Below are 72,089 nucleotides of genomic sequence, written 5' to 3' on the forward strand. Positions count from 1 at the left end.
CAAATTGGTGCTTTAGAAGATAGGGCAGAGACACCCAGGGAACAACACAATCTGAATAGCAATTGGGGAAAAATTAGAAACCAGGAGGAGAGCCTAAGGGAGCTTTGCTACATCATGAATGAAAGTAATTTATGTAGAATAGGTGTGTCAGGAGAACAAGAAGAGGAACAAGGATTAGGAAACCTATTAGAAGAATCAATGACAGAAAACTTCCCTGACCTGGGGTAGCAAAACTCACATAAGCACAGAGATTCTCAAACACGATGAATACACATTGTAATTACAATGGCAAATGGTAACAGCACAAACAGAATCTTAAGGCTGCAAGATAGAGTCAGAGAGTTACCTGAAAAGGATCACCATTAGATTATCAAATGATTTCTCAACAGAAACACATGGAGCTACAAGTGAACGGGAGGAAGTATACAAATTAGTGCAAAAGAGGGAACTGACTCCAAGATTTCTCTATCCAGCCAGGCTATCATTTAACATTGGAGGGGATTTCAGGAGCTTCACAGACAAAGCAAACAAACAAACAAAAAGGCTGAGGGAGTTTATTAATAAGAAGAGCTTAACGCAAGAAATGTTAAAGGGTCTGTCATAAAAAGAAGAAATAGAAGGGTAAGAAAGACCATAAGGAGAAAGAACAAAAATGGCTAAATCAAGTACTTATCAAAAATTATCTTAAACATAAATGGACTGAATGCTCCATTCAAAAGACATACAGTGCCTGAAATGAGAAGAAAACATGACCCATATATATGCTGTCTAGAAGAGACCCACCTCAGTACAAGGGACTCATACAGACTGAAAGTGGACAGCTGGAAAAAATGTTTTTAGGAACAGGAAAATGAAAAAAAAAACCTGGGCGAACAAAACTTATATCAGAAAAAATAAACCTCAAAGTGGAGGCCATCAAAAGAGAAAAGAAGGCCACATCATATTACTAAAGGGGTCAAGATTACAAGGGAATAAAACTCTGGTAAACATATGCATCCATTGCAGAAGCACTGAATACTAAAAACAAAAAACAGCCGTAACTGGTTTGGCTCAGTGGATAGAGCGTCGGCCTGTGGACTGAAGAGTCCCAGGTTCGATTCCTGTCAAGGGCATGTGCAGTGGTTGCGGGCACAAACCAAGTGGGGGGTGTGCAGGAGGCAGCTAATCGATGTTTCTCTCTCATCGATGTTTCTACTCTCTGTCTCTCTCCCGTCCTCTCTGTAAAAAATCAATAAAATATATTTTTTTAAAAAACAAAAAACAACTGGAATATATCAAGGGAGAGACCCACAACAATAAAATCATAGTAGGGGACCTTAATACCTCATTGACAACACTGGATAAATCCTCTCGTCAAAAAAAAAACAAATCAGGAAAGAGACAACAATCCTAAGCACCTCACTAGTTCAGACAGACTTAATCGACATCTTCAGAACATGTCACCCAAAAGCTACAGAATATACATTCTACTTAAATGTACACAGGACCTTTTCAGACATAGACCACTTGGGACACAAGCAAACTCTCTTCAAATGTAACAAGGTGGAAGTCATATCAAGCACCTTCTCAGATCACAATGTCATGCTCCTATATAATGAAGAGCTAATATGCAAATTAATCTTCACATCATCTCCAGATGGCTGCCTATGACCAGACTGGTAGGGGGTTAGCGAGGGACCACCAAACAAGTGAACAGCAAGTTGTGTGGGAGAATACGCTGGTGGGAGGCAGGGTGTGGGACAGCCAGGCAGACAAGGGGGACAGTAGGGGCCAACCAGCACAGCAGAGGAGCAGTTGGGGGCAACCAGGCCAGCCGGGGTTGGGGCAATAAGAGGCGACCAGTCCAGCAGCAGGACAGTTAGAAGTGACCAGTGTGGCAAGGACGGGTGCAGTTGGGACAACCAGGCTGGCAGGAGGTTTTGGGGGTGATTAGGCCAGCGGGTGCAGTGAAGGGCGACTAGTTTAGCAGAGGGGCAGTTGGTGGTGACCAGGCCAGCAGGTGGGGCATTTAGGAGTGATTAGGCCAGCACGCAGAGGCAGTGAGTGTCGAACAGGCTGACAGGGTGTGGGGGGGAGTTAGGGGTGACCAGACAGGCAGGCAGGTGAGCAATTAGGAGAAAGTGGTCCCGGATTGGAGAGGGTGTAGGTGGTCTGAGGGAACCCCCGCCCTCCTCCCCACACACATATGTAAACATTCACACTCACAGGACAGGGCCATGGCTTCTGTTGAGCAGTGCCTCCATCGTGAAGAGGTCAGCTGTCTTCTGACTGACCATGGCATGTCTATGTGAGTGAGCACCCAAGCCAAGGGAGTTGAGAGCTCATGTCAGGCCCCTGCACTCCTGTAGTATACAAGTTCCCTATTTTCTGGCCAAATTATAAGACTTCTCATCAGAAATCTGTCATTCTTCCCTCCTCCTCCCAAAAACACCCTGAAAGAAGGGAACAACATCCCAAGGCCTTCTAAGGCCTGGTGTCTCTTCTTCTGTAGCCTTGCCTCTTTCCAAGCAGGCTCAAATGCAGGAGATGCTGCTTCTACAGCCTCTTGTGAGGTCTTTGCCCAATACTATTACAGTTCCCTGCTACCTACAACACAAATGCAGCAACACCTTTCCAGCTTCTTTCTGGTTCTTTAAAGTCTTTGGTGTTCTCACTAAGACTATTGTTTCAATACGTCCTTGAAGCGCTCATTAAGATCTATGAGCAAACTTATAACCATTGTCTTGAACTCTGTATGCAGTAGTTGGCTTGCTGGCATATCATTCCTTTGTCTCTGCATCTTGGGTGCTTCCCTGGTTTGTTTCTATGTACTAGGTCGATTTTCTGTGTCTCCTGACTAGGTAGAGTGTCCTTGTGTCATTGCTGTTCTATAGGGCCTAGTGGCTCAGCCTGCCCAGTCACCTGAGCTAGGACTTCCAGGTGTACCTGTGTGGGCTGTGTGTTCAGTCTTGCTGTAGTTGAGCCTTGATTGCTGTTGGCATCCCTGGGTGGAACTGACCTGCAAGCCAATTTGCTGTGAGGACCAGCTGAACCACAGCGGGAGAGGTGCTGTGCATGAGACCCTCCTATAGAGCAGGGCTTGCTTCAGTGGGGCTTTCAAGCTCACTGAGTCTGGCCCTGGAGTGTGTCGCTTGTGGGTGTGTAGAGCTGTAACCTGGTAGGTTTTGAAGCTGTCCAGAGGTGCACTGTCGCTGGGGCCTCCCAGGAGGGGCAAAGTCAGCCACTGCCTAGGGACACCCGGCAGGAGCTAGGGGGCTGTCTGGAGATGGCTGCTATTTGTATTGGGCTTGGAAATGCCCAGGAGAGACCCAGCATGTAGCAATGCAGATTGCTGCTAGTGCTAGATCTTGGGTTGTTTTTAACAGTTTTTTTCTGATGCCAGCTGCTGCTTGTTTGATAGGTGTTAGAGAAGTCTGAAGCCTGAGCCAGGCCAGGCCAGGCCATGCATATGGAAAAGCTGCTACAAACAGCTTTTCTGGAGCTGCCAGTTAGATGGGGTGGGGTCTCAGGAAACCACTAAGGTGGAGGAAAAAGTGTGGGCCAAATATGTTGATTATTAAAAGTTATTCAAATGCCCTTTAGAAATAAGCAAAGTTTTACATGTCTCCCATATGATGAGAGATTACATGCATTGCTTTTTCTTACTTCATTTTTTGTGTTGTCAGCTTTTATTTATTTTAAAGTGTGCCCAGGTGGTCTACAAGTGTGTTCTAGCTTGGAAATAAAATATTGAATCATCTGTTCAGAGTGATTGGTTATTTTACATATAGTCTGTATTATTTTTATTATATCTCCGGTTAAAATGTTAAAAGTAAAAATTCGCAGTTTGAATTGCATGTCTTTGCTTACAGTTTTAAATGATTTCATCTTTTCTATTATGAAATAGAATCCTTACCTAATCTATAATATGTTTACATCACTCAGCTATTTTTACTTAAATGGGTCCATGAATATAACATTTTAAAATATAGTATTTTCAGTGTCATTAAGTGCTTAAATTCCCTGATGTCCCAAAGTCAAATTGGCTGTGTAAACGTAACTCATGGGATAGTAACTGATCCACATAAACAACTTTAGTAAGGAAATTTGGTATTACTTTTGTAAACAAATCCCAATAAGATTTCAGCCACACAGGGGCCCTGACACAGAGTGACAGCCATAAGAGCCATTCACATCTTCTGGGTCTAAAATATTTCCTAGAGATCTATGCACCTCTGCCTCATTCCCAACATTTAAGATTTAGCTAATACCCCTTGGTTCCCTTGACTTTTTATGAATAAAAGTGTTTTCTAGTGCCCAACTAATTCCGCCTACATTACAACCCTTATTTTCCTTCTCACCATTCCTGTGCATAATAGTACTTGCATTCTTTTCCTAGAGTATGTGTTATCTTGACCACACACTCATTGCTCAATAAAATAGGGGTATTGTCTCATTCAGAACCATTAATCAGCACTGAGAAGGCACATGTGTAAATATCTGTTGGAAGAAGATATTGAGGAATAATGTCTACACAAACTACAGCTTGTTGTGCTTAGAAAGTAGCAAAAAAGAGAATGGCCATCAATTATTCTATATAAGTCAAATAAATGGACCTTTGAACTCAACAAAAATTATGAGCCAAATCTAATCATTAGCTAAACCCTAAATATGAAGGTAGAGTATGAGGGTCAACATGTACACAGCACCTTCAACATACCAGAAACCAAAAGGACATTGAGGAAATTAAAAGGACAATGAGGAATCACCTCACTCCTGTCAGAATGGGTACCATCAACAAATGACAAGTGCTGGCAAGCTTGTGGAGGAAAGGGCACCTAAGCACTCTGATGATGGGAAAGCAGACTGGTGCAGCCATAATGAAAAACAAAATGGGATGTCCATAAAAAAATTGGAAACGGAACTCCCATATGACCCTGCCATCTCACTTCTAGCCATTTATTTGATGAAACCCAAAACACACATCAGAAAGAATTTATGTCCCCCTATATTCATAGCAGCACGATTTACAATTGCTAAGATTTGGAATGCACCTAAGTGCCTATCAGCAGGTGAGTGCATAAGAAAAACAAACTGCTGTACATTTACACAATGGAATACTACTCAGCAGAAAAAAAGGAAGAGCTCTTTCATTTGATAAGCATGGGTGAACCTATAGAGCATTATGCTAAGGGAATAAGCCAGCCAGAGCTACACAAGTATCACATGATCTCACTCTTATTTGGAAACTCATGAACAAAATAAATTGATTTTAAAAAATGGAGGCAGAGACATGGAAGCATGGACAGACTGTGGAAACTCACAGGGAAGGTAGGGGAGGGTGAAAGGATGATGGCTGAGAGATAACCAACCAAAGACCTTGTGTGAATGTATGCATTACACACAGAAGCAGACAATGGGGGTGGTCATGGCCTGGGGAAGGGAGCTGGGGTGGCCTGCTGAAGGGTCGATGGGGGGAAGGAAACAGACGTATGCAATACTTTCAACAGTAAAGATTAAAAAAAAATAACTGCCTTGAAAATAATGGAAAGAAAAAGGACATGTTATACTTTGTCAGGGGACAGGGGCTGTGTACACTTCAGGAGGACAGGGGCCTGATGTTAGCTCCCAATTCGTAGGTTCTCAATACTTTTGACTTGGGTAGTCACTGACATTGCAATTTTCTCAGACACCTACCCTTGTCAGCACAGAAGACAGGTGAAGTTTTCAAGTTGCCATCACCCTAAACCAGAACCCACATAAATGGACCCAGAAGTTAGCAACCCTGATCGTCATGGTTCACTGGCTTGTGGACAGCGGGCATGAACTAACCTCTAGGCCAAGCTCCATGGGATTCTCGTTACCCAGAGACCTGTGGGGAGTCGAGGGTTCCATGCTCTGTCAGAGGTCTTCTCTGGGCATCGCAGGTGGCTTCCTTCCCCTCTAAGTCCCATTACGTTCCTACCAAGGTGGGGAAACCATTAAGGAGAGGGTGCTGTCCACACCTCTCAAAATGGACCGGGGTCTGTCCGAAGTTGTATCCTTGCTTTCAAAGAGGAAAGGCTTTAGCATGGGTCACACATCTTTGCCCAACATAAGGCATTCTGGAGGAAGTTAAAGCATCATGAATGGGATTAAAAGGGCCAGGGGATCCGGTATTGAGCTGGGGAGGGAGGACAGGAGTAGGAGCAGAGCATGGTGCTCAGTAGTCACTATCTAAGGCCACAAGGGGTCAGCAAGGCCCTGGAGTGGGGAGAGGTACTGATGTTGTTATCCTTTGCTGTTTAAAGTCTCATTAGCTGCATCCTGAGCCCTTCCTAGGTGGGACACAAAGACTGTATACTGTCTATGTCAATGTTTCTTGGGTCAGGATAATTCCTTTTCTGGAAGTGCCAGTAAGCATCTCCCAACAGAGGAGGATCAAGAAGGGGCTGAGGGAGAATTACCAATCTGCCTGTGGTCCCCGGGAAGGGCAGTAATTGTATCGCCCTAACCCCAGCCATCCTGGGTTATTCTTGTTACCTTTGTCCCACACAGCAATGGGGGGATGTCCGAGGATTCCTCTGCCATCAGCACTGTAACTCCTGCAATCGGAAAGTAAGGACACCCCAAGGTGGGCTTGATTCCCTCTGCACTGTCATTGGGCTTTGTCTGTCCTGACTCAGAAACACAGGGATGGGACACAGGTAGGTTTACAGCTGTGAGTATGTGAAACACAGAGTTTATGCCTGTATTATTATTTATTAATCACTGTATTCTTTTCCATATGAACAACTGGAAAGCTACTTTTCCCCCTCCCTGGATATATATCATAGACTCTCATATGGTTATTGATTACTGAGGCAGGAAAGTCCCATGAGCTGCCCACTAAGCTAGAGAGAGAGTAAAGCTGGTGTTGCCATTCAATTTCATTACAAAGCCTGAGAACCAGGGGAGATGATGATGTAAATTTCAGTCTGAGGGCAGGCGAAGGTGAGATGAGATGTCCCCATTCAATCCATGAGACACAGTGGGGTCAGATCCTTCTTATCTGGCCTTTTGTTCTTCTCAGGCCCTCAGTGGATTGTTTGAGCTCAATCTCTCTGGAAGGGCCATGTTTCTGCTATACTGAGTCAGCCAGTGAAATGCAGGTCACATCCAGAAACACCCTCACAGACACATCCAGAAATAATGTGTAATCTGGGAACTCGGTAGCCCACTCAAGTTAATCAAAATATTAATCTTCAGAGAAGGAGGACCTTGCAAAAATATGGCACTTTTAGTGCCAAAACCAGGAAAATTCTGGAAAAATGGGAAGAGTCGGTCACAGTGCAGTTTTTCTGGTGCTTACGCCTACTGATTGAGATGTCCAAACAGTTCTTGGCATTGTATATGCATAGCAGAAATACATATGTGCCAGGTGGAAATGAGATTGGCTCATCACATAGCACAAACACCTTGAGGGTCCTTCAAAACAAGGAGGACACACCCACCCGATACCTATTTCCTTTTGCTGAAAAAGGAGCCATTTTGGAAAGAGGCCAGGATCCAGGGTCCTCAATCTTTTTAAACAGGGGGCCGGTTCACTGTCCCTAGTTCATTGGAGAGCCGGACTATACTTTAAAAAAAAACTATGAACAAATTCCTATGCACACAGCAGCTCCAAAAACACCCGGAGGGCCGGAGAAATGTTTTTGGCAGGCCGCATGAGGCCCGCGGGCCTTAGTTGGCGGACCCCTGGGCCAGGTGATGGGAGACAGGCATTGTGAGAACTACCTCCAGATTAGGAGTTCATTGCTCTAAGGGAGAGGACATGCTCCGTAAAACAGAGTTGCAACTCCAAAACTTGACTGCTCAGCTTCCTTGGATATGTTGTCAAAATGAGGTATCCCAAAAGACTGAGAGCACCTAACTCTCCTCAGTCCCTCAGGACCACAGTCACCATTTCTCAGTGCTCTTATTTCAGCAACAGGCCCAGAGAGGGACCGCCCACGGAGGGGGGCCATCCTGCCAAGAGAGTCTGGGCACACAGACCTGAAAAGGGCAACAGTAGAAGACAATCCATCTCTGGCGCTCTGCTCTGGTGTAGAGATGAAAGCACTTAAAGTGCAGATTCTCCTGAGAACTGTAAAATGGCCCCAGGCATGCAGGCCCTCTTCTCCCCATGACTGCAGTTAAAGAGTTGGAAAGAGTTGCATGTTCTGGGACTCTGACACACAAATAAAGAGGAAACTGTCACTGTCCCAAAAGAATAAGCTAGAGAGACGGTTTGCATGCTATGGTGAGAGAGGCACCTGCAATATTTCTCCAGCCCATTGTGAATGAAGGCTGTGGAAGTATATTCAGAGCAGGAAGGGAGCCTGTGAGCACAGGGTCAGTTTAGTTCCCACTGTCCCAGGAGCTGGCACCACGGTATAAAGAGTGTCACTCCTTGTATGTGAGCAACAGTAATGATCAGCCTTGTTCTCCGACTGCAGCCCAGGCATGGTCAGCGTGGCCGTGTTGCCAGACTTGGGGCCAGAGAAGTGCTCAGGGATTCCTGAGGGCCAAGTGCTGACCCCATAAATCACGAGGTTAGTGTCCATGTCAGAGACATAAACAGTACAAGGAGACATAAATGTAACACCCAGTGCCATCACTGCTCCCAGCACACAGATGGTGACCTACTTTCCAGGTGTGCCAGACACTGAGGGACCCTGAAAAGACCAAGAACACAATCTGGCGAGCCAACATGGGAATAGGAATAGTTTGACATGTTTCTTCTCACTCAGGACACCCTGAGACCTGGCACCTGGAGCCAACATTGGATGCCCCTGACCTACCTCCTGTGGGCATCAACGTGGTTCTTGACTGAGGAAGTGAGGACTTCCCTCATGTGACATTGGGAGGAAGGTGAGGACAGTGATGGAGGTTGTCTGGCAAAGTATCCAATCGCTCAGTTACACAAGAACCAAGGGCAAATCTGGACTCTTTCATTCTTTCTCAGCCTTTTCCTTGACACTCTCAGTTGCAAAGAGTCCACATGTCCCCCTTGTCCCAATCTGCACAGTGTCTGAGGCTCAGGGCCCTTTTTTGCCACTTCCAGAAGTAGAAATTTTGGGAAGTTGAAATGGTGGGACGCAGCACACACAGGGCATACCCCTCTCTGGCAGACACAGACTCAAGAGAATATCCTGGTAAACACCAATGAGGACATCATACAGGTCAGGGGTAAACCACATCAAGCTTCCTCCCCATATTTGGACAGCGGTGCACCCTGGCAACCTCAGATGATTCAACCTGAGCATCAGAGAAGGCAGCTGAGAGGGAGGTGGCAGACTCTGCTCTGTCTGCTTCTCTTCCTCTTTCAAGTTCGATTGAGCTCAGTACCGGGCCCCTCAATAACTCCTACATGCATCTGAGCCCGGTTACCTGTGTATCCGACCTCCTTTCGCATGGGCTGTCACCTGCCACAGGTGGTGGACCATACCCTTCCCTTAGGACCATTTTGCTTGTTTCTAAGTAGTTTTGGCAGAGGGTTAATGCTCCTGAGGTAGTTCATTGCCTTGCTTGGGGAGACATTAGACATTGAGTAAAATCAATTGCAGGAGGAGAAATGGCTGACAAAAACGGGATCAAAGGAAGACAGAATGAATTCCCACAATTTTGAAGGTCACAACCCCATGATGGAGAGAAAGCTCAGTAGGATTGACTGCCCCTGAGATGAAAACAGGAAGTGGGATCCTGAGTTTGAGATTCTGGGAGGTGACTTGGCAAGGAGCCCTCCCGCAGGTCTTCTCCTAAGAGTGTGGCAGGATGTCAGTTGGGACACACAATGTTCTTCGCTGTGCCCCCTACATGATCCACTGAGAATCCTTACCTCTGAGCCATGTGACTTCTGGGGGCAAAATCTGCCTCATGCACAGAGATGTTTGGCTTGGCGTATTCTTCTGGAAAGAGTTGGATTTGGAGAACAGACAAGTCATAACTGAGTGGTCCTTGCCAGATTGACATGGCACTGTCCTCAGGTGATGACTGGAAGTTCTATGGTCAAACTGCTCCCACAAAGCTGTGGCACAAAGTGTACCATTGTTCATACCACAGCTCAGGCATTCTGAAGAGCAAAGGGTGGTGACACCCTGGCCAAGGGAGGACAGACATCTGTGGTGGAGTGGAGTGGGATAAATGGGATGTGTTAGGCAGTGACAAGTTTCTGTGTGATACCACGGTTTCAGTGTGGGTGCCTACACATGTATGTCCTCCATTCAGTCAGCTTCCACAGTAATGTCTTTGGTGTGAGATAACAGTGAGATGGTACTAATCCCTGACCTCTTCAGAAATCCTCCAGCTGGACCTCTGGACCAGGTAGACTGACCCCTCATCTCCTAGGAAAAGCGTGGGAAGCTCTGGGCACATTCCAGTTATCCTCATCCTTCCTGCAGGAAGCAGACCCCTGACCTTCATGGAGTTCCACTTTGTCCTCGGTCATTGCGCCTTGTTCTGTCAGGACAACAGGGATGCAGAGCCAGTGCTGCAAGAGTAACCACTCTCATTTAACAAAATCCTCTACCCGTGTGCCCACATGATAACACGTGACATAGACATGCTAAGCAAGACTGCCACCAGAGTAGGCCAAAGGACCACTTGCAACAATAGTTAATAACCAATAGACCTAAACAAATACACTAAAACACACTAATATATATTCCCAAACCCATACTTTCAGGTCAAAGAAATACAATAATTTCCTTTCAGAGTGCCAATTAGGAAGGAAGATAAAACATCTGGAAATGGTACATGATAAAGAGAGAGGCACCTGAGATGGAGGTTCTGTGACATATGAAAGGTCATTGCCCTGTGCTGCTGAGACTCGGACTGAATCTCATGGGAGAACAGTGCTGGATACATAGGCCATAGTGACACCTAAAACACTTCTAATCCCTTCCATCAAAAATAACCCTTCTTCCACATCTGATAATAATTAAACAGGTGTCCAATGGTATTATTTGAGAAATGCAGGGATCATGTCTACCATCTGAGACTCCAAATACCCAGGGAGCAGTGTGCTTCTTACTCCAGCAAGGTCTCATCAGAGAGACCCTGATCACCCAACAGCTTGTCCTGGTTCTCCTTGTAATAGTCCCACTTATGAAATAGTGACTACCTTCTCAAAAGGAAACGGTGGTACACCTTTAGGAGAAACACTAGAAAGGCAATGAAGGCTCCCACAGTCCTATGCACATTGAAATAACATGCAACCTACAGGCCTTGCTGTTACAATCAGGGAGCACAATCAATCTCAGATGCCATGGTGGAGGGTCAGCCGAGCCATTACTCTCTTGTTCCTACTAGTGTCCAGCATAGGGACATTGCCAAGCACACACACACACACACACACACACACACACACACACACATCCTATAGGCAGGCTCAGCTTCACACAGCTTTACTCAGATGTGGGGCTGTGACTCAAGACCTTATTCGCTGTCTCCAATAGCAGGGACCCTTTCCCACTGTGCTGTGACACAACTGGAGAGGGTCCACGTGGGTCACTGTTGCAGCTTGGACCATTAAAGCATGATGGTAAACAAAGCAGTACTTGGAAAAATGTCACCAAGTGACTTAAATGGAGAAAATTATAGCAAAGACTTAACTTCCAGGTAGGGTGATCATCCATGTCATTTCTAAGAGCTGACATCTGCACGGCTGTAAGTCGGAGAGGGCTTGCAGCCTTTGGATCATGAGGTCACACACCAGGGCTTGTGGCACCTTGGCCCAGCTTCCTTCAACAGTCCATGGTGTCTTGGCAGGATAGTTACGTGTACTTGTACTCTTTGATGCACTTTAACTGGGATTATCACTGCAAATGTGTTGTAGGAAATCTTTGTGGATCCCTGAAAATGGGGCCACCTCCCACCGATTCAGCAAGAAGCAACCAGCCATGGGCTGCTTCTAGAAGCATCCTTCAGGTACCTGAGTGGAGTGGTGATTCTGAGAGGTCACAGAACCTTTCACTCAATTCCCCTCCTCAAACCTTTCTTGGTTCTGAGAAGTATTGGGAGCATAAAAATAATGAAAATCAAATAGGAAGGAGGGGAGAAAGAGAAGGAAATAAATTTTTTCCTTTATTCCCATTCCCACTTCATTTATGGAGAACTGAATCCAGGTGGTCTGCACAGGTATGCTAGGCCAAGGGATTCAAAGTGAGGATTTCCCAGAGGATTGTGGGAAATCTATGCAACAAACACACGAGGGGCCTCCTGGTGGCTGTTACAATGAAAGGTTTGGAATGAGTGGGAGCCTGGATGTACAAAACACAAGGAAAGATAACCAGCCAGTAACAGACAGTTTCCTTTGGGATTGCATGTGAGAGAGGACACTATCTGAAGAAAACAAGCTGCTCTCTCAATGCTTTGGGAGAGGAGGGAGGAACAGAGAGAGGATGAATTTTTCTCAGGGCCATGTTGCATGAGTCCCTGCTCAGGGTGGGGAAGCATCTTCAGAGCAAGGGGGGAGCCTGTGACCCCAGGGCAGGTGTTGGTCTCACTTTCCCACAGACTTGCGCCCCTGTGGATAGTGCCACAGCTCATGTGATGAACAACAGTAATAATAAGTGCTATCCTCCAATGGCAGCCCAGGCCTGGGCCACGTAGCTGTTTTTTCACATTTTTAGCAAGAGAATAAATAAGGAATCACTGATGGCCATTGTTGGATTTTATAAACCAGCAGTTTAGGGCCATGCCTGGTCATTCTTTGTACCAGTAGACATGATCAGAGCCACTAAAATCATCGCTGTGTCTGGCACATGTGGAGGAGACTGACTGTCTGAGAGCCATGGACACTGAGTGATGCTGAGTCAGGACAGACTGAGCCCAGGAACCTGAAAACAGCAAACACACACACTGGTGGGTGAAGTGCTAGGGACCTGGTGAGCCTGAAGAGGAGGCAAAGAATCAGGGCAAGGTGAACCCACAGTCCCTTCCATAGAGGCCTCACCTGGGCCCTGAGTGAGGAAGTTGAGCAGGAGCAGAGGCCAGGTCATGGTGAACTACACCAAGAATGCTGCCTTCTGACACCCCAAGCCTGAGCCTGGCTCCCCACACTTCTCTTATTTTCTCCCCTGCCTCAGAGGAGGGAGGGGCCTCCATGCAAATCTGCTTCCTTCACATGCTTCACCCCATTCCACTCCAACCTGACCTGGAGTCTAGATATACCTGCAACCCTGGAAAGAAGAGCTTTACCAAGAATTAAGGTCTTGCCCTGGCTGGGGGGCCTAGAGGGTTACAGCATCATCCTGGTATGGCAAGGTTGCATGTTTGATGCCCGGCCAGTGCTAATACACGTATCAGCCAGTGAGTGCTTAAGTAAGCAGAACAAGAACTCCATGTTTCTCTCTCTCCCTTCTTCACTCTCTCTAAATTCAATCTGTAAGTGCTTTTAAAACAGCGAAACTTTTTAATACACTCTAAATAAGGTCAGACTGAGCCCAGGACAGCATGCAGAAATGGATTCAACCAGGGGATATCTACCTTTTCCTTAGGGAGAGTCCTGGTGTCTCCTGGTTGAGAAATCCCAGGACTTCCCCTCTGTGTGGTGTAGGCAAATGTAAAGACAGCTTGAATGAGGAAGGTTCAGGCACTCCATTTCCTGGGAATCAATGGCAGAGTGTGGACCTGCATATTGACCTCCACTCCTTCTTATTCCCCTTAGTGAGGATGGCGCCTCTGCCTGGCTCCATTCTCTGTCTTTGCAGTGGTTTCATTCTGAAGCTGAGCCCTTGCGTGTACTAGGTCTGTTAAGAGATGATGTATCATGAACAACAGTTTGGGGACCTCATGGGCTTGCAGGGAAGCAGCAATTCAAACTTCATCCAAGGAAAGCATAAAGCCCAACAAGTACCTTCCCCACATCCAGGCTCTGGTGCCCCTAGGGTCCTATACTATACATCCCTCTGGGGGCCCAAGACTGTGCATTCCTCAGGGAAGGCAGCTGACAGGGATTCCCAGATTACTTCCTTCCCATGTTATTTCTTTTCCAGCTCAGTACCAGGTCCCCTGACCCCTCCTATTTCCCAGTGAGCCCATTGCCCTTTATCCGTCAACTTCCCCTGGACTGGAAGGTGTTGCCTGCCACACCAGGTAGCCCAGATGCTCATCTCAGGGTTGATTAGCATGTTCTACCATATACTGGGTATTAGGGTGCTGCTTGTGAGACAGCTCTTGGCTCAAGGCTGAGGACCCATTACCTAAAACCACCGAATAGGAAGTTTGGATGAAAAACATGGTGGCAGGTGAGACAGACTAATTTGTCAAATTGTGAGGAGAAGAAAAAGCTCTGTGGGATATAGAAGTCCCAGGGGCTTAGAATAGCAGAAGTCAAGGTGAGAGATGGGCTGGTTCCTTGTGGAGATTCCAGGGAGAGTCTGTTTCCCGGCTCCTCCAGTTGCTAGGTCGACAGCATTCCATGGTTGTACCTACATGACCTCAATATCTGTCCTGTGGTCCCATCTCCTGCTCATCTTCTTTCAGCAACTGTACCTGCACATAACTGGTAATCCATTGCCTTTGTGTTAGGGTTCTCTAGAGCAGCTAGAGATTATGAGGACCTGGTTGGTGTGATTACAAAGACTGAGAAACCCCAGGGTCTATAAGCTGGTGGGCCCAGGAAAGCTGTTGTCTAATTTGGCCTGAGACTGAGGACCTGAGAACCAGAGGAGCTCATGGTATAAGATCCAGTGTGAGGACAGAGGCCTGTGAGATGAGATGTGATGCCCCAGCCCTACGGTGATTCATGAATATAGGGGTGAGTTCCTCCTTTTGTTCTAGTCAGGCTCTCAGTGCATTGATGCTGTGCACATAGGGAGGGAAATATCCTTTTAGGGTCCACCACTTCAAATGCTAATCTTCTCTGGGAACTAGCTCAGAGACACACCCAGAAATCATGTTTATTTGGGCTCCTGTCCCATCCTGTGGGCTGTGAAACCAAGGCATACAATTAACAATCCCTGTCCCCATCTGAAAGCCTTCATCCGATCTGAAAACTCCCTTATGCCTTATTAGGTACCATTCCCAGGTCCAGGGTATTACCAGCTGTATTTCATTGGGGGTTCTTTATTTAGGCTCTGGAACCAGCCTTCCAGTCCTGCACAGCGACACACACACACACACATACACACACACACACACACACACACACACGAAAGGCTCTGAGAGGCTGTTCTCAGGATGTGTTGCACATTAGCACATGGAGGTGTTCCAGACATAGGACCTACCCCAAACCTACTTTTTAACTTCCTTTAAATTGACCTGGCTGTTTTATTCTTGAAATACTTTTAATTTTAATGGAAACCTGAGAGGCTGTTCCCACTGCTTAGGACTGCACACAAAGCAAGGGAAAGATCCAGAACTATCCATCAGTATCACCTTGCTCACAGTCTAGCTTCTGCAGCCCTCACTAGTGCTTCCCATTGAAATATGCCTTACCATAAACCAAAGCGGACATTTTCCTTACAATCAAAGACACTTTAGGATGTCACTGATGAATTCCCACACTGGTTCCCACGTGCTTCTTTGTTTAAGGAATTCCTTCCACCCCATCCCGGGCAGGAAGAGGTTTTCCCTGTGGAGCCTGGGTGACATCCCTTGGCACCTCTCAACTTTCTGCCCTTTCCCTCCTTGATGTCTAAGGCGGCACCAGGCCCAGCCCCTACCTGGCATTACAGAATTGAAGGACAGGTGATCAGGGTGTGACTCCACCTGAGAGAGGAGAGGCTCCCCCTGGTCCCTGTGAGGCTCTGCTCCAGGAGGGGCAAGAGGTTCCTCAAGTGTGGACTGATGGATACACTCCGGGTTTGGGAAAATACTGAAGGGAGAAGAGCCGGGTACACAAGGTTCCAGAAGCACCAGCCCAAGTCTGTTGAGAAGTTCCTCATAGAGTCCACATTCATGACACCTGTGTGTGGATTAATTTCTTCATGCTTTCGTCTAGGTGTGTTAGGTGAATGCAGTTAGGAGGAAGTTGCTCACCAGACCAAGCCCCACGCTGTCTTTTGATGGGTGGGGCAAAGGAGCCAATTGGGAAAGATTTCATCAAGATGGAAAGGACACAGTGCCAAGCTTGGTACAAGGGCAGTGGGTTGGGTCTTGGGGAAGTCAAATCTGTACAGAGCACAGTTTATCCCTCCAACTGTCCCCCAGCTCAGTCCTCATGACATAGTGATTGATTGTTGTGTCAAAAAAGACAGAGAGCCCAAAGGAAGTTCTCATCTGTTCTCTTCTGTGTTCCTTCAGGCCACCAATTCTTCAGGGATTTCCTCAGTCACCATGGTTTCAGCCATGGGCTGGCAGAAGCAAGGCCCCAGTAAAGGACCTTTATGTCTAGAGGGCAGGGGAAGCAAAGTTGGATACGTGCTGTCTCTTGTGGTACGCTTGTTTTTCAAGGGACCACCAAACTAGAGTAGGTTCCTCATGTCCATTGACTTCATTGGGGGCTCATTTCTCAGGTGAGAGGAGGTGCCCAGGCCTTACTGATGCTGGGCCACCTCGTTAAAATGCCCCGCAATCCTCCCCTGCCAAGTGTCACTGCCTCTTCCAGAGCTTCAGCCCCAGAGGCCTGAATGCTGAGGGAGGTTGAGTCAGGACAGGCAGAGTCCATAAATTTCAAAATGTAAACAAAGGCACAGACAGATTGGTAAGTCCATGGCTCCAGGTGAGTCTCAATAAAATAACTGGTCACCCCAAAACCAAACTATGGTGTTGCACCTGTGCAGTGATCAAGGATGGTGAGGAGCACAGGAGCCCAGCCATGCTAGAGGCTCTCAGAGTGCCTCCTGAACCCAGAGCGGGACAGGGCAGCCTACCCCTGGGGTTATTGGTCTCAGCAGGCTGTCCTGTGTTGGGGGTGTGTGTGGGAAGGTGTTCATGCCTACTCATTCAGAGGCCTTCTTTGAACCTGGACTATCTTCAATGTCCCTTCTCACTCAGACCCCTAAAGGTGGGACCTTCAAGAGTATCCTGCCTCCTTGGGATCTGGCAAAGAGGGTGTGCCTGGTATACATGTTTAAAAATATATCCGGGAGGGCTCCCAAGGAGACAGGGCCCCTGAGCAGAGTTCCTCATGGGAGAAGGGCTGAGACCACAGGACCCACAAGTGAGAGACAAGATTTGTTCCAAGTTTCCACAACAGTCTAAACAAACATTCATGATACGTATACATAAGTAACTCTCTCATCTATTGGTGCATTTGGAATCTCAGTTAGGTGTAGTTTAGGGTGCCTGGAGCCTCACCCCACACCCCACACCCACATCCCACTTGGAGGTGTGGCAGAGCCCAGAGACCTCTGCTCAGCACAAACCTTACTGAGCCCTGGACTGAGGTTGGGGACACTGGGGCCCAAACAAAGGTTCCCTGCTGTGTCCCAAATTGTGGCTGCAGCTGCCACAAGGGCAAACAGACCTGCCGCATCTACCCTTGCAGTGTTTCCCCTTGACCAGTGCTTGCAGCATCTCCCCTGGGACCAGTCCCACCAACAGCAGCCCCTCCCCACCCCTGGAAACAAGGTCCCCAGCATTGTAGTACCTCCTGTGCTGCACAAAGCTGATGGTCAGGGCCTCCATGTCTAGTACAGTAGCCACCAGCCTCATGTGATGATTAAGTCCTTGAAATATATCCAGTGCACCTGAGGAGCTGAGTTTTTATTTTAATCTAACTATCAAGGTAACATACACTTTGATTAATGTTTAGAACACCGTGGGTGTGTGAATGAATCTTTTTTTTTTATATGTTAGGAAATGCAAATACAGACCCACCATTCCTGATTTTAAAAGATACAATTTAGTACTCAATCCTTAGGGAGATGGCCTGTGAGAAACATCAAACTAAGTAGACTTTGTGCAAAACATGAAGGTAAAATACCTCATTAATATTTTTGTGGCAGCTTGGCTCTAATAGGCTGGGTGAATAGTCAAATTAACAGACAGAGATTAACAGGAGAACATCAGGGTTTAGTTCATATACAAGGAGGTTTCACAAAAAATTGATATAGCCATAAAAATTACAAACACACTGAGGCAACATTGGGTATATGACATTTTTACAGTTTTTAAAACAAGTTTTTTATTGATTTCAGAGAGGAAGGCGTGGGAGAGAGAGGTAGCAACATCAATGATGAGAGAGAATCATTGATCCTCTGCCCCCCATGAGCACCACCCTGCGGATCCAGCCTGAAACCTACCATGTGTCCTGACAGGAAAATGAATCCTGACTCCGGGCTCATAGATCCATGCTCAACCACTGAGCCAGCCCGATTGGACTATGTACTCTATTATTTTGAACAAAGGGGAAAGGGGGGAAATTATTTTTCAGAAGTGAGAATGGGAGATTTGCAGGAAGTTGAGGAAGAACAGATCACACGTGTCAGGAAAGTTAAGAAACACTGAGACATGGGTTATCTAGCTGACTGACACCAGTATGAACCCTCTTAGCCAATAGTTAAGAAATAAAGGAAACCAAGATTATGCCACCTAAGTCTGCTTTTTGGGATATTGATTTTTGGCTTTTTCTTTCGAAGCCAAAGAGTCAGAGATAACCTTTGGGCAACCCCAACCCGTTCCTGCCCAACAGATTCAGAGAGAGAAAGAGACCTTCTTCAGAAGGTTGTTGCCTTTGCCTGATTGGAATGAAACATGGTAAACACGAGGACTTCAGCAGTTGTCTATTAGCTAGATACACTTCCTCCCCTGTGACATCATCAATCAGAAGTGTGAAAGTAGTTCCCAGACATTGTTGGTCCCAGGAGGCAGGGTTATAAATTCCAGTGGCTGCTGTGACCAGTGTTGGAATTGGTGGCAATTCAGCCCACCTAGAACACCTCCTGAGCCCACAGCTGGACATGGCAAAGGCTGGGTCCTGGTTGGCTGGGCCCAGGACCTGGAGAAGAGGGGGAAATGCAGAGGGGGATGATGCAGGTGAACCTGGAGGGGAGGGAGAGGCGTCAGTCCAGGCACCCACATGAACTGTCCTTGGGAAAGGTGACCTGTGTCCTGAGGAGTAGAGCCTAGGCCTTGGGGGACACCCCTCAGGGCTCTGCCACTGACACTCTGACACTTGAAAGGACACTCACCACTGACTCTGTCATCCCCTCCCAACCAGGTTCGCAGGTGAGGAGGGATCTCCATGCAAATTGTTCCTGAGCTCTGAGGATTCTGAGTCCTTTTGTTCCAAGCTTGAGACTTAGCAACCAGGCGATCAACCAGTGGACACCCTGTCCAGGAAGGACTTGACCTATATCCCCTTCCCAAGAAGTTGCTTTGATGCTGGGCCAAGGCCCTGGAGCTGTGAGAGCCCCGCCTGTCAGTGAGCAGCTGGCATTCAGCTGAGTGTTCCTCTCCACACACCCAATCACTCCCCCAACAGTAACTCACATGGGGAGGGCTCTATCCTCTTCAAGTCCAGTCTCTGGGAGGCCTGAATCTGGGAGAAGGGATGCCGCCCATGGATGAAGGTTCCTGCCTTTCCCTCTGGGCTCCTGGAGAGCTATGCCAAAAGAATTTTCAAAAGATGTGTTTCACACAAATCGGGACACACACTGTGGCGAATGCACTCTGGCCACCCTGAGTTCTCTCCAAGACCTTTCACATCCGCGAATCCTGCAATGAACTGGGCCTTCAGAGGCCATTGCAGGTGCCCATGGCGAAATCAGGCGCCTGTTGTACAGTGGGTGTCATGGAAGCACAAGTCAGCCCCGAATTCCTTCTTGATTAGCCCTCCCTTCTTTGGACCCCTGTTTATTCTTCCTCTCCTTAGTGTCTTCACCTGAAAACAACAACTGACAGCATTAAAGTTCAAAATGTCCTGTCATGAGTCTGGCTACAACATCAAAAGGCTAAGTTTTCCTTAGCCAGCAAGGGCGGTATGTTTTATCCACGTCAAGCATGCTCAGTTTGAGAATGCAGGTCCTTTCTCCCTTAGGCTTACTGTAGGTGATTGTAGACAAAAGTATGTACCCCTTTCACCTCATCTCTATCTCATCCCCTCACAGGACAGCCCAGGCTCAACCTCTCTCACCTGTGCTGGAGTGTGTGGGCACTCGCGCGCACACACACACACACACACACAGCAACTCCTTCAAAAGCTTCACCCAGCTTCCCTCTCTTCCATCACTGAAGGGCTTTTAAGTCACAAGGGTGATCATTATAATGCAGTGCTGGTTGACTGACACTTTTAATGTTTCTACAACAAAAATAGCTCTTCATCACTAGTCCAGGAGAGGCAATTGTGATAGAGAACCTTGTAAAAAATGGTGGAAGATATTTTACAATAATTAGCATTAACATTCTTAGTGGACATGTGGACTCCTTTAAGAGGTTCATATTTATGAGTTGCTGGTTTCCCAGGAGGGTGGGGCCCGGGAACTTTTAGTCCCTCTTCCTGATGCAGGCTTATGTCTCCTAGGAACATGGCGAACATAGTGAGGCAATAGGTGAAGCAATGGAATAAATGAATGTTATATTCACATTTAATATTACAAGAATAGGGTTGCATTATATAATCAGTTGGGTGGCCTGCATTTTGCCTTTAATATAACAGACCCCATCTTTTTAGTGCATCAACCTCTGCAATGCTGATAAGCAACCGGATCATCATGGACATAAGGGTGGACAAACTTCAAATAGATTCCCTTTGAATTTCACCTTCCAGGGATGTATCCTTGCCCTCTCTGTCACTCTTATCATCCTCCCCTGTGCCTCAGTGTCTTTTGCATTCTCAAATTGGCCAAGCACTTTACTCTCTCAGAAATTGTGCAGTCTGTCCTCAGGCCCTGAACAGGATCCTTCCAAGCCCCCGATGGCCCCTCGTTGTACAACCCTCAGGCAGGAGTCTACCTGCCTCTGTAAGTTTCCATACCAGCCCCTTTGTTTTCTTGACAGAATTAGTTACAAAGAGCCATTTGTAGACAATGGTCTTGTTGGGTTTTGGGGTGTTTGTGTTTGGGAGTGTGTGTGTTTTCTATTTTCATCCTAAAGTCTGTGAGGAGAGACTGTGTGTAGCTCTGAGCATGGCATTAGCAGCCACCCCAGGACAAATAATTGCCAAATGCATCGAGGAGAGAGGTGGGAGGGCTAGGCTGAATCTCTAGTTCCCAGGGGAAATAATGGAGTTGTGCTCTTTCTGTTTTTTATGTGCTCTGCTCTAGGTGACAATCCCAGATCCACTGGGGCTAAGTGCAGTGGCCTCATTTGTCCTCATTCCTCCATCTATGTAGCTGGAAACCTTAAACTCTGCTAGTTCATAGGCATGGGGAACTTCTGGGGAATGGCAGGGTAGGGACACAAAGGAAGCCAGCCTTACCACCCTGCTGTTATGCTCCGCCCCCACCACCTCGCCATGGCCTATGGTATAGAGATGCAGGGTCACCTGCATGACAGGGACACAGTGTCCTCTGGCCACTATCCCTCTCAGAAAAAGTCTCACAGTTTGAAGAGTCTGAATATTCCTCAAGTCTGAGTGAGGAAGAGAAAGGCAGCACAATGTGCCTGAGGCTGCCTGTCACTACTTGAGCCAAGTTAAGCAGACACAGGGTTGAACCAGACAATGAGTGTTTCACCAATGATGGGGTCAGTATGGGGAGAGCAGTCGCTCACCCTGGAAATTCATCTCTCAGTCCCTTGGGGGAGAAGACAGCTACCTGTGTGCTGGGGAAGGAAATGAAACATGAGAAACTTACTGAATGTGTTGAGGGGAGGGACTGTAGCCTGGAAAAAGTTACGGATTGTGTCAAGGGCAAGGACAATGGGAGAGAAAAATTGCTAATTATCTCGCTAAAAAAGCAATGTGTTATGATTGAACCCAGCCAGGTATGACCCTGCTCATAAATTTTATGTAAACGTTTTACCCTGACAGTACCAGGAATGGCTAATGAACTGCTTTGTACTTGTTTTTTTCTTTTTTTCTAACACTGTGTAGTTGGCAATAAAAGATCTTGCTGCACACTTGGTCGGGGCCACATGCTCCGAATCTCCCAGAGGGGAAGATAGGTGCTGTGGTCAGCTGGCCAGCTTAATAAAAGGCTTTTAAATTTAAATTCTGAGTCGGTGGTCTATCTCTCTGAGCCAACCCATAACACCGGTAGCTGCCAGGTGCAAGTGTAACAGGGAAAGGGGAGGGGAGGGCCTGCTGTCTGGCCCTCAGGACCTCAAAGGCTGACCACAAGGTGGCTAATCTTCTATGACTTTAGGAACAGCTCAGCCCCTTCCTGGGATGAGATTAGAATGGTCAGTCTTCCTGAGAAAGACCCCAGGAGGGGGTCAGGATGCGGGCACAGCTGCCAAATCAAAGCGTGTCCTGTCCCGGGTCTCTTCCCAAAATGCAATCCTTTTCTGAGTAATGGGCCATGGAGGCAGCCTATGATGTTAGTACAGCCGGTTGCATCCTCCAGTGTCCCAGGGCCTCGTATTTACAGTGTGTAGTAATGATTAAACAACTGAGGCTCTGTTCTTATTACAAGTCCTTCCCCACTATCAGAAGCTGATTTCCAAAGAGCCCAAGGAGATGCCTCAGGCCAGCTTGGATGACAGGGCTGGGCCTCAGCTTTGCTCTTCCCCTCTCCCTCTCTCCTCACAAGCCTGACTTTTGTCTCCTAAAGAGACTGTGGACAAGCAGGCAGCAAAACCTGTCAGACTGAGCATGCCAGGCCCCCTGTGGCCCCTGGAGGCGCCACCTGAGAGGAGAGCCCTGGGGTAAGGTTCAGCGAAGGGGCAGCTCTGCCAGAGCCTGTGCACCAGGCTGTGGCTGGTGCCTCCCCACCTGTGCTCAGCTTTGTGGGCCTGCTCCTCCTAGGAGCCTCCTGCCCACTCTCTCTGTTTTCAGGCCCAGTTGTGATGTTGCCAAAGGGATTTGTTGGTGAGAGGAGAACCCCTTCATGAGGGGGGAAGGAAGGCAGGAAGGCTGCAATCACCTGAAGGCTTAGGGGAGGTGAGCAGAGCAAAGGCTGCATTCATTCGGGGCTTGTCCAAGAGCTGTGGTGACCCAAACCCCAGGGGCAGACTGAGGAGGGCACCTGTGCAGAGAGACAGTGTAATTGCATGTGGCCAGCTCTCCTCTGCCCGGGGGTTACTAAAAGGTCCCCATCCACACAGTGGGGACAGTGGACTCGCCCAGGGCAGGCAGGGAGCTCTTTTCTAGACAGGGGGCTGTGGTGGGGTGCGAGTGGGGCGCCAAGCCTGGCTCAGGGAGGAGGTAGGTAAGTGGCAGCCACAACCACAGAGGGAAAGGGGTCCCCAGAAACACAGACCAGGGGTGGCGAGTGGTAGGTTAGCTGGGGGTCGGGGCCTCCTGTCTCTCCCTCCACGTCCGCGACCACCCCCACCCTCGTGCCTGCAAGCACAGGCTCCCCCTGGCAACCACCCACCCTCTGCCACCCCTTGCAGCCTGGTGGGTGTGGCACTGGCGCCCCTGTCCACACCTTCTCTGGGCCTGTTAAAACAACCCCCCCCCATCTCCCCCCGCCCTCTCCCTGATCTTGGGATGCTCCTGACTTCGTGATCTCGCGAGATGTCGCCCCCAAAGAAACCCGGGCGCAGCCCTAGGAAGCTTGCCAGGCGGCGCCCCCCACCGCTTCCTTCCAGCCAGCCTCCCTGCTGAGCGGGAGCCCACGTGGTGAGGAGCACGGCCTGTGGAAAGGGTAAGTGCACACACTCTGGGTTCTTGCTGTCTCCGGGGGCGAACTTGCTGTTTCCAGGGGCGAACTTGCTGTAGTCACTGGTAACCTGCAGCCCCTCCCCCGCCGGCATCTTCCATGTGAAAATGAGTTCCCACCTGGTTGGAGTGAAGGCCTGAGGTCCAAACCTGGCTCATTGGGCTGAGGCCGGCCGCCTGCTGCGCCAAAGCGGGAGCTCGCCGAGGGGACTTACACGCAACAATTCATGGAACTCCGGCGTCGGCCTTTCTTGTGTGACCTCAGCTGGCCGAGTTTGCCCTTGACAAAGGGGGCCCCCACAGCCCCTGGCGCCAACTCCCCCGGGATCTGGCCCCTCAAGTCTGTGGGCTCTCAGGCCAGCCCAGCCCTGCTCAGAGCGTGGGGGACAGAGACGGGGCAGAACAGTGGCTGCTGGACGGTGGGCAGGGTCCAGGAGGGAGAGGTCGCTTTTCGCAGAGCAGAAGGCCCGTCACTCATCATGTCCTCTGGTTCAGCTGGTGAGAAAGTGGTGGGCAGGCTGGGAGATAAGAGGTGATTCCCACTGAGAGGGGCAGAGCCCCCTCTCCTGGTGTGAGTGTGAGTGCGGCTGGGTGTGCCTGAGTGTGAGTGTGTGAATTCTCACCTGATGATACGTTCCTGGGTTTCTTTTCTTTCTTTTTTATGGTTGGTGAAGGTATTACATGTGTGTTCTTATCCCCACTGCCCGTCCACCCCCACCCCCACCCCCACCCCCGCCCCGCAGGCATGCCGTCACGCTCACCCCCTGGTGTCTGCGTCCATTGGCTAGGCTTATATGCATGCATACAAGTCCTTTGGTTGATCTCTCCCCCTCAGCCCCACCTCCCCTGCCTTCCCTCTGAGGGTTGATGGTCTGATCCAGGAGTTCGGTTTTGGTTCATCAGATTATATTATATTCCACAAATGAGTGAGGTCATGTGATATTTATCTTTCTCCGACTGACTGGCTTCGCTTAGAATAAATGCTCTCCACCTCCATCCATGCTGTTGCAAATGGTCAGTGCTCCTTCCTTTTTGGCGGCAGCATACCATTCCAGTGTGTAGAGGTACCACCGTTTTTTAATCCACTCATCTGCTGACAGTACTGAGGCTGTTTCCAGGTCTTAGCTATTGTAAATTGTGCTGCAGTGAACATAGAGGTGCATGTATCCTTTCTGATTGGTAATTCCAGGTTCGTGGGATATATTCCTACAAGTGGGACCACTGGGTCAAATGGGGGTTCCGTTTTTAGTTTTTTTGAGGAAACTGCATACTGTTCTCCGTAGTGGCTGCACCAGTCTGCATTCCCACCAGCAGGGAAGGAGGGTTCCTTTTTCTCCCAATCCTCGCCTTTGTTGATCTGTTGATGATAGCCATTCTGACAGCTGTGGGGTGGTATCTCATTGTCCTTTTGATTTGCATCTCTGAGATGATTAGGGACTCTGAGCATGTTTTCATATGCCTCTTGGCCTTCCCTTTGTCCTCTCTGGACAAGTATCTATTTAGGTCCATTGTCCATTTTTGTGATTGGGTTGTTTATCTCCCTTTTGTTAAGTTGTATGAGTTCCCTGTAAATGTTGGAGATGAAACCCTTATCAGAGAGAACATCGGCAAATATGTTCTCCCATGCAGTGGGCTTTGTTGTTGTTTTGTTGATGTTTGTTTTTTCCTATGATGATGCTCTTTATTTTGATGTCTTCACATTTGTTTATTTTCCATTGCCCCAGGAGCTGTGTCGGTGAAGATATTGTGTCAACATATATCTGAGACTCTGCTGCCTGTGGAGTCCTCTAATATTTTTATGGTTTCCAGCTTTATGTTTAAGTCATTTATCCATTTTGAGTTTATTTTTTGTGTATGCTGTAAGTTGGTGGCCTCGTTTCATTTTTGCATGTGTCTGACCAAATTTCCCAGTACCGTTTATTGAAGAGACTGTCTTATCTCCATTGTATGTTTTTGCAAACTTTGTCAAATATTAATTGAGCTTAGTGTTTTGGATTGGTTTCTGGGTTCTCCCTTGTATTCCATTGGCCTATATGTCTGGCCTTGTGCCAGTGTCCGGCAGTTTTGAGAACAGTAGCTTTGTAATACAGCTTGATATCTGGTATTGAGATCCCTCCTACTTTGTTCTTCTTTCTCAGGATTGCTGCAGCTATTCATGGTCTTTTTTTTTATTCCAGATGGATTTTTGGAGAGTTTGTTCTAGATCTGTCTGTGAAATATGTCATTTGTATTTTAATGCGGAGTGCATTGAATCTATAGATTGGTTTGGGTAGAATACCAATCCATGAACAAGTTATGTTGTTCCATCTGTTTCTGTCTTCCTCTATCTCTTTTTTCAACATCTTCTGGTTTTCTGAGTAGAGGTCTTTTACCTCCTTAGCTAAGTTTATTCCTAGGTATCTTAATTTTTTTGTTGGGATGATCAATGGCATTTTTTTTTTCAATCTCTCTTTCTGTAAGTTCACTATTGGTGTATAAATATGCCATATATTTCTTAGCATTAATTTTGTAGTCTGCTACATCGCCAAATTCATTTATTAAGTTTACTAAATTTTTGAAGGAGTGTTTGGGGTTTTCTATATACGTATGATTTCATCTGCAAATAATGACAATTTACTTCTTATTTTCCAATTTGGGAACCATTTATTTCTTTTTCTTGTGTGATCACTGTGGCTAGGACTTCCAGTACTGTGTTGAACAGGAGTGGTGAAAGTGGGCGTCCCTGTCTTGTTCCTGTTCTAGAGGGAAATGGTTTTAGTTTTTCCCATAGAGTATGATGTTGGCTGTAGGTTTGTCACATAAGGCTTTTATTATGTGGAAGGATGATCCTTCTCTTCCTACTCTGCTGAGTGTTTTTATCAAAAAAGGCTGTTGCACTTGGTCAAATGCCTTTTCTGCACCTATTGAAATGATTGTGGTTTTTCTCTCAATTTGTTTATGTGATGTTTCATGTTCATTGATTTGTGGATATTGTCCCATCCTTGCATCCCTGGAATAAATCCCACTTGGTCATGGTATATGATCTTTCTAATGTAATGCTGGATCCGGTTTTGCTAGAATTTAGTTGAGGATTGCAGCATCAATGTTCATCTGGAATATTGGCCTGTAAATCACTTTATTTGTGGTGTCTTTTTCTGGTTTTGGGATTATGATAATGTGGCTTCATAAAAAGAGCTTGGAAGTATGCCGTCCTCTTGAATTATTTGAAATAGTGTAAGCAAGAATGGTTTTAGGTCTTCTTTGAATGTTTGGTAAAACTCCCCTGTGAAGCCATCTGGTCCAGGGCTTTTGTTTTTTGGAAGCTTTTTGATTACTCTTTCAATTTTATCAGTATGTATCGCTCTGTTCAGGATTTTTGCTTCTTCCTGATTGAGTTTTGGAAGCTTGTCTTTTTCTAGGAATAAGTCCATTTTGTTGAGCTTGTCCAGTTTGTTGTAGGAGAGTTGTTCATTGTAATTTTTTACAATCCTTTGTATATCTGTCGGGTCATTTGTTACTTTACCTCTTTCATTTCTGTTTTTGTTTATTTGGGTCTTCTCTCTTACTTTCTTGCTGAGCCTGACTAGAGGTTCATCAATGTTGTTTATTCTGATCTTTATTATCTCTTTCTTTTTGAGTACTGTGGGCTTTTCTCTCTAGTTGAGAGGCTCTCTGAAACACAGGACACAACAGCTTTTATTTACTTGAATACACATTTGCCCTGTACCAAAGCAAACAGGCATATCAATGTTAAAGTTTGGTAAACAATAAAAGTATTGTCATGTTAGGAGGTTGCCCATTCACCTTCTGTGGGACTTCTTGCATTGATATGTTAACTACTCTTGGTCTTGCCCCAACATTTCCCCTTTTGTTTTCTTAATTTTTTTTTTTTTTTTTTTTTTGCCTTATACACAAACTTTTCCTCATTATTGCCTGGGAGAAATAAAAGATTTTCTGCCCACTTTATGTTTCACAATTTCCGAAGCTGGCATGGACTTTGTGCACAGAGAATTTTCCCTAAGTTTTTGGTTCACTTCCCAACTTTCTGGTGAAATTTCTTCATTTTTTGCTCTGGTGAGACTTCTTCTCCAGATGTCCCACATTTGGGCGCCAGAATGTTGCAACCTTTTGCAGCAAGGATTCAGGATCTGGAAAAGGAGCTGCCCAAAAATGAATACATTAGACAACAAATATAAATTTAGAAGGCATGGGGGGGGGGCAGGCAGAGACCTTTCTCACTAGCAGAGAGGTTCTCTGAAACCCAGCACCCATCAGCTTTTATTTACTTGGCTTTAGGTTTCTCATATATGCCCTTCAGCAAAGCAAAGAGGCATACAGTAGTAAAGTTTAATTATCAGGTTAGCAGATTGCCTTCAGCCATTTTGCCAACACCAGGGTAATATAATGCTGATTTTCAGCCCTGCTGAATATCAAAGTTCATACCAAAGTTCATTAGACCTCTATCAGATATATATATATATATATATATATATATATATATATATATATGTGTGTGTGTGTGTGTGTGTGTGTGTATGTATATACACACACACATACATATACATACACATGCATATACACACACATACATATACATACACACGCATATACACACACACACACACAAACAGGTGTGGATTGGTACCTCATTGTTGTTTTGATTTGCATCTCTTGGACTGTTAGTGCCTTTGAGCATTTTTTCGTATGTCTCTTGGCCTTTTGTAGGTCCCCTTTTCAAAAGTGTTAGTTAATTCCTTTTCTAATGTTTTGATTGGATTGTTTATCTTGCTATTGTTAATTTGTGTGTGTTCCCTGATAACTTTGGAGATTGAACACTTACCAGAGATGCCATTGACAAATATGTTCTCCTATGCAGTGGGCTTTCTTATTGTTTGTTCAGGAATGGTTTGCTGTGCAGAAGATTTTTATTTTGATGTAGTCCATTTGTATATTTTCCCCTTTGTGTGCATTGTCTTTGGAGCTGTATCAGTGAAGATATTGCTAAGACATATCTGATATTTTGCTACATATGCAATCTTGTAAGATTTTATTTATAGATTCTCATCTGATGTTTAAGTCCTTTATCCACTTTGAGTTTATTTTTGTGAATGGCGTAAGTTGGTGCTCGAGTTTCATGATTTTGCATGTATCTTTCTAATTTTTCTCACATTTATTGAAGAGACTGTCTTGACTCCTTTCTATGCTCTTGCCTCCTTTGTGAATTAAGAATAGAGCATAATAACTTGGGTCCACTTCTGGGTTCTCTGTTCTGTTTTAGTGGTGTATATGTCTTTTCTAGTGCTAGTAGCAGGCAGCTTTGAGAATGGTGGCTTTATAATATAGCTTAATATCTGTTATTGTGAGCCCACCAACTTTTTTCTTCTTCCTCAGGATTGCTCAGGCTATTTATACTCCCCTGGATCAGCGGAGCCGAGAGGCCTCCCGGCCCCAGAATTAACGGAGCCGAGAGGCCTCCCGGCCCCTGGATCTGCGGAGCCGAGAGGCCTCCCGCCCCTGGATCTGTGGATCCGAGAGGCCTCCCGGCCCCAGAATTAACGGAGCCGAGAGGCCTCCCGGCCCCTGGATCAGCGGAGCCGAAAGGCCTCCCGGCCTTGGGATCAACGGAGGCCTCCTGGCCCCGGGATCAGCGGAGCAGAGAGGCCTCCTGGCCCCGAAATCAATGGAGCCGAGCGTCCTCCCGGCCCCTGGATCTGCGGAGCAGAGAGGCCTCCTGGCCCCGGAATCAATGGAGCCGAGCGGCCTCCCGGCCCCTGGATCTGCGGAGCCGAGAGGCCTCCCGGCCCCGGGATCAGCAGAGCCTGATGGAAGCCCTGTGTGTTTATGCACCCTGGCGGTGCAGAGGTCCTGTCCTAGGCAGAGGCCTTTGGTGAAATTTTCGACTCTGAGAAGCAGCCTGCGGGCTGGAAGGCGGCTCCTCTGACCTCAGTGCTGGAGAAGACCATTAAGCAGAAAACTAAAGAAACCGATTTTACATCATTTCCCAGGTGGAGGACAGTTGGCATGTAAGCCCCTGACCAGTGCCCAGCCTCTCCTCTGTCAGTCTATCTCACTCTTAGGTACCATGTTCTTTGTTCTGTCTTAACTGCAACTCATTTTTAAACTAGATTGCTTTTAAAAGAAGACTAAATAAAGTTTCCCTTAAGTTATTTAGGTGGTGCTGGGGCTGCTGGGGCTGCTGGGACCTGATAGAAGACACAAACACGCAATGGGGGGCCTGTACCCAGCAGCCCCAAGGCCTGCCACCTTGGTGCTGGGGCTGCTGTGGGTATCAGAGACACAAACCCGCAGGCCCGGCACCCAGCAGACCCAAGGCCTTCGTGGCAGCACTAAGGAGCAGCAAGCCAAGCGGTAGGAAGCAGCAAGCAGGTGGGCAGTAACAAGGGAGGGGTCCCGGACTGCAAGAGGGCACATGCTGGGCTAAGAGACCCGCCACCCATCCCCAGTGCACGAATTTCGTGCACCGGGCCTCTAATATATATATATATATATATATATATATATATATATATATCTATTGAGGTGCTTCTATGTTGAGTGAATATATGTTTACTAGGGTGATATCGTCCTGTTGGTTGGTCCCTTTAGTATCATGCAGTGACCTTTCTGTCTCTTGTGATGGCCTTTATTTTAAAGTCTATTTTGTCTGATATGCGTATTGCTACTAGAGGCCCGGTGCAAGATATTGCGTAAGGTGTTTCCCAGTTACACTAGGGGGCCTTTAACTGCAGGGAACCTGAGGATTCCCAGTGCACCCCAGGGCCTTTGCACCAGGAAGGAGAGGGCAAGCAGGATGGCCCAGGAGGCTTTTAGTTTCAACTCAGTGCAGGAAAGTGGTGACAGACCCTCCTTTAAAATGGTGCTCCAGGCCATTTTAAAGTCTATTTTGTCTGATATCCGTATCCCGGGGCCAGGAGGCCTCCGTTGATCCCGAGGCCGGGAGGCCTCTCGGCTCCGCTGATCCAGGGGCCGGGAGGCCTCTCGGCTCCGCTGATCCAGCCTTTTTTTTCTTTTCCATTTGCATGGAAATTTTTTCCATTCCTTCACTCCCATCCTGTGTGTGTCTTTTGTTTTGAGGTGGTGCTCCTGTAGACAGCATATACTTGCATCATGTTTTTGTATCCATTTTGCTCCACTACACCTTTAGATTGGAGCATTGACCCATTTAGGGTTATTATTGATAGGTATTTATTTCTTTCTATTTCTTTTCTGTGTGGCTAACTTTCTGTCTCTGTTTCTCCTCATTACAGGAATCTCTTTAGCATTTCTTGTAAAGCTGGCTTGGGGATGATGTACTCCTTCAGCCTTTTTCTGCCTATGAAGCTCTGTATTGACCATCTATTTTGAATGAAATAATTACCAGATATAGTAATCTTGGTCTCAGATCCTTGCTTTTCATTAATTTGAGTACTTCATGCCATCTTCCTCTGGCCTGTAGAGTTTCTGATGAGGGATCAGGAGTCAGCCTTATGTGAACTCCTTTGTAGCTAACAGTTTTCTTTTCTCTTGCTGCCTTGACGATTCTCTCTTTGTCTTTAATTTTTGGCATTTTAATTATGATGTGTCTGGGCATGGGTTTGGTTTGGTACTTCTTATTTGGGGTTCTCTTTGGCTCTCGATCTTGTGTGGGATTTTCCTTTACCGGGTTAGGAAAGTGTTCTGCCATTGTTTCTTCAAAGACCTTCTCTATGCCTTTCTGCCCTCCTGCCTCTTTTGGCACACTCGCTATTCTAATACTGTTATGTAAGTGGTCCTCCAGTTTGTTTTTTTGTTTTCTTTTTAATCTTATTTTTTCTGTCTTTTTTTTATTGGGTGATATTTTAAACTCTGTTCTAATTCAGTGATTCGATCTTTGGCTTTTACCTAATATCTGCCTATTGCTTCCTATGAGTTCTTTATTTGTGTTAGGTCATTTTATATCTAGGACTGTTCTTTTCATAGTCACTATATCTTTTTTCATGCTGTTGAGCTCTTTTTCCTTCATAACTCCGAAGTCAGATTCAGATAACTGTCTTCTCTGTGCTTCATCTATCTGTATATCTGGAGAATTCTCTAGTTCTCCCATTTGGGGGTTATTTCTTTGTTTCCTCTTTCTGGCTTTCTGTTTGGGTTTGTGATGACGAGTTAGGTAGATCCTCTATGCCTCTCAGTCTCTAGTGCAGGACACTGTTACAGGATGTTTCTGACTAATTAGGACAGGCAAAGACTGAAAGCCTCCAGGGACCTCCTCTGTCTATAGACTGATAGCATTCCAACTTGACTTGCCTCCAAGACAATGGTCCTCATGGGTGGCAAGAGTTTGTTTCAACAGGGTGGGGCAGTTGCCTCTGCCTGGAGGTTAATTGTTATTTACAATCTCTTAAGTGTCCTCAGGGCAAGGTGTTTCCCAGTAGTGTGTGTCAATTGTCTCCCCTCCAGGAAAGGCAAATGTCTTTGTGGGAAACATTTTCTCTGCTGCATGAGGCAATGACTCCTCCCAGGAAACTTGAAGTGTCTGTCTTCTGAGCTGGAACCCTTGACTCTCCAGTTCTGGCTTTTGCCCTCACAGCTGCAGTCCACTTCACCCTCCCTTTGCCAGGGCACAAGGTGTGTGGCTCCACAGGGAAATTTGTGCATTGGCCCTTAAAGTGGATGCCTGAATTTCTAGCTGTCTCACCCTGGCAGACAGTGCCCTGCTGCTATTCACATCCACAGGTTATATGGGTACCCTCCTCAGTTCTGGTGCTCTCTGCTAGGAGGCCCAGCTTGGGGATTAGACCCAGAGTTCTCATTGGTAGTCCTCCACAACTGAGATATCCCTCTGGGACTTCAGTTGCTGTCTGTGGGTGTCAGGCCAGCCCCTTCAAGCCTCTTCTCCTCCTACCATTGTCTAAGTGGTCTCCACCTTCGGTCCTCAGGAGTCAGGATTCTCTCCAGTGAGTGTTCCATTGATTATTCAGGAAGTTTTTCTGTATTTTAGTTGGAATATCAGTTTGTTCCTGGGAGCATGTCCCTGAAGCATCCACTTATTCTGCCACCATTCTTTTAAATATATTTTTATTTACCTCAGAGAGGAAAGGAGAGCGAGTGAGAGAAACATGTGATGAGAGAGAATCATTGGTCAGGCCCCTCCTGCATGCCCCAGAGTGGAGATTGAGCCCACACCCAGGCAAGTGCCCTTGACTTGAATCAAAACTGGGACCCTTCAGTCTGAAGGTCGGTGATCTGTCCACTGTTCCAAACTGGCTATGGCTCTGCCACCATGTTTAATCCTCTTCAGAATTCCTCTTCATTGTAAAGTCCCTGCTAACATTCTTGTCCAATAAGCTTCTCTGTCATGTGGTTTCAGGATGGAGTTGTGCATGAAGGCCCTAATGTCTGGTGAGTGCACAGTCTGATCAATAGCACTGTCAGGAAATGTGTTTTGAGGCATGCTCAATAGGCATATAGTAACTGAAACTTGCCATGTCTCGTAGTGTTTCTGTCTCTGTTTAGATCATAATGGAGCTCAACTAAAGCTCTTGTTTCAAGTAGGGTTTGGAAGGATACACTCTTGATTTCAACACGTGTTCTTCCGAGGAAACTTTGGTAATGGTGTCCTACTCTAACATGGATTAGGCCATTCAATTATAAGGCCAGATCTTTTTATAAGGACAAGGCATTTATTGAATCAAAATTCTAAGAAACACATAAATACATAAAGATAGACTTTGTGCTTCCAACAATCATATACTTATTGAGGAAACATGGAGACCAAATAACTACATGTTAATCAATAGGATATAAGTACAGTAGGTCCTCGGGTTACATTGTTGATACGTTCCTGCAGTGGGATGAAACGCAATATTCGAGGAAGTCAGAACCCACGTACATAAGCACGTATGTCACTCACATGGAGCACACATACACAGCAGTAATGGGGTGAAACAGTCAAAAAATAAAACAAAATGAAAAGAAAGATAACAATTCCTGACCTTTACTTGTGGTAAATGAATAATAATAAAAAAACAAAAAACGTAAAGCACATATGTACATACCTGGAAATGATCAAACTTTTTTTAAAATAAATAAATGGGGGATGGCGACGTAACCACTAAACTATGTACTTCGAGTCCTATGTAACCCGAGGACTGTCTGCATTATCTCAACAGGCTAAAAAGTGATCAGTGTGGGTTCAGAGGGTCTGCTTTTAATGAAAACAAGGGTGGAAAGGCACACTTGAAAGAGTCAGGCATTGAAAGGTGCTAAATCAGAGCATGCACATAGTTGTGAAGAAATAAGGTAAAAGTGACTTATTCGTATTAGTAAGGAGACATTGTAAAGTCTAACATTGAGACCTTCCCTATAAATTATGTTGGAAAATGGAAAGTATTGAGAGCATCAGTGTAGTTAAGAAGAATATGCCTCTGCACTTGAATATAGACAAGCAGCCTGCCCATTTCAATTTTGGATGAGCTCGTGAGCAAAGACAATTAGTGAAAGGCTCATTTAGGGGCATTCGTGGAAAGAATTAGCACTGAAACATAGTACTGCTTGTGGGAGAAGTAATATTTCTCATATTTTGAAGGAGGTTAGCGTTCTTCATAGAAGCCATTAAATAATACCGCTAAAGAGCAGTAAAATCTATATGGCCATCATTACCAAAATTCAGGTTATACATTTAAATTATTCATCATTAGAAGAGAACCATGCTAAACTGGTGATAAATAGTAAAATGACTAGAGGCCCGGTGAACGAAATTCAAGCACCGGCAGCCGGGCAGGCGCCCCAGCGGGAGCCAGGTGCTGCACTGTTCCCGCTCATCCAAGCCCCCCTCCACCTGCCACCACTGCTTCGTAGCTTGTCACATGGGCAGCAGAGGCTCTTGCTGTTGCAGCTGCACTTTCCAGCCATTAGCCCGGCTTCTGGCTGAGTGATGCTCTCGCTGTGGGAGAGCCTTGACCACCAGGGGGAAGCTCCTGTGTTGAGTGTCTGCATCCTGCTGGTCAGTGTGCATCATACCAACCACTCATAATGTCGCTTACGCTTTTATAAATATAGATATGTGTGACCACTTTGGCATGTCCTGGCCCAATAGAATATTAGTATTCACAGATGATATCTTGCCACTATTAGAATACCAGTGACCAGGTGCACATGGAAAGGAAATTAATTAGAAGATATATTTTAATACCGCTATTTGCCCTTTCTCTGTAATAGAAGTGTCAACCAAATTCAGATTGACAATGACAAATTGAAACTATGCATGCGATTGTCGCCAGCAAGAGCTTCATATGTATCACACATGCACAAGTCAACTTGGCCATATTAATATATATATTTAGATAGATAGATAGATAGAGAATAAACTTGCTTAATCAGACCTGCTTTCTGATTTAGTTGAACTTTTTCCAACCTATTGAATCACCTTAACTTCTCTTCCAGGTAATTGTCAGCAACACAGCTGTAAATATCAACACAAATCAGATTATTATTGTAGTTCGTGCGGGGAGAACAAGGGGTGAAATATTTAACTGCAGCAGTGTTTGATTTTATTCTGCACAGTGAGAAAACCAGAAGTCATTTTCAAGTTCCAACATTTCTTCCTTCTTTTCAGTCAGGTCAAGTTTCTAAGCTTTCAAAATCTCCGCTTTCTGGCTAATGAAGAGAAAATAGGATACCTCCGAGTCCACCATCTACCTACACCTGAGCTTTGAGTGAGGGGCAGGGCTGCACAGGGAGTCGCCCACTGCCCCGTCCGTGATTGGAAGAGGCTTTTCAGGAGCCCACCCAGAAACAGCAGGATAGCCCTGGCCAGGTGCCTTCTGTACCACATGTTCACATGACCAGCGACTGTGCGTGAGCCCAGTGTGCACACACTCAGCACACCAGGGCCTGGATGCATGCACCAGTGAGCAGTCGCCTTGCCTGGACTCAGCAGGCTCTGCACCGCCTGCTCCTGCACAGCACAGGTCTCAGAGTCAGGGGCATCCAGAGAGAGGCTGTGTTGGGAGACTGAGGGGCTCCTGGAGGCAACGCGCTTCCTCTCAGTTACACTAGGGGGCCTTCAACTGCAGGGAACCTGAGGATTCCCAGTGCACCCCAGGGCCTTTGCACCAGGAAGGAGAGGGCAAGCAGGATGGCCCAGGAGGCTTTTAGTTTCAACTCAGTGCAGGAAAGTGGTGATAACCAGGACATAAGGGCACAGGCGGTTCAGAGGGCAGCTTTGGGGCTGGAGCAGGAGGACTTCATGCAAGTGGGGGAGGCTGAGACCCTGGAGCTGAGATTGGACACAGGCCAGGAAGTTTGGCTAGATCTTGAGTGGGGGGCAGGGGAGGACTGGGTGGCTGCAGAGCAGTGTGTGCAGGGAGAGGAGAGTGAGGTGCAGCAGGGAACCCAGAGTGAGGAGCAAGGGGAAGACAAGGAGGGCCTGGGGGAGGAGTTGCAGGCACAGGCTCACTTTGTCCTGTGGACAGAGGGCCTTCTGCAGGTGGTGCCATGGCAGGCCACTTGGGTGGGGGAGGAGGTTTTCCCAGATCTGCAGGTGGGGAGGGAGGAGGAGGTGGTGAGTGAAGAGCTGAGGCTGGAGGCACAACTGACTGGGGATCTGCAAGGGAGTGACCACCAGGAGGAGGGGTGGATGGAGGAGCAATTAATTGTAGGGGAACAGTTTGTCCTGCAGGGGGAGGTGGAGGGCACCATGGAGGCAGTGGAACAGGTGAGAGAGTTGGAGCCTCAGTCAGAGGCCAAAGCAAAGCCAGAAGAAGAGGAACCAGTGCAGCAGGAGCCGGCCCAGTCAGGGCCCGGGGCCAAGTTAACCTGGTCCCCTCTGGAGGTGCTCCAGGCCCTTCAATTGGAGATGGAGCCCGTGAACAAGCAAGCCAGCAGGGCCTTCTCTCGGCTCAGGTGGAGGACTCGGCAGAGGCTCAAGCCCTATTTCGAACTGAGAAGCCTCTATATCCGGCGCATCCCTGGATTCTGGCTCACAGCTGTATCCTTGAGGGTGGAGGTCCAGGATCACAAGGAGCATGGGACAGTGCAGGAGAACAGTGTAAGCGGGGATGGTTCCCATAGAAAAGAACATTGAGGACAAGGTCGGGGCAGTATGCCCCAGTCTGGCCCAGGGTCCTGGAGACACCCTCTGTCTTATACAGGCCCCATAGAAGTGGTAACTGGGGTCCAGGGGCAGAGCTCCAACGCAGAGGCACACATACATCAGGGGCTGATGCCAACAAACAGGGCTGTGTTGCACGGGCTCTTCTGGGACTAACTAACGCTGCCCTACAGGCCGTCTGTATGTCCAATTCCTCAGCCAGAAGCAGCAATGTGTGATGTGTAGCCTGTCAAGCCCTCAGCACAAAACAATCTGGTGGGCATCAGGGTCTGTCAGGAAACAGAGTGGTGCTGTGCCCCTTTCTGCCTTTCATGGAGAATGAGTGGCCTTAAGGGAAGGAGAGGCCAGGCCACGCTGTACTTTCTAGCTGGTCCATGCCCAGCTCCCAGGGTGCAGGCTCCTTGACACAAAGCAGTTTGTCAACCACCCAGAGTTGTCGGCAATGATCAGCGTCCAAGATGAAAACATGCTCGGCCACATGATCGATTTGAAGGTGAGGCCTCCTGCTCCACAGCGTGGTGGAGGGGAGGTAGGGAAATGGCCTGTCCCTGAAAACGGCTACAGGCGGGAGCCCTGGGCTGTGACTTGACTCCCTGGGTCCACTTTCCTTCTGCAGGTGAGGGAAGTCAGGCATCCCTGTGGTCGCTGCACCATTAGCCTGTACTTCCGCAGCAACCCCTACTTCAGCAACCATGTGATTGTGAAGAAGTATCTCATCACCCTCTCAGGTAAGAGGGGGCTCCCTGCATGGGCTGCAGCTGGTGGTGGGCAGGGTGGGAAGGCGCTGTGCCCAGCTTCACATACCCCTCTCCTGCAGGATACAGGCTGTCCCGTGCCACCCCCATTCAGTGGTACCAGCATTGTGAACGAGAAACCTACAGCCACGGGCACCAGGACAGCAGCCCCAGCTTCTTCTACTGGTTCTCTGACCACATGGTGGCAGGATCTGGCAGGATTGCTGAGGTGGGATGTCACTGGCCAAGCCAGCATACAGCCACCTATGTCCGCCTGCTGCTTGGGTTTCTATTCGGGTCCCTGTGCTCTCCTGACCCAGGTCTGTTTGCCCTTCCAGATCATCAGCAAGGATCTGTGGCTCCATCCCATGAAGTACTATGAGAGGACCATGGCTCCCATGAGCGGACAGGACGGGTGAGGAGGGGCTGGCTGGGCTCTCCCCCGCTGTGCTGCCAGTTTCCTGGGCCATTCCTTTTCTCTCACAGGGACACCTGGATGCAGGGAGGGATATAGCCTGAGACACCAGGTCCTCATGGTGTGGGCATGAGACAGGAACCACCAGCACAACAAGGGCAGTGCAATTCCAGTAAAGGCAGAGGGGGGTTAGGCAAGGGGAGGGAGTGTGCATGTCCACTGTCACTCAGAATCAAAATAGATTCCTTGAGCCACTCCTCTGAACTCTCCCTCTAGGCCGCCCAAGCACCTTCAGGCCTTGCCACCTCCCCCTCAACAGGGGCTGGCATGACATGTTCTTCCTATACTCCTTTCCACAGGTGTCTGCGAAACTTCCTCATGCCAAGGCCTAGGCTGCTGTGCTGCCAAGCCATGTTGCTCTATTGCTGCCCACCTCATCAGCTATTTCCCTAAGGTCTCCTCTTCCTCCTGGGGCCAGTAGGATAGGCCTGCTCCTTATCAGTATCTTAGGGTGCAAAGTGTGGGCCACAGAGTTGGAGGAACCCTTGTTTTTCAGCCTTGTCTGAGGTTTTTCAATCTTTTTATCCATTTAGGTTTTCCAAGGAGATACCTAATTTGTTTACCCTCTCTAACTGGAAAACAGTGCAGCATGCCATGACGAAAAAACACACTGCCTCATTTTGTATGCAGTTCAATTCAAAGACTTTATGTACGTGTGGTCATGGACACATTGGATGATGCAGTGCCATGAATATAACTCACCATCCAAACACCTTGATTTGTATGTTTGCAGTAAAATCAGACAAATTTGATTTTGTGGGAAACTTTGTTCTGAAAATTTTAACACTACAAATGTTCAAATTAAACATTTAAGTATATTGTAATTAAATGAACACTTATGAAAAAACCTTGAATAATTCAAATTTTGCATTCTATCTAGAAATTTCATAAAGGGAACGATAATTCTTCCTTCTTCCCCAATCCCACCATTTGCTTTTAGTCATGCTTCAATAACAGAAGACAATTTATTTACAAATTAAATGTAAACCATAACTTAGCATTATGTTTTTTTATTTCTGTGTATACTTGCTTTGTCACAGGGGCTTCCCCTATGACTCCTCCAGAGGAGCCCAATAGTTTAGCTACTGTACTGCAGGATTCACTGTCTCTGCCATAGATGGTGAATCCTATGATCGCCACCAACATCATGCTAAGGACCACTTACAGAGGAGTCCCATCAGCTGTTGCAGTAATTGCTATGCCCCCTCCATCATATCCATCTCGTCTGAGGCTGTAATAATCATCACAGCGACTCCTTCCACCATAAGTCCGAGGGGCCCTCATGTTGGTGATGCTCCACATGAGCCTCCTGTAAAGTCAGTGACCAAATAACAAACTTTAACATTTTAACAAATAATTTTAAGTCAGTATGACATGACCCTAGTAAAGTCTTAAATAGTTGGAAAACCTATGCTTTTATAGCCCTGTGCTAAAAATATGTCAGTAATTCTGAGGCTGGCAAGGGAGCTTACATTTATTTAAAATACAGCTGAAGAATAATGTTGTGACAGAAATAATGGATTATGAACATTTGTGAAGGCACATTTTCTGGAAACAGGCTGAAATTCTGACCCTCATATTATTTTTATGCTTCACACTGTCAAATTCTCCTTCTGTAAAAAAGAAAAAAGTTAAAATAACCCCCTGGCTGGTGTGCCTAATTGTGTTGAGCACCAGACTTTGCACTGAAGGATACCGGGTTTGATTCCAGGTCAAGGGCATGACCCTGGTTTTCAGGGTCCCTTCCTGTCCCTGGATGGGGATTGTACATGAAGAAACCAAACAAAGTATCTTTCTCACATTGATGTAGAGCTCTCTCAGCCCAACTCCCTCCATACCACTCTCCCGAGATCAATGATATATATCCTCAGGTAAGAAAACAAAAGAAAAAGAAAAAGTTGTACTTTGTTTCTTTAATAGAGACAATAAATGAGTGTGACCTTCACCCCTGAAAGAATTGTACTGTTCCACATGAGCTACTAAGGAAAGAAAACAAGACCTCCAAGATAATACAAAACCCATAGTGCATATAGTCCTCCCTGTGGCAAATGGAAATAAAAGTAGAGTAAATCACAAGGTGGCCTTTAAATCCAATCCTGTCACTTACACACAGTCTATCTGGACACTTACCATAGCTCTCATATGAACCTCTGTAAGAGCCTCCAGTTCGATATTCAGAATAACATCTACCAGGACTGCTGCCACAGCCATCACGATCACTACGTTAAAAAACACGGTATTAACTATGTCCAAGTTAACAACTGCAGTGTGCTACTGGATAAAAAGAGAGAAGGCTTTTAAACACCTGTGTCTCCTACAGGAGTGCTCATCTCCAGGACCTGAAAGGCCATGGTCACGGTGTGCATCTCCCTAGATGGTGGGCCATACTGCTTCCTGACCCGGGAACCTGGATCATCTCTGCCGGAATAACTGAAGGAAATGAAGCAGAAGTATTTTGAAATCACCTTCTAAGATACAGAATAGGGACACACTCTGACTACACAGATAGCAAAATGCAAATGGGCAGAAGGCTTCAAGAGACATTTCTCCAAAGAAGACACAAACAGCTAACAAGCTCATGAAAAGATGGGTCATTAGGGAAGTGCCAATCAACCAAAATGAGATACTTTATTCCTAAGTAGGTTCCAATGTTTGAAGAGGAAAATATCAGGGAATGTCGGGGATTTAGAACAACTGGAATGCTGTGCACAAGGAACAGAAAAGTGACAAGGTCTGGCTGTTGTTGAAAATAATGGAAATTAAGACTCTGAATATACTGCATGCTACTTAGTTGGTCAATGGTAAATATTTAGTGTTATGATAGAAGAGTTTCACCTCACCAACAACAGTGCCTAGTACACATTAGGTGTCCTTACGTTTTGTTGTCAGTTACCGATAAGTAGTAGTGCCATCATCATCTCTTGGAGACATATGGCACTTTCTCCTGGAAGGGATTGGCTCTTTGCAAGGAATGCCTGCATAATTCTCTCTCACACGTGACAGCGGTTCTGTAAATGACAAATACTTACGTGAGGATATCACAATGGAGATCAATGTTTTAAGGAAAAAGCAACTATTCAAAGCACCACTTTATTTCCTCTCTCAATGAAAATGTTTACGTTTCCTCTAAGACTCCAATAGGCTCAAGGTTAAATGCACTATAGAATGTTATTCTGGAATGAATTATCTTTTGCCATCTTGTCCTCCCTGTACATCTTCCTTAATTTCTTAAATTACCATAGGTGGGAAAAACCTGTCCACTTCTGAACAAAGTGCAAGCAATTTCCATGATGTCCACATACATATTTATCAGTTCCTCCCTATATATTGACAAGCATTTGTCAACTTTTCTCTTTCTCTACTTTGCACTGTCTTTCTCCCACTCTCTTGTCGACATTACTAAAATCTTCTTAATCAACCTGCTACACCCACTCTCCATGCACTTTCACCTATGAACTAATAATTCCTTCATTATGCAAGTATTGAATTATTAGCATCTCAGTTAAAACACTTTCAATAGCTCCCGGAAGTCCATAATATGCCCAGTTATGCCCATTCAATTTCAAAATCAACTTTCTCACTTACCTAAGAACATTTCATTGTGTACTTGCAAAAACATTTTGGAGAGAGGAAAAGCCTTGTGCTCGTGTTGTGCACTTGGGTATATCTATATATCCTATCTAATAAAAAATGCAAATTAGCCATCGCTCTTTCACAAAGATGTCAGTGGCCACAGAGCTGGAATGAGCAGGAGGCTTGGGTTGCCCCTGGCGATGGAGGAAGCCAAGCTTCCCATCTGCCCTGACTGGCTGTGGGCTCTGGTCAAGGCTACAACTTTTCACTTACAGAAGGTAAATAAATCCCAAACCTCTGCTTCCAGCTGGCGCTGGCCTCCACTCAAGGAGAGTCTGGGAGCCTGGCAAGCCGGGAGGAATGGCCATCCTGAAAATGGCTCTCAGGCCCACACCCACACTGGCCAGGCATACGAGTGGGACCCCCACCCTAATCCAGGACAACGTTCAAGGCATACCAGGCGGCCCCCACCCATGCACCAGGCCTCTACCCTATATACTAAAAGGGGAATATGCAAATTGACCCTAACAGCAGAATTTCTGGAATGACTGGTCACTATGGCACATACTGTCCACCAGAGGGCAGACGCTCAATGCAGGAGCTACCCCCGGTGATCAGTGTGCTCCCACAGAGGGATTGTTTCTCAGCCACAAGCCTGGCTGATGGCTGCCAGCACAGCGGTGGTGGTTGGAGCCTCTCATGCCTCCTCAGCTGCGCTAAGAATATCGGACTGCTAGCTTAGGCCTGGTCCCCTGGGAAGCGAGACTAAGCCAGTAGGTGGATATCCTCCGAGGTGTCCCAGACCGTGAGACAGCACAGGCCTGGCTGAGGGACCCCCTCAGAGTGCATACATTTTTGTGCACCAGGCCTCTAGTCTACACCAATAAAAGAGAAAGATGCAAATCAACCATCATTCCATCACTCCGCTACACCCACAAGGAACACCCACTTGCCAATCTGGAGCAAGTATACAAATTAACCCATCTAAGATGGCGGTGGCCAAAGACCTGCAGTGAATAGGAGGCTTGGGTTCCCCCCAGCAATGGGAATGCAAATCTTCCCACCTGTCTGACTGGCCCTGGGCTCCGACGAATGCTACAAAATTTCAATTATAAACCACCCCTCCAAAAAATAAATAAATCCCACAAAAAATAAAAAAAAAGGAGAGACTGGGAGCTTCATCACCAAGGGGCTTTGGGAAGCCTAAAAAAGGCTCTCAGCCCATTGCCCAGGCTGGCCAGGCATACCAGCAGGATACCCACCCTGATACGGGTCACACTTCAAGGCCAACCAGCCAGCCCCTACTGGTGCAGTACGCCTCTGTCCTATATAATAAAAGGGTAGTTGGCAAATTGACCCTAACAGCAGAACGACTGGAAATGACTGGTCACTATGACACACACTGACCACCAGAGAGAAGATGCTCAATGCAAGAGCTGCCCACTGGTTGTCAGTGCACTCCCACAGGGGGAGCTCTGTTCAGTCATAAGCCAGGCTGATGGGGGCCAGCACAGTGGTGGTGTTGGCAGCTCATATGAAGAGCACTGAATCGCCTTCAAATATGAGAAATATTACATCTCCCACAAACAGTACTATGTTTCAGTGCTAATTCTTTCCATGAATGCCCCTAAATGAGTCTTTCACTAATTGTATTTGCTCACGAGCTCATCCAAAATTGAAATGGGCAGGCTGCTTGTCTATATTCAAGTGCAGAGGCATATTCTTCTTAACTACACTGATGCTCTCAATACTTTCCATTTTCCAACATAATTTATAGTGAAGGTCTCAATGTTAGTCTTTACCACATCTCCTTACTAATATGAATAAGTCACCTTTACCTTATTTCTTCACAACTATGTGCACGCTCTGATTTAGCCCTTTTCAATGCCGCACTCTTTCAAGTGTGCCTTTCCACGCTTGTTTTCATTAAAAACACCCTCTGAACCCACATTGATCACTTTTCAGCCTGTTGAGAAAATGCAGACAGTCCTCGGGTTACATTGGATGGAAGTACATCGTTTTGTGGTTACATTGCCATCCTCCAATGATTTATTTTTAAAAAATTCCGTCATTTTGACGTATTTACATATGTGCATCATGGGGTTTTTTTTATTGTTTACTAGAGGACCGGTACACAAAAATTTCTGCAGTGGAGGGGGTCCCTCAGCCCAGCTTGCCCCTATTACATACTGGGAGCCCTCAGGGGATGTCCCACTCCCTGCTCCCTGCTTCTCTTGTGGAGCGGGCCTAAGCCACAGTCTGGTCTCCCTTTGTGGGAGGAGACGGGGCTGATCAGGGGAAGGCACCAGCCCCATCACCCCACTGTTGCAGCCACTGCCAGTCACCACAGCCACCAAGGTGTTTTCATCAACACGAACGTCAGTCCTATACTATAAAAAAAATGACAACTTTCTTTAGGCATTTTCAAGATGTGTCTTTCATAGGATATGACATTTCATTTCCCTTCCTTCCATCTTGCCTTCCTTCCTTCCTTCGTTTTTCCTTCCTCCCTTCCTTTCTCCCTCACTCCCTTCCTCCCTTCCTTCCTTCTTTCCTTCCTTCCTTCCTTTCTTCCTTCCTCCCTTCCTTATTCCTTCCTTCCTTCCTTCCTTTCTTCCATCCTTGCTTCCTTCCTTCCTTCCTTTTTCCTTCCTCCTTCCCTCCGTCCCTCCCTCCATTCTTCTCTCCCTCCCACCCTTCCTTCCTTCCTTCCTTCCTTCCTTCCTTCCTTCCTTCCTTCCTTCCTTCCTTCCTTCCTCCTCACCTGAATATATGTTTCCATTGATTTTTTGAGAATGTGGAAGAGAAAGGGAAAGTCAGAGAGAAACATCAAAGTGAGAGGAACACTTTGATTGGTTGCCGCCTGCATGAGCCCTGACCTGGGCCCAGGCCACAGAGGAGCCTGCAACCTAGGTACATGCCCTTAGCCAGAATTGAACCAAGACCCAGCAGTGGCAGGCCTAGGCATTATCCACTCAGCAAAACCAGCTAGGACAGAACATGACATTTCTTAACCCTCCAGCTGAAGACCTTCCTTTTTTTCTTCAGGAGTGTGGTAAAAAACCCTAGATCAACTATATAGATTCTTATTACCCAATTTACTAAGAATATTACCAGTGGCATAGAGGGAGGTTAGCCAATGAGCAGTCAGAAAAGGTGTTTCCACTATAGTTGACACCAGTTGCCGGATTGGTCCCTGCCCAGGCCTAACACCTCTGGCCGAGTCATTAGCACTGGGCAAGGGACCATCAGCTCCCTCAATCATCCGCTCAGCCCCAGCTCCCCACAATCTCAGGCTCTTCCCCTGCACAGCCTAAAGCCTCTGGCAAAGGCATTAGAACCGAGCAGGGGACCAACAGTCCCCTGCGATTACTGGCTCCGCCCCTGACTAGGCCTAATGCCTCTGACCAAGACCTTATGCCTGGGCAGAGGAAACCCAGCTCCCCACCATTGCTGGCTCACCCCCCTGTTACCCACCATCCCAGCTCCGCCCTTGTCCAGGCCTAATGCTTCTGACCAAGGCATCAGGCCTGGGCAGGGGATCTCTAAGCTCTGATTGCAGGCCCTGATAGCCTATATCCATCAGGCACCTATTTATGCAAATTAACCGCCATTTTCCTTGGCGCTAAATTGCATATCATGCTGATTAGTCAATGGGAGGTGTAGCATGGAAGGTAATGGAAGGTAATGTCAATTAGCCTGTTTGTCTATTTTGGATAGGATTTAGCACAAGTAAAGGTCAGGAATTGTTATGTTTCTTTTAATTTTTTTTTTTTTTTTTTACTGTTTCACCTCATTACTGCTATTTATGTATGCTCCATGTGAATGATGTACATGTGTACATAGGGGGGTTCTGACTTACGGCAAAAATCATTTTGAAGTACTGAAGGAATAGATCGCAAATGTAACATGAGGACCCACTGTACATATATTCTATTGATTAAGATGTAGTTATTTGGTCTTCGTATTTCCTCATTAAGTATATGATTGTTGGAAGCACAAAGTATATCTTTATATATTTATGTGGTTCTTAGAATTTTCATTCAATAAGAAATAAAATCTGGGGTGTAGGGGGAGCTGGGGAAGTCAAGGGAAAAAAAAAGGAGACATCTGTAATACTCTTTGTAATATTTTAAGCAATAAATAAATCAAAAAAATCAATCAATAAAAGCCTTACCCGTATAAAAAGATCTGGCCTTATCATTGAATGGCCTAATACATGTTAGAGTAGGGGACCATTTCCAAAGTTTCCTCAGAAGAACATGGGTTGAAATCAAGAGTGTATCCTTCAACACTCTATTTGAAACAAGAGCCTTAGTTAGGCTCCATCATGATCCAAACAGAGACAGAAACAGTAAGAGACATGACAAGTTTCAGTTACTATATGCCTATTGAGCATGCCTCAATGCACATTCCTGACAGTGCTATTGTTCAGAATGTGTGCACACAGGACATTAGGGCCTTCATGCACAACTCCATCCTGAAACCACATGACAGAGAAGCTTATTGGACAAGAATGTTAGCAGGGACTTTACAATGAAGAGGAATTCTGAAGAGAATTAAAAATGGTGGCAGAGCCATAGCCAGTTTGGAACAGTGGACAGATCACCGGCCTTCAGACTGAAGGGTCCCAGTTTTGATTCAAGTCAAGGGCATTTGCCTGGGTGTGGGCTCAATCTCCAGTCTGGGGCATGCAGGAGGGGCCTGACCAATGATTCTCTCTCATCACATGTTTCTCTCACTCGCTCTCCTTTCCTCTCTGAGGTAAATAAAAATATATTTAAAAGAATGGTGGCAGAATAAGTGGATGCTGCAGGGACATGCTCCCAGGAACAAACTGATATTCCAACTAAAATACAGAAAAACTTCCTGAATAATCAATAGAACACTCATAGGAGAGAACCCTGATACCGGAGGACCAAAGATGGAGACCACTTAGACCCTGGTAGGAGGAGAGGAGGCTTGAAGGGGCTGGCCTGACACCCACAGACAGCAACTGAAGTCCTGGAGGGATATCTCAGCTGTGGAGGACTACCAATGAGAACTCTGGGTCTAATCCCCAAGCTGGGCCTCCTAGCAGAGAGCACCAGAACTGAGGAGGGTACCCATATAACCTGTGGATGTGAATAGCAGCAGGGCACTGTCTGCCAGGGTGAGACAGCTAGAAATTCAGGCATCCACTTTAAGGGGCAACCCACAAATTTCCGTGTGTAGTCACACACCTTGTGCCCTGGCAGAGGGAGGGTGAAGTGGACTGGAGCTGTGAGGGCAAAAGCCAGAACTGGGGAGTCAAGGGTTCCAGCTCAGAAGTCAGACACTTCAAGTTTCCTGGGAGGAGTCATTGCCTCATGCAGCAGAGAAAATCTTTCCCACACAGACATTTGCCTTTCCTGGAGGGGAGACAATTAACACACACTACTGGGAAACACCTTGCCCTAAGGACACTTAAGAGATTATAAATAACAATTAACCTCCAGGCAGAGGCAACTGCCCCACCCTGTTGAAACAAACTCTTACCACACCTGAGGACCATTGCCTTGGAGGCAAGTCAAGTTGGAATGCTCTCAGTCTGTGGACAGAGGAGGTCTCTGGAGGCTTTCAGTCTTTGCCTGACCTAATTAGTCAGAAACATCCTGTAACAGTGTCCTGCACTAGAGACTGAGAGGAATAGAGGATCTACCTAACTCGTCATCACAAATCCAAACAGAAAGCCAGAAAGAGGAAACAAAGAAACAACCCCCAAATGAGAGAACTAGAGAATTCTCCAGATATAGAGATAGATGAAGCACAGAGAAGACATTTATCTTAATCTGACTCCAGAGTTATGAAGGAAAAAGAGCTCAACAGCATGAAAAAATATATAGTGACTATGAAAAGAAGAACAGTCCTAGATATAAAATGACATAACACAAATAACGAACACATTGGAAGGAATAGGCAGATATTAGGCAAAGCCAAGGATCTAATCACTGATTTAAAACAGAGTTAAAAATATCACCCAATAAAAAAGAGATAAAAAAATAAAATTTAAAAAAATAACCCAAACAAACAGGAGGACCACTTACATAACAGTATTAGAATAGCGAGTGTGCCAAACGAGGCAAGAGGGGAGAAAGGCATAGAGAAATTTTTGAAGAAAAAATCAGAGAACACATTCGTAACCTGGTAAAGGTAAATCCCACACAAGATCAAGAGCCAAAAAGAACCCCAAATTAGAAGGACCCAAACAAACCCATGCCCAGACACATCATAATTAAAATGCCAATAATTAAAGACAAAGAGAGAATCTTCAAGGCAGCAAGAGAAAAGAAAACTGTTAGCTACGAAGGAGTTCCCAGAAGGCTGACTCCTGATCTCCCATCAGAAACTCTACAGGCTAGAAGGGATTGAGAACAAGATTAATATTCTGGCAATTCTTTCATTCAAAATACAGAGCTTCATACACAGAAAAGGCTAACGGAGTAAATCCTCACTAAGCCAGCATTACGACAAATGCCAAAGGGATTGCTGTAATGAGGAGGAGAAACGGAGACAGAAACTTAGCCATACAGAAAGGAAATGGACAGAAATAAACACCTATCAATGATAACTCTAAATATAAACAGGTAAATGCTCCAATCAAAAGCCTTCTGTAGCAAAATGGATACAAGACCCTGATGCAGGTATATGCTTTCTACAGGAGTGCCACCTGAAAACAAAGGACACACACACAATGGGAGTGAAGGAATGGGAAAACTTTCCATGCAAATGGAAAACAAAAAAAAGGCTGAAGTAGCAATACGCATATCAGACAAAATAGACTTTAAAATAAAGACCATCACAAGAGACAGAAACGTCACTGCATTATACTAAAGGGACCAACCAACAAGACAATGTAACCCTAGTAAACATATATTCACCCAACCAACATAGGAGCACCTCAATATATATCTAAAACAAACAATCAAACAAACAAACAATAAACAAACAAAGAAACTTCTAGAGGAATTTAATGGAGAGCCTGAAAACAGGATAGTCATAGTAGCAGACTTTTATCACTGTTATGAAAAAATAAAAAAATTAAAACCCACAAGTGCTGGAGAGGATGCAGAGAAAAAAACGCTTGTGCACTGCTGGTGGGAATGCAGACTGCTGTAACCATTGTGGAAAACCATAGAGAGTTTTCTCAAAAATTAAAAATGGAGCTCCCATTTGATTCAGTACTCTCTCTTCTAGGTATATATATCCCAAGAAATGAGAAACATCAATCAGGACAGATATATGCAACCGTATGTTCATACCAGCCCAATTTAAAAAGTAAGATTTAGAAACAGTCTAAGTGCCCATTAGCAGATGCACGGATTAAAAAACTGTGGAACATCTATACAATGGAAAACTCTACTGCTGTAACAAAGAATGAACTCTTTTAATTTGCAACAGCACAGATGGACTTGGAGAGCATTATGCTAAGCACAATAAGCCAGTCAGAGAAAGATAAATATCACATTATCTCTCTCATTTGTGGAATGTAATGAACAACATTAACTGATGAGCAAAAGACATCCAGACACAAAGAAACATCGATCAGACTGTCAAACCTCAGAGGAAGGTGCAGGAGGCAAAGACCAACAGTAGTTTATGTGTAATGTAATTTATATATATATATATATATATGTATAAACATATGTATATGTATATATATGTATATACACACATGTATATGTGTATATACACACATACATACATATACATATACATGTATATATGTGTATATATACACTCACATACGTATATGTATATGTATATGTATATGTATATGTATTTGTATATATATTTCCCATAGAGGGCTAATGAACTTTGATATTCAGCAGGGCTGAAAATAAGCGTTATATTACCCTGCTGTTAGCAAAATGACTGAAGGTAACCTCCTAACCTGATAACCCTTTTATTGTTTAACAATAACCCTTTTGTTTTTGACTTTACTGCTGATATCCCTTTTTGCTTTCCTGAAGGGCATATATGAGGAACCTAAAGCCAAGTAAATAAAAGCTGATGGGTGCTGGGTTTCAGAGAGCCTCTCCACTAGTGAGAAAGGTCTCTGCCTGGCCCTGCCATGCCTTCTAAATTTATATTTGTTGTCTAATGTATTCATTTGTGTGCAGCTCCTTTTCCAGATCCTGAATCCTTGCTGCAAAAGATTGCAGTATTCTGGCACCCAAATGTGGGACATCTGGAGAAGAAATTTCACCAGAGTGAAAAATGAAGAAATTTCACTAGAAAGCTGGGAAGTGCATTGAAAAGGTGGGGAAAATTCTCTGTGCACAAATCCCATTCCAGCTTCGGGAGTTGGGAAACATAAAGTGGGCAGAAACATCTTTTATTTCAGCCAGGCTATAATGGGAAACATTTCTGTAAAAGGCAAAAATATAATTGTAAATGTTTAGCTTGTATGCTCAAGGATAAAGACATTAAAATATCAAAAGGTACCCTCTTAACTCAGGCTCAAGGAAAAAAAGGAACCTTGTCATCTTGAACTATGTGGGCTCTTGCTCGAACTGCATTATGCCTAATTCGTATTGGGGACCAAAAGTCTGTAATACCTAATGCCCTGGGTCCTCCACCTCTAGTTTGGAAAGGCTCAGCAGCTAGAGAAAATGGGGTTCACTGTCATTTTACAAAAGGACTCTTTAATGTTTTCTCTGAAAATTACCATATGACACCTTGGGACGGGCAGATTTTAGCTAAAATAACTTTAGAGGACAGTCAATGCCATGAAGAGCAGAATAGGATAAGATCCATGAAAACTTCTCTGATTTATTAAGTCTTGTCTCTATGTGATGGGCGCTTGTCTGTTGATTATTATCAATCTGTCTTTGTTGTTTATTGTTAGTCTATTAAGCATGCCTTCAAATAATTTAATTAGAAAGGAAACAGTAGATGGACAGGCCATTACTAAATATCTAAAACACCTCCCAACCCATTAATTACTAGTCTTTTGGTGATCCTGTAAAATGTGTGCCCACCCACAAGAGTGTTATTAAAAGTCTCAATTTATTTCCCTGTCCATCATTTGAAATTTGGATAGATGAGACATTCTTCACAATTTAAGGGATATCTTTGGGGTTTCTGTACCAGTGAAGAGAATAACACTAGCTTAAGAGAAGTCACACCCCACCCAATTTTGGGTGGCCTCTTGGACTGACTCCGATCTCTTTACAGATGCTACAGTACAAACCCAAGACTGTTTTTCTTTATGAGATGGTGAAAATGACACAAGGGAAATATACAGGCTGTGATTAGGCAATAAGGTTAGTATTTCCATAATAAGGGACAGTTCTTAAATAATAATGGACCATATTCCAAGGTTAACATTAAAGCCAATGAAAGCCAGTAAGTTTTCTCTGCTGCAAAATTTGCCAAAGTAAAACACCTTAGATGGTGATAACTGGCTTTGGAATCTCAAAATTGTTAAAAGTTAAACAGAAAGATATAACTAAAACGAAGGCTTTGTGGCGAAGCTTTTCAGTAATAATTATAAATAAATGTATTGATGGTGAGGGTCCAGTCACTCAGGAGAGGGCTGACTGCACTCTCTGTTGGAGGAAAATGCCAGTGGATCTTCTCCCTGTAAAAGTGGAGAACCTGGCAGAGCAACTTTATATGTTATCTCTTAAGGAAAAATGTGGTGGTTTTAAAATTCAAATGGCTACAGGCCTGCTTCCCTTCTCCCCCTACTTCTTCGGCAACCTCATATGTCTAAACATACTTTTCCAAAGTCTTTGGTAACTTAAAAATTTGGAGTTCGTTACATTAAGTAATAAAACTTATAAAATCTCTAAATGTTTTGAAATAACAAAATACTGAAATATTAATCTGATTTTGCCTCAAATGAAAAACCGAAAGGACAGATTTGAATCTATTAATTATATAAGTCCTTGTTAATTTTATTTGAAATATATCCATAAAATGTGAAGGTATTACTAATCTAAGAAATACTAAGTATTCAACTTGCCATCTAAAATTTAAGGCTTCCAAGAGTTAAAAGTTCAAATTAAATTGGGAGAAATTATATGGTTGTAATGATAAAATGCATAAAGTTTAGAAATTCATTATTCAGAAAAATAATTCTTGTGATTCATCTGGAAAAATTTAGTAGTACAAAATATATTGTAGTCCTTATGTGTACTATGTGTGGTAACATTTCAACCTAGGATATAATATTTTATTGGATTGATTAAAAAAGAGGATTCATTCTATGGTCTGAACCAAATTGTTAATATAAAATCTAGTTTAAATTTAATTGATCTATTTTAGAATAATTACAACAAATGTATAATGTAATCTTTGGGTTACACATACTTGTGATAGTCTTTCCATGTTAAATTTCAAGACTTTAACCAAGAGAGAGCTTTGAAACATTTCAAGTGCCCTGGAATAATTCATGGGTTTACTCTCTTCTTAACAGAAATATTTAAGGAAGAAAAATATTTTTAGACCAAATTATGCCGTTCTAATATACTTGCAATCACTTGAAGCGTCATGAAATAAAAATTAATAACTGTGTTCTCTTTCTATACATATACTAGAGGCCCGGTGCACAAAAATTTGTGCACTCAGGGGGGGAAGGGGGTCTCTCAGCTTTGCCAGTGCCCTCTCGTAGTCTGTGACCTCTTGGGAGATAATGACCTGCTGGCTTAGGCCTGCTCCCGGGTGGCAGAGGGCATGCATAATCCCTAGGTGCAGCCTCGGGTCGGGCTCAGAGCAGGGCCAATTGGGGAGTTGGGGCGCCGCCCCCTGTCTTGCACACAGCAGGGCAGATCAGGAGGTTGGGATGCCACCCCTAGTCACGCACAGGGTAGGGCTGATTAGGGGGTTGGGGCACCGCCCCCTGTCACAATCAAGGCAGGGTTTATAGGGAGGTTGTGGTGCCACCCCCGTCACGCACAAAGCAGGGCCGATCAGGGGGTTGGGGTGCTGCCCCCCATCATGCACAGAGCAGGGCCCATTATGGGGTTGGGGTTCCATACCCTGTCACACACAGAGCAGGGCTGATAGGAGAGTTGGTGCACCGCCCCCTGTCACACACAGAGCAGGGTGGATCATGAGGTTGGGGCACTGCCACTGTCACACTCAGGGCAGGGCTGATGAGGGGGGTTGGGGTGCCACACCCTGTCACACACAGAGTCGCAGGGTGATCAGGGGTTTGGGGAGCTCCCCCCTATCAGGCACATAGCAGGGCTGATCAGGTGGTTGGGGCATCTTCCTCTGTCATGAACAGAGCAGGCAGATAGGGAGGCTGTGGCCCTGCCTCCTGTCACACACAGAGCCACAGGGCGATCAGGGGGTTTGGGCGCTGGCCCCTGTCATGCTGATCCTGGTGCGGGGAGGCATATTACCATTTTACTATATAGGATAGAGGCCTGGTGCATGGGTTGGGGCCAGCTGGTTTGCCCTGAAGGGTGTCCTGGATCACGGTGGGGGTCCCCACAGGGGTGCCTGGCCAGTCTGGGTGAGGGGATGATGGCTTTTGCAGCTGGTCACACCCCCTTCAGTGTGGGGGTCCCCACTGGGGTGCCTGGCCAGTCTGGGTGAGGAGCTGTGGGCTGTTTTCAGTCTGGCGGGTGACTGAAGTTCCCAACCGCATCTTTTTTTCTTTTTTTTTTTTTCTTTTTTTTTTTTTAATTCTGTGCTCGCTTCAGCTCTGAGGCTTGGCTCCAACTCTTAGGACTCGGCTGCTGAAAGCAAGTATCTGGTTTGTTTGGGTACTATAATCCATACACTGTTTCAACTCCAGCTCCCAGATCCTGGCTGGCTGAAAGCAGGTTACTGGGGTTTTGTTTAGCTTCTATATTTGTTACAATGTTTCAAACTGCAAGCTCAGAGGGCGGCAGCTGCAGGCAGGGAACATTGGAGTCCTCCGTCACTGAAGCAAGCAAGCCCCATGTTCGCTTGAAGCTGCCTGGCTGCTGGCCGCCATCTTGGCTGGAAGTTAATTTGCATATCTCACTGATTAGCCAATGGGGAGGGTAGCGGATGTACAGCTAATTACCATGTTTCTCTTTTATTAGATAGGATTTTAAATGTTATAAAAGTTTCAACCTCTAAGGGAGGGCAGGACAAGGTTGCTGAATACTTCTTAAGCAACATCGGATTATTCAGCAGCAGAATTTTAAGATGGGAGCCCTGATAGCCTGATCTTTAGATAGGCCAGGGGGTAGTGCAACATCTGTACTTCAGAGGTCAAATGTATAAGTTTACTTACTTTGCTTTCTCAATAAAGATGCATACTTATTCACTTAATAAATTAGCTTCTTACAATATAATCAAGGTCTCATGTAAACTCAGTTTATATGAGTAGCAGATATTTTATTAGCAATTGGATCTAACGCAGTCCAGAGTAAAATTTCTCTACCTATGCAAATGAGCACTGGCCAAAAGAATGCTGTTTAAAAGTAGATTTTATGCTTAATAAAAAGGAGAAATTTTTAAATCTCGTCTGCTACTATTTACAAGGTAAACAAAAAGTTACTATTCAAGCATTAAATCTCACCATTAATAAGACACCATTAAAAAAAAGAGAGTTACTTTTACTTAATCTGTATGCATTGCAGTATTGGCCAGCATACCTCTCTCTTATTGGTATCTCTGAAAAGGAACCAATTTTGTAGCTCTATTTAAAAGAAAGAAAAAGGCTTTTACAAGAAACTCCCTAATTGTGGCCTACAAATTACTCTGGAAGAAAAAACAGAAGGAGATTCCCTTCAAATATCCAGAAAACTGTAATTAAAAAGAAATCGATTAAGCCTCAAAAAGAAAAGTGAACAATTTGCATTTTGCCTCCTTAAACAAAGCTTATGTCAATATAGTCAAACACTGATAGCAGAAACCCTATTAGTGTCATTTACTGTCCCCACCCAATGACAAAGGAAGTTAGGAAATAAGCCTTATTTTAGACTGATTTAAATTAGGAAATCAAAATAAATGAATATTCAGGGGAACTTAGTTCTATTAGGCAAAAACCTATTCCTGGAGCATTCACTGTGTTTACTGATAGTTCATCTCATGGTACAGGTGATTACAATGCAATGAATTCAGACCAAGTCATTCAGACCAGTCATACTTCTGTGCAAAGAATCAAATTAGGAACTATCAAGGCTGACTTGCAGGATTTCCAAAGCCTCTTAATGTTATCTCTGATCTGCCTATGCTGCCAGCCTGGTAAACAGAACTGCAACTCCTCAATTTAAATGACTCGGTGACCAATGTCAATCTATACTATTTGAACGAGTTCTGGTCCATTAACAAAAGGAAATGCATACGCCCATCAATTAGTTATTTTATTAAACAGGCCACAGAATCTCATCAGCTTTTATTTACATCAGCCTGCCAAAATATTGTACAGCAGGCAAAACAGATTATCAAGGAATGTCCTCCTTGCATGTTATATCTGCTACAAGGGCCTCTAAATCCCAACTTGAGAAACAAAAGTGGGGGAATAGTGAAGAAATCTCCTGTAAGTAGACTACACCAAGCCTTAATTACTTTAAATTTTTCCCTTGTAATGCTGATGGCAAGACACCCATGGAAAGACACTGGTGAAAGAGTAAGCTAAAGGAAAATGGTCTGGTTAAATGGAAAGATCCAGAGTCTTGTTTATAGAAGGGTTCATTTATCAACCTTTGGCCGAGGATATACTTGTGTATTTCCAGAAAACTCCTCCAAGCCTGTGTGGTTCCTGCAACATGAATCTGAGAGGGGAACTGACCAGACTACTCCAATCACAGATAGCAGTGGGCCCAAGCAGCACACTGAGGAGACAGAGGAGAAACATCCAGAGATGGGGGATGGTGAAGATACCTTGCCATGCTAGCACTCATCAGCTGTGCATTGGGGCAGGTTGCCCATGACAAAGCCAAAAGAGATCAGACCTGCAGTGTCATTTCTCACCATTTGTCCACCATCCAAAACTCGAATATCATTGCTGTCATGTCACAAGCTAACAGTGCCTGGGAAAGGGATCCATAAAAAACTAATGGCCCCAAAAGAAGCCTACTATGAACGAATTCCTTAAATACCTGACAATAATATTTAAAGGGACATGAAAGAACTCAATCCTTGTCACCGAATCTCCTTACATTTCCTTTTTAGAATAACCATTATTGTCTTTATTTCTGGTTCTTCTATGTTTGCTTCCAGTCTGAAGATGCAGAATGAAAAGTCTTAAAAGGATCTGAACCCAGCAAATGGCATACACCTTTCTAAATTAATTAAGAAAACAAAAAGGGGGAAATGTTGGGGCAAAGACCAACATTAGGAAAAATATCAATGCAAGAAGTCCCACAGAAGGTGAATGGACTTTGATATTCAGCATGGCAGAAAATCAGCATTTCTTACCCTGCTGTGGAAAAAATGGCTGAAAGCAAGCTCCTAACATGATAATACTTTTATTGTTTACCAAACTTTACCATTGATATGCCTGTTTGTTTTGCTAAGGGGCAAATGTGTATTCAAGTAAATAAACGCTGATGGGTCCTGGGTTTCTGAGACCCTCTCCACTAGACAGAAATGTCTTCACCTGGCTCCCCCATGCCTTCTAAATTTGTAATTGTTGTCTAGTGTATTCATTTGAGTTCATTCACTTTTCCAGATCCTGAATCTTTGCTGCAAAAGGTTGCGGCAGGGAAGGTAAGGGAAGGTGGGGGTTAGGGAGAGAGATCAACCAAAGGACTTGTAGGCATGCATATAAGCCTGAAAATGCACACAGACACCAGTGGGGGTCATGGCATGAGGAGGGTGTAGGGGGAATAAAGCGGGATAAGGACACATATGTAATACCTTAATCAATAAAGAAAAAAAAAATAGCCCTTGCCGAAACCGGTTTGGCTCAGTGGATAGAACGTCTGCCTGCGGACTGAAAGGTCCCAGGTTCGATTCTGGTCAAGGGCATGTACCTGGGTTGCAGCCACATCCCAGTGGGGAGTGTGCAGGAGGCAGCTGATTGATGTTTCTCTCTCATCGATGTTTCAAACACTCTATCTCTCTCCCTTCCTCTCTGTAAAAAATTAATAAAGTATATTTTAAAAAAATAGCCCTAGCTGGTTTGGCTCAGTGAATAGATTATTGGCTGCCAGACTGAAGGGTCCCAGGTTCAATTCCAGCCAAAGACACATGCTTGGGTTGTGGGCTGGTTCCCCAGTGTGAGGCGTGCAGGTGGCAGCGGATCAATGATTCTCACTCATCATTGATGTTTCTATCTCTCTCTCCATCTCCCTTTCTCACTGAAATCAATAAAAAGTATTTCAAAAAATAAAATATAAACAGATGAATAAAGTAGAGCCAGGGTAAAAAAATTATGTTTTAGAATATAATAGAAGGAATCCTATTATTTTCAGATATTTAATAATTTCTACAAATTTTGTGATAAAATATGTTTGCATTGTTTCGGTAATATTATATTTAAAATTTTTAAAACATATTTTTATTGCCTGCAACACTATATTATAAAAGGCTAATATGCAAATTGCCCCCTCAAACAGGAGTTTGACCAGGGGATCAACCATGGGGTGGGACTGTCTGGCTAGCGTCCCGGATGCACCCTCCAGCCAGCCCCTCACTGTTTTCTCCGCCCGCCCGCCCCACGCCCCGCAATGATCGAGGCCCCGCCAGCCAGTAAGCTGCCCACAGCCCCTTCCCCTGGCCTTCATCTTCCCCCATCTGATCCCCCACTCCTTCCAGGTGGAGCCAGACAGCCAAACAACTGCATCCCCTCCCCCTGGCCAACCCGGAGATTGGGATGTGCAGGCCGGACACCAACCATGCACAAATTTGTACACTGGGTCTCCAGTATTATTATTTTAAAATTGTTTTTCTTGGAATATTATTGCTTATCACATGTAAAATTATTACATTTAAAATAGTTTTTCTGGAAATATTAACAGTTATTCAATGTAACATTATGATGCTGAAATCATTTTTCTTAAAATATTAAAAAAATAAATATAAAAAGGAGGGACATCGTATCAACATGGATTAAAAGGAATGCATTCCTCACTCTGGTGTTACTTCTTACCTCACTAATTAGAAGCTGAAGAATTATTTCCTAACTATGAAACAATAAGATAGTGTTCAGTACAGATGCCCATCCACTACTCACTTTCCACTTGGCTTCCTGAAATTAAAGTGCAGCATTCCTTTTAAAACAGCTCATTACTGTAATCCACGAGAGGCTGTAGCCTTTACCTTGACTTCCCATCCCAGTAGGGCTTTGCCTTGGAACAGAATGGGCAGGTCTTGTAGGTGGAGGATCCCAACTTCTTGAAGATGGAGCCCTTTTCAGTGGAAGGGAACCCACCTGTGGAGCCACTTCTGTCAAGATTAATTGTATGTCTGCCATCCTCTGTGTCATAAATAACATCATTCTACTTGAGTAGGGTCACCATTTGTTAAATGGTCAAGTCTGGTTATTGTGTATAAATCTTTACCAAACAGGATCATGGTCATAAGCATGCTGGTTAGCCCAAAATGATAAAATTCTATCTTTACATGTCTTCAGTACAGTGCTCAGAGTTATTGAAAATCAGTTTGGATAACCGAGAAAGAACTGAAGCATATATACGTGCCAAAAAACCACAAAACAAAACACACACACACACACACACACACACAACCACACACACACACACACCGGAATTTGAATGCAGAGAAGCCAGATATAGTAAGTGAAAGAAGTTATTTTAAAGATACAAGAAAACCGTCTCAACTAGTCTTCAAATTAGTTTCATCTCAATAAAAGCTCTTTAAATGTGTGATGTCATAGTTAAAAATTAAGATATAAAAAGTCAAAACATGATGCATCACAAAAAAGTGTTATTTAACGAATGTTAGCATATAACTAGTAGCCCGGTGCATGAAATTTGTGAACTGGGGTATGGGGGAAAGGTGCCTCAGTCTGGCCTTCACCCTCTCCAATCTGAGACCCCTCAGGGAATGTCCAACTACCTGTTTGTGCCCAAACTTTTAACAGATAACAGCTCCATTGTGGTTTCTTTCTCATGCTTAAAACCATTGGAATTAGTAGGTATTCAAAGTGTGTCTACATCTTTGGGGGACACACTGTATATCTCTAGTTAGCGGTGAAAGAAATCAACAGCAGATTTGGAACCCCCAGGCAGGGAACCTTGCTCACTCCCCACATGTCTCCCACTTCACTTTCCACCTTCATGGCCAGCAGGAGAATCAATGTTTTCTCTCATTAATTCAGAAAAGCACATCCTGTCACCTGCTGCCTGGCAGGAGTGCGCTAAGCCCCAAGCAAGTGAGGCTCAGTCAGGACAGCCTTTGCTCATGGGTGCTGGCACCAAAAGTGCACATTCCTTCTCTACAGTCGCCCCAACTATCCCACTGTTCCACTTTGAGGACGGAATTCCTCTCCGCCTCTGGGTTCTTGATCTTGAACACTGATCTAAGGCACCTCAGCGAGGGCTGCCTGTGCCCACCAGGTGTGTCTGTCTGCACCTGCTCCTGCCTCAGCACCTGCATTAACCCCCCAGAGGTGATCCCTTAGCTGCACTGGCCTCCATGGGAACAGGGCATCAACACTCCGCCCTCTCACTGTGATCTCACAGGCGCCCACTCTAAGCAGCCAGAACATCCAGACACTCTTCAAAGGACGTGAGCGCATCAGAGGGGATGTGTGCACATCCTGTGGGGTGTTCGGCATGTGGGGTTGATAGAAGTGCGGTGGGGAGAGGTGGGGGGAACTTGTTCACACCTTGGTTTGCAACTGTTGCAGGCGCGGAAGGGTGACAGTGTGCTGGGGGATGTTCGCATGCCAGGGGGTATGTGCACACTGGAGGCCTCTGGCTTTGCAGATCCACAAACCCCCGTGGTGCGGCCAGGAGGACGTCAGTCTGGCCTGCCACGGTGGCTGTCCCTGCGATCCTGCACCTTCTGGGCCAGGAGGTGGATCTTGCGCAGCCACTCCTGGGCGCTGATGGCCTGCAGGCGCTACTTCAGCTCAGCCTGCATGCTCCACTTGGTGCGCTCACAGCTGTCACCACCACCATGTGGGAGTACAGGCTGCCCTCCTCCGGCCTGCCTCCCCTATCCAGAGGCTCTCTGCACTGCTCACCTGTCCAGAGTGAATGGGCCTGGGCGGAAGCCAAGCGTCCTGCCCTGCCTAACCCCTGTCGATCCGCCCCTGTCCAAGCTGCCTCCCCTCCCAGCAGGGTCACAGATCCATGTCTTGGTCCCATGGGCAGCCTCAAGCACTGCCCCCTGCCCATCAGGGTCACAGATCCGTGTCTTGGTCCTGTGGACAGCCTCAAGCACTGCCCCCCACCCAGCAGGGTCACGGATCCGGGTCCCGGGACCGCAGACAGCCTCAAGTACTGCCCCCAGCCCGCCAGGACATGGATCCGGGTTCCAGACCGTGGAGAGCATCAAGTGCTCCCCGCTGCCTGACAGGTTATGAATTCGGGTCCGGACCACAGAAAGCCTCAAGCACTGCCCCGCGCCCGCCAGGTCACGGATCTGGGTCCTGGACTGCGGACAGCCTCAAGCACTGCCCCCCACCCAGCAGGGTCAAAGATCCGGGTCCCGGACCGCAGACAGCCTTGCCCACTGCCACTCGCCTTCAGCATGCAAATTAGCCGCCATCTTGTTGCTTCAGAGTGGGGCTCCCCACTAAGGTGCCTGGCCAGTCTGGGTGAGGGGATGATGGCTGTTTGCAGCTGGTCACAACCCCTTCAGGGGTGACGGGCAAGTGTGGCTGAGGGGATGATGGCTGTTTTCAGGCTGGTGGGCAACTGAGGCTCCCAACCTCTCCTTTTTTTCTTATTCTGGGATTTATTTACCATCTATGGCTGTCACTGGAGCTGAGAGCCGGTTTTAGCTCTGAGGCTCGACTCCAGCTATGAGACCTCCGCTGCTGAAAGCAGGGATCTCGGTTTGTTTGGGTTCTATACTTGTAACACTGTTGCCATCTTGCTGGTTGAAGCCCGGCTGACTGAAAGCAGGTTTCTTGTGAATGTTTACCTTCTATATTTGCAACAATGTTTCTAAGAGTTGCAGCTCAGAGGCCGGCAGCAGCAGGCGGGGAACCTTGGCTTCCTCTGTCACTGGAGCAAGCAAGAATCCTGTTCACTTCAGTGCCTGGCTGCCGGCCACCATCTTGGTTGGCAGTTAATTTGCATATCTCCCTGATTAGCCAAAGGGAAGCGTTCGGGGCCACGGTCAATTTGCATCTTTCTCTGTTATTACATAGGATTCCTACAGTTCATTTATAAAATAATTCTTTGATCAGAATACTATACTCTATGTTAATAGTATTTAAAGGAAACATGTTGAATAATACATAATTAAAAATCACTGTTTTCATTTTTAAATAGAAAATAGGCTTATCTTCTAATTCTGTAATTTTTCCTGGAAAGAAGAACTATGAGCATCCTCATATGTGGCAAAATATGAACTGGCAAACTCTTCTCCAAATCACCTAGGTGGGAAAAACAGGAACATTCACCTTCATCTTGCACAAACTCTGCAAGAACACTTTAGGAAATTTTCCGTGAAATGTCACACACCTAATTATCACAAATGGACACTAAATCTTTGAAACTGGGAAAACGGGTTAATATGAAACCAACTTTTCCTGCTACAGATATATTGAAATGAATGTACCTTCCTTTCATAGTCAGTAAAATAAGTAAATAGATAATTAAAAGACAACTTCCCTGAAAATAGCTCATCAACATATTTATTCATGTTTCATATTCCTCATATACAAGAAAGAAAGAAAGAAAGAAAGAAAGAAAGAAAGAAAGAAAGAAAGAAAGAAGAGAGAAAGAAAGAAAGGAGGATGAAATTGGAGAATCATTGGTTTTTAGCCTTTGCCTGAGTCAGAGACCACTTGGTGAATCTATTTAATACCATAGATATTTCTCTTATGTAGTTTCCAAATGGAAAGTTCTCTACACCAAACGTAGGTACAAGATCACCTTATCAAAATAATAATAGAGATTATTATTTTACACAGTACAGTGTTGCACATTCCTATAGTAAAAACGATTATTTCAAATCCAATTCTAAATAATGAAGTGTGTGTCCTTGAAGTTTATATAGTTAGACTAACTTTTATTTCAGTGGGTATTTTCCAAGGTGAACTGATGTCCTTTTTTCAGACGAAAGAACTGCACTTTCAGAACAAATTCTTAGTACTTCAATAAGTATGAATCTTCACTTTAAACCTACATAACTTCTTGTTCCCAAAGTGTAACATTCTAACATAAGATCAATACAATTGAATTCTTCAGAGAACTGTTGAAGTGACTAGAGGCAAACAGTAATGCAAAAATAGACTGAATTTAGCTTGAGGTTTAAATCCTATCCCTGTAAGGTCATTAGGAATGTTTCACACATTACATATTGCATTCATTATTATAAGTGCTATACCTCTTTAGCAATTACAAATCATATTGATCATCAGTATACATTCTCAATCAAATGAATGGTACCATTCCTTTTGCTTTGAAAGATATGGATGAAATTGAGGTGTATCTCTTCATTCAATGTTACCATTTTCACATCAATAATGATTTCATGCTCATATCTTTATTTTTAATTATTTAAAAACATTTGAGTTACTGACAGTTTCTGCACTTTTTATTGAATTTATAGGAGTTAATATGATCACATAGGCTTCAGGTACAGATACAGATACCTCATTTGTATATTGTATTATGTGTTTACCTAAGTCAGATCTCTTACCATCCACAGATTCTAAAACATTACCTAAGTGTTTTCCATCTGAGGGATGTGCTTTTGCTTCTCTTACTTCCTCCTCTTCCACTTCTCAGATTTCTTACATCACCTCTATTTCTTGATGGAAGTGGTGCCCTCTGTCCACACCCACTTTGAAAAGATGGTTTCTTGGTGTAGTCTACTTTAATTGTTATTCCATTCACAGACTAAAATGGGTACACATCATATCAACACTACATAACATTTAACCTGAACAAATAACTGTTTGAAACCTACCAATTACTGCAATCAAAATCAAGATCCACCTCAAATTCTTCCCCCAAACCAAGCATTTCCTTCAAAAATGATAGAGTCCTTTTTCTTTGTAATTTTATGAAACACTTCATTATTAACAATATTCCATTGAGCTATTCAACACAGAACCATATATGTTGGTTAATAAAAGTCCTCCAAAGACCTCTAGTCATAAGGACTAAAATGTCTCACATTCCAGGAGAAAACACATACCTTCCATTGTTGTTTTTTAATGGGCTTATTCTTGGTTTTCTGGAGAGAGAGAAAGGGAGAGGGATAGAGAGATGGAATCATAGATGGAAGAGAAATATTTTGATCAGCTGCTTCCTTTAATGTCTCATACTGGCGAACCAGCCAGCACCCTAGGCATGTGTCCTGACCAGGAATAGGTGACGAGACATCTTGGTTCACAATTCTATCCTCAGCCATTGAGAAATACTGACTGGGCAATGTGGATTACTTTTTAGAATGTGTCTGTTACTTCACTTATGTTTTGACAACATCAATTTCATTATTTTTCAGTGCACCAGGCTTACATAAACTATTTATTTTTAAAACAATTATTCATTCAAAATGATTAGGTAATTTATTCCTTCTCTACCACATCTCAGAATTCTTACTTAAATTATTTCTTCAGTTAAAATGACAGAAAAAAAGTCCAGTATGACTGAAACTCTGTATTTACATAGTTATGATTTGTTTATCCATTCTATTTTTAATAAGCCCCTTACACAATCTTTAGTATTATGTAACTACACTGTTTTATGTTAAATATGGTTCTAAGAAAACAAGCCATCTTGCAGGGGAGAGCTGCTATGACTAGGAACCCAGCCTCACCTCCACCCAGATCAGCCTCAGACATCACCTGAGATCCTAGGGGCACTCTGGCCAAAGACCTTCTTATGGCAGCAGCAGACCCACAGACACCACGACTCCACGACTCCACCGCAACGGCCTCCTGTGAGTCTTGGAGTGCACAATTGTATTGCCGGTCCACTCTGCGGCCATTGACCCCTCGTGCCCTGGCACCTGGGTTCTGCAGTGATAGCTAAAATGGGAAGAAAAACAACCCCCAAAGGAGAAAAAAGGAGGACCTGCCAGAAGAGGAACTAATTAAATGGAGGCATACAATATGTTCAAAAAGGAATTCAGAATAAGGGTCATACAGTTCATGCACCAGATGCATGGGAAATCCACAACTTATGTAAGAATCAAGGAAAAATGAAAAAAATTGATAATAACTACAATGAAAAATACGATGGAAGGTTTCAATAGTAGACTAGCAGGAGCAAAGGATTGAATCAGTGACTTAGGAGACAGGGCAGATTAACACACCCTGAACAACACCATTTGAACAGCAATTGGAGAGGAAAAATAGAAAGCCAGTGGATATCCTAAGTGAGATTGGGGACAACATGAAACAAAGTAATATATGTATAATAATGGTGTCAGAAGGTCAAGATGAGGAACAAGGATTAGGAAACATATTAGAAGAAATAATGACAAAAACTTCCTGATCTTGGGAAGAAAAAGTCACACAAGCACAGACAGTACCGAACAAGATGCACCCAATAAGACCTATACCAAGTCACATTGTAATTATAATGGCAAACAATAACCACACAAACAATTTTAAAGGCTGCAAGAGAGAGAGACAGAATTACCTACAAAGGCTCTCCTGTTAGATTATCAAATGATTTTCAAATGATTGTTAACAGAAACAAATCAGGCCAGAAGGGAATGAAAGGAAATATACAAAGTGATGCGAAACAAGGGAACAAATCCAAGAATACTTATCCAGCAAGGCTATCATTCAAAACTAGAGGGGAATTCAGTATCTTCACAGGAAAAAAAAAATCTAAGGGAGTGTTTCACTACTAAGCCATCAATGCAAGAAATACTAAAGGGACTGTTTTAAAAAGAAGGAATAGAAGAGACAGAAGAAACACAGGCATAAGGAAAAAAAGTGGCAACACATCAGGACCTATCAAAATAACCTTAAACCTAAATGGACGAAACACTCCATTCAAAAGATATAGGATGGCTAAAATTATAATAAAACAAACCCATATGTATGCTGTCTACGAGAGACCCACCTCAGAATAAGGGAATCACAGGGACTGAAAGTGGAAGGAGAGAAAACATTTTTCAGGCAAAGCGGGGGGCGGGGAGAAACTAGGGGAGCAATAATTATATTTGAAAAAATAAATCTCAAGAAGCCAAGATGGTGGTGGGCGTCCCAGGGCTTGTCCTGGAGCAAATGGAGTGAGCAGCTGAAACTAATAACACCCACCCTGAACTGGCGAAGTACACTCAGCTGGTGAGACAGTTTGCAGCCAGGAAGGGCCGAGTTCCTCTGTAAGGTAAAAACCAGGGATCTGGGCAGGAAAGTTTGACAGACCTCTGAGCCCACAGGTGCAGAGGGAGACCACGGGGCACACAGCCACGACTCTTGGTACAGGCACAGCCCCTGACTGTGGAAAGGACATCCAGGGGACTGTTGGTGCAGGGGGATTAGAGATCTGGTTTCCGTAATTACAGAGAACTGAGCCTAAAAGGGGCAGCCTGAAGCGCTGACTAGGCCATGCAGTGCTGGTAAGAGAGGAGCTTACAGAGACTCAGCCTTCCCCGTTTCTGTGGCTGGCATTTGTTGATTGTTTTCGCTGAACCCTGTTCAGAGGACATTTCGGATACAGACACTCACCTGTGCTGAAGAGGGGGAGCAGGTGCGGAGGAGTGGAATCTGGGGAGAGGCTGGGGAGAGAAGGGGGGGGCAGGAGAAGTGGCAATAAATTGAGTGCTGAGTCACCCATGAGCACAGGACTTGGGCAGCCATTTTCTCCTGAGGTTATAATTCCTCCCTCCAGGCTCCAGGCAAGGAATACATCCACACCCAGATTCCACCCTGAATGAGGTGAAGGATTAAAATAATCTGATTAGTCCCTGGGAGTTAACAGGGTTTGGCCTATAGAATGGCTTTCTGTCCCAGCAATGACAACAACAGCAACCAGAACAAAAAGCACAGACATTGCTGAAAACTGGGATCTTAAACCAGCCAAAGGAATGACATTTCAATTATTCATTTTTATGTATTATTATTTTGTTAGCTTTTTTCTTTTTTCTTTTTGCTTAGTTCCCCCCCCCCCGCCCCCCCACTTTCTTTTTGTTTGTTCCTTTATTTCCTACTTTTTTTCACAGCATTTTTTCAACCAAGTGAGCAGCAGACACGTGAGCGGCGCACACTTGTCCCGGGAACATCAGCCCCATGTACAGCCTGCCTCGAGCCTAAGAGCAGCAGCCTCATGTGGCCTACCCCTGTCCAAGGTGCAGCAGCTGTGTGAGTGGCCTGCTTCCCTGTCCAAGGAGCCACAATCACGCAAGCAATCTGACCTGTCCAAGGAGGAGCAGCCTCACGAGCAGTCGTCCTACGACTGAGGAGCGGCAGCTCTGCGCAGCCTGCCCCCATCTGAGGAGCAGCAACTGTGAACACCCTGCACTAGTCCAAGGAGCAGCAGCTGCACAAGCATCTTGCCCTTGTCCAAGCAGCAGCAGCCGCACAAGGACCCTGCCCAATCTGAGGAACAGAAGTTGTGTGAGCAGCCCACACCCATCTGAGGAGCAGCAGTTCTGTGAGCAGCCTAGCCTCATTCCAGGAGCTGCAGCAGCCCATCCCAGACTGAGAAGGAGCAGCCGAACGAGCAGACCGCCCACGTCCGAGGATCAGCAGCCCTGTGCAGCATGCACCAGTCTGAGGAGCAGAGCCAGAACAGCCTGCACCTGTCCAGTGAGCAGCAGATGGGAGGGTGGCACGTCCATGTCTGAGGAGGAGCAGCCACGCGTGCAGCTCACTCCTGTCCAAAGAGCAGCAGCCTCGCAAGCAGCCGACCCCCTCCTTAGGAGCAGCAGACTTGCAATCAACCTGTCCAAGTCCTAGGAGCAGTAGCCCCACAAAGAGTCCACCACATCAGAGGAACAACAGCAGCATGCAGCCAGCCCCCATCCAAGGATCAGCAGCCTCCTGATCACCACACCCTCTGTCTGAGGAAGAGCAGCTGTGTGTGAAGCCTCCCCCCACCAGCCAGAGGAGCCACCACAGCTGTGAACAGCACCCACCAGTGGAGCAGCTGCCAACAGAGGAGCAGCTGCTACCACAACCGCCCAAGGAGGAACCACAGCCCGAGGAGCCACTGCTACCCATGGAGCAGCCCCTGAATGACTCAACATCTAGATATGTTGGTGAGATCAAACATGGGTAGACAAAGAAACCCCCATAGGAAACAACAGGAGGAGTTGCCAAAATAGTAGCTAATTGAAACTGAGGCATGCAGCATGACAAAAAAAGAATTCAGATTAAGGGTCCTAGAATGCACAAACCAGATGGAGGAAAAAATCAACAACTTATTCAAGAATCAAAAAGAAACGGATGAAAAAAATCAATAAATTATGTAAGAACCAAGAAGAAATGAAGAGTGATATAGCTACAATTAAAAACACCATTGAAAGTTTCAACAGTAGACTAGGAGAAGCGGAGGACCGAAATAGCGAATTAGAAGACAGGGAATCAAAACACACCCAAATTGAACTACAATTGGTGAAAAAAAATTAAAAGACAGGAAGAGAGCCTAAGGGAGCTTTGGCTCACCGTGAAATGAAACAACGTACGAATAATAGGGATGCCAGGACAACAGAAAGAGGAACAAGGGTTAGAAAACCTATTGGAAGATATAATGTCAGAAAACTTCCCCGAGATGGGGAAGTATAAAGTCACACAAGCACAGAGAGTCCCAATCAATGTGAACCCAAAACACCCACACCAAGACTCATCATAATCACCATTTCAAATGTTCGGGACAAAGAGAGAACCTTAAAGGCTGCAAAGGAGAGACGGAAAGTTACATACAAGGGATCTCCCATTAGATTATCAAATGATTTGTCAACAGAAACACATCAGGCCAGAAATGAATGGATGGAAATTTACAAAGTGATGCAAAGCAAAGGACTGAAGCCAAGAATACTCTATCCAACAAGGCTATCATTCAAAATTGACGGTGAAATAAGGAGCTTCACAGACAGATAAAAGGCTAAGTGCGTTTATAACTACCAAGCCAGCAATGTAAGAAATGCTAAAAAGACTGGTATAAAAGAAAGAAAGAAAAAGCTAAGACAGAAAACAGGCAGAAAAAATAGAAATGGCTACAAACAAGTACCTTTCAATAATAACTTTAAATGTAAATTGAATAAATGCTCCAATCAAAAGACATCAAGAGGCTGAATGGATAAAAAACCATGACCCACATGTTTGCTGTCTACAAAAGACCCACCTCAGAAAAGGGACTCACACAGACTGAAAGTAAAGGGATGGAAAAAGATCTTTCAGGCAAATGGAAATGAAAAAAAAAAAACAAGCTGGGGTAACAATACTTATATCAGACAAAATAGATCTCAAAATGAAGGCCATAACAAGAGATAAGGAAGTCCAATTCATAATACTAAAGGGATCAATACAAAAGGATATAACCCTGATAAACATATATGCACCCAATGCAGGAGCACCCAAATACTTAAAAAAAAAATCTCCTGCAAGATATCAAGGGAAAGATCGACAACAATAAAATCATAGTAGGGGACTTTAATATGCCACTGACATCACTGGATAAATCCTCTAGACAAAAAAATTGGCAAAGAAACAGCAATCCTAAATGACTCACTAGATCAGGTGAACTTATTTGACATCTTCAGAACATTTCACCCCAAAGCCAAGGAATATATGTTCTTCTCAAGTGCTCATTTGACATTTTCAAATATAGAGCACATATTGGGTCACAAACAAAGTCTCCCCAAATTCAAGAAGATTGAAATTATACCAAACATCTTCTCAGACCACGATGGCATAATGTTAGAAATAAACTACAATAAAAACAACCCAAAATTCTTAAACACCTGGAAGCTGAATAGCACATTATTAAATATTGATTGGTTTACCAATGAGATCAAAGAAGAAATTAAAAATATCCTGGGAATTAAGGACAATGAAAACACAACAATCAAAAACCTATGGGACACAATGGAAGCAGTTCCAAGAGGGAAGTTTATAGTTCTACAGTCCTATCTCAAAAAACAAGAAAAAATGGTAGTAAATCATGTAACTCTACATCTCAAAGGACTAGAAAGAGAGCAACAAGAAAAGGCCAGAGTGAGCAGAAGGAAGGAGATAATAAAGAGTAGAGCAGAAATAAATGACATAGAGACCAAAAAACAATACATAAAATCAATGAAACCAAGAGCTGGTTCTTTGAAAGGATAAACAAGATTGATGAACCTCTTGCCAGGCTCACCAAGAAGCAAAGTGAGAGGACCCAAATAAACAAAATCAGAAATGATAGGGGCAAAATGACAACAGACACCACAGAAATGCAAATGAATGTTAAAAAATATATAGAGAACTCTACTCCAACAAACTAGACAACCTGGAGGGAATGGACACGTTCCTAGAAAAATACAGCATTACAAAACTCAATCAGGAAGAATCTAAACATCTCAAAAGGCCAATAACTATGGAAGAAATTGAAGCAGTCATCAAAAAGCTTCCAGAACACAAAAGCCCAGGACCAGACAGCTTCACAGGGGAGTTTTACCAAACATTCAAGGAAGAACTAAAACCTATCCTGCTCAGACTATTCAAAAAAATTCAAGATTTAGGAACACTTCCAAACTCATTCTATGAAGCCAGCATCACCCTAATATAAAACCAGGTAAAGACAACACAATGAAAGAGAATTACAGGCCAATATCCCTCATGAATATAGATGCCAAAATCCTCAACAAAATGTTAGCAAAATATCAGATCCAGCAGTACATCAGAAAGATCATACAGCATGACCAAGTAGGATTTATCTCAGGGATGCAAGGATGGTACAATATTTGCAAATCAATAAATGTGATACATCCCATAAACAAATTGAAAGAAAAAAAACACATAGTCATATCAATTGATGCAGAAAAAGCATTTGACAAAATCCAACACGCATTCTTGATTAAAACTCTCAGCAAGGTGGGAATAGAAGGATCATACCTCAACATAATAAAAACCATATATGACGAACCCACAGACAATATCATACTCAATCAACAAAAACTAACAGCATTTCCCCTAAAAACAGGAACAAGACAGGGATGCCCACTCTCACCACTCCTGTTCCACATAGGACTGGAAGTATTAGTCATTGCAATTAGAGAAGAAGACGAAATAAAAGGCATCAAAATTGGAAAAGAAGAAGTAAAACTGTCCTTATTCGCAGAAGACATGATATTATACATAAAAAACCCTAAAGTTTCCATCAAAAAACTATAAGACTTAATAAATGAATTTGGCAATGTAGCAGGATACTAAATTAATGCCAAGAAATCTATGGCATTTCTAAGCACCAATAGTGAACTTACAGAAAGGGAGACTAAAAAAAAATCCCATTTACCATCACACAAAAAAATTAATACCTAGGAATAAACTTAACTAAGGAGGTAAAAGACCTACTCAGAAAACTACAGGACGTTGAAAAATGAGATAGAGGAAGACATAAACAGGTGGAAGAACATACCGTGTTCCTGGATTGGTAGAATCAACATCATAAAAATGTCCATACTACTCAAAGAAATCTATAAATTCGATGCACTTCCCATTAAAATACCAACGGCATATTTCACAGACCTAGAATGAACTCTCCAAAAATTCATCTGGAATAAAAAAAGACCCCGGATACCTGCAGCGGTCCTGAGAAAGAACAAAGTAGGTGGGATCTCAATACCAGATATCATGCTGTATTACAAAGCCACTGTACTCAAAACTGCCTGGTACTGGCACAAGAACAGACATGTACATCAATGGAATAGAATAGAGAGCCCAGAAATCGGCCCAAACCAATTTGCTCAATTAATATTTGACAAAGGAGGCAAGAACATACAATGGAGTCAAGATAGTCTCTTCAAAAAACGGTGTTGGGAAAATTGGACAGATACATGCAAAAAATAAAACTAGACCACCAACTTACACCATACACAAAAATAAACTCAAAATGGAGAAAGGGCTTAAATGCATGACAGGAAACCATAAAAATACTAGACGAATCCAAAGGCAACAAAATCTCAGACATATGCCAAAGCAATTTCTTCACCAATACACCTCCTAGGGCATTTGAAACTAAAGAGAAAATAAACAAATGGGACACCATCAAAATTAAAAGCTACTGCACAGCAAAAGAAACCATCAACACAACAACAAGAAAGCCCACTGCATGGGAAAACATATTTGCCAATGGTATCATCGGTAAGGGTTTAATGTCCAAAATTCATAGGGAACTCATACAACTTAACAAAAGGAAGATGAACAATCCAATAAAGAAATGGGCAACGGACCTAAATAGATACTTTTCAAAAGAGGACATTCAGAAAGCCAAGAGACATATGAAAACATGCTCAGAGTCAGTAATCATCCGAGAGATGCAAATCAAAACATCAATGAGGTACCATCTCACACCTGTCAGAATGGCTATCATCAACAAATACACAAATGACAAGTGTTGGATAGGATATGGAGAAAAAGGAACCCTTCTGCACTGATGGTGGGAAAGCAGACTGGTGCAGACACTAAGGAAGACAGTATGGAGTTTCCTCAAAAAATAAAAATGGAACTCCCATTTGACCCCGTGATCCAACTTCTAATATATCCCAAGAAAACAGAAACACCAATTATAAAGGATATATGCACCCCTATGTTCATAGCAGCACAATTCACCATAGCTAAGATCTGGAAACAGCCTAAGTGCCCATCAGTAGATGAGTGGATTAGAAAACTGTGGTACATCTACATGATGGAATACTATGCTGCTGTAAAAAATAAGGAATTCTTGCCATTTGCAACAGCATGGATGGGACTGGAGAGCATTATGCTAATGAAATAAGCCAGTCAATGAAGGAAAAATGCCACATGATCTCACTCATTTATGGATAACAAGGACCATTATCAATTTATGAACACAAATAGATACAGAGGCAGAGCAGCCTGGAACAGACTGTCAAACTATAGGGGGAAGGCCAGTAAGGGTTGGGGGTTAGGAGGGGAGGGTTAAGAAATGAACCAAAGACTTGTATGCATGCATATAAGCATGACCAATGCACATAAGACACTGGGGGGTAGGGGAGGCCAGGGGATTGTCTAGGGCGGGAAAAAAAGGAGACATGTGTAATACTCTTTGTAATACTTTAAACAATAAAACAACTTAAAAATAAAAGAAAAAATAAATCTCAAAGTAAAGGTCATAAAAAAGAGATAAGACCAATTGCTATGAAGTGCTCTGACACCCAGGGGGTAGACTCGCAATGCAAGAGCTGCCCTTGGTGGTCAGTGAGTTCCCACAAGGGGAGCGCCACTCAGCCGGACTGGGCTGACGACTGGCAAGTGGAGCAGCAGTGGCAGGAACCTCTCCAACCTCCACAGCAGCGCTCAGAATGTTTGGCAACGTGATTAAGCCTAAGCCATCATTCGGACATCTCCTGAGGGCTCCCAGACTGCCAGAGGATGAG

This window comes from Myotis yumanensis, unplaced genomic scaffold (genome assembly GCF_028538775.1).
Source record: "Myotis yumanensis isolate MYYU_CA2020_CCGP unplaced genomic scaffold, mMyoYum1.0.hap1 SCAF_24, whole genome shotgun sequence".
In the NCBI taxonomy this organism is placed as follows: Eukaryota; Metazoa; Chordata; class Mammalia; order Chiroptera; family Vespertilionidae; genus Myotis; species Myotis yumanensis.